Source organism: Mya arenaria, chromosome 13 (assembly GCF_026914265.1).
Source record: "Mya arenaria isolate MELC-2E11 chromosome 13, ASM2691426v1".
NCBI lineage: Eukaryota > Metazoa > Mollusca > Bivalvia > Myida > Myidae > Mya > Mya arenaria.
Window position 1 is genome coordinate 65,579,762 of NC_069134.1, and position 72,089 is coordinate 65,651,850.

The 72,089-nt window shown below is 34.0% G+C and overlaps 2 protein-coding genes across 2 annotated transcripts; one reads left to right on the forward strand and one right to left on the reverse strand.

Annotated features, from left to right (window-relative positions):
• Positions 1–20,561: 20,561 nt before the first annotated feature.
• On the reverse strand, positions 20,562–41,317 carry LOC128215474 (trissin receptor-like). The gene is made up of 4 exons (XM_052922158.1): positions 41,083–41,317; positions 30,254–30,414; positions 28,778–29,508; positions 20,562–20,844 (listed from the first exon to the last, which is right to left on the reverse strand). Exons 1-4 carry the CDS (start codon positions 41,315–41,317, stop codon positions 20,562–20,564), a joined length of 1,410 nt encoding a protein of 469 aa, XP_052778118.1.
• A 5,890-nt stretch (positions 41,318–47,207) lies between these two features.
• LOC128214645 (protein-glucosylgalactosylhydroxylysine glucosidase-like) lies at positions 47,208–59,105 on the forward strand. The gene is made up of 13 exons (XM_052921211.1): positions 47,208–47,230; positions 48,001–48,083; positions 48,435–48,640; positions 48,901–49,132; positions 49,787–50,009; positions 51,091–51,238; positions 53,830–54,069; positions 54,794–55,003; positions 55,220–55,331; positions 56,068–56,189; positions 56,951–57,048; positions 57,818–57,949; positions 58,269–59,105. The coding sequence occupies exons 1-13, from the start codon at positions 47,228–47,230 to the stop codon at positions 58,782–58,784; spliced, it is 2,325 nt and encodes a 774-aa protein (XP_052777171.1). The 5' UTR covers positions 47,208–47,227; the 3' UTR covers positions 58,785–59,105.
• The last annotated feature ends 12,984 nt before the right edge of the window (positions 59,106–72,089 follow it).

Genomic DNA, 72,089 nt, shown 5'->3' on the forward strand with positions numbered 1-72,089 from the left:
AAATTACACGGTGAATGAGTAAGATATATTATTATATTATTTTCAATTTAACGAACTACTTGTACTAATGCACCGGCATACACTTGAGGCTGTTTTCGACGAGGAATGGCCGATGTGTTATGGCAGATTCTGCGAATATCTTATTTTCTTTATCTAATTGCATAGATTTATAACGAATCTTATACGCAAAACAAATTATACAGGCTTGAAACGTAAAGGCGGAACCGATTTAATAGCTGCCATTATAATCTTTTCCATGGTTTCCCCAACCGGAAAAAAATGATTTAACACACTTTCACAAGAGAAAAGGGTAAACAAATGCGTACCCATTTTACGTTTTACACTTTAACTATTATTTATGTATTAATTTCTGAAAGTGTTATTTTTAATATCTCACATAATTGACAGTTTGGCTGATAAGTGGTTTGAGGGCCTAATAAAGTCAACGTCTTCGGCCGTAAAGTCTAGACACGGGCCAATTATCACGGAACGGTCCGGCTCCTAAATGTTTACTCCTCTAAAATACATATGTTTTTATGTTCTTCCTGCTTTAGAAAAACTGGCGCCCTATTACTTAGCGTTGTTATCGATCAGCATCATGACTTTGTTAAGTGTTGAAACAGACAACATGTGTTGAAATGTTATACGCGGAAGATGGATTCACCTATAAACGTTGCACAAAACCATGATTGCAGATTGATAATTGCTGGGTCATGTAAAAAAGACGCTCAATGCCTTTACATCTCTGGTAGTTATTATGCGTATTTAATGTTTTAATACGGCTTACTCTTAACATTTAATAAAGTTTAGAGTAGGATTACTTATTGTTGTCAAGCATAAAGTTAATGTGTATTTTACTTGCGTCGATATGAATCTTTGCGGAGCAATCCGTTGCATGATATTTAGCCGAAGTATCTCATATTTGTAATAATTTTCATCAATGCTCTTTGCTGTGATATATAATGGTTTTTGAAACCTGATGGTGTTTAGGATCGAAAGTCATGAAACAACAAGCCAGGTGACTCTAAATGGTGCGTCAATATGATAAAACATTAGCCGGATGATTGAAACTTGACATGTGCGTCTGCCTTTTCGATACAAAGAAAGGTATTAGTTATCGTCCATAATATTTAAATATATTGAATACATTACACGCGACCGTAGTGAGTGCCGATACATACGACTCAATATATAAACGATAAGAAATTTTCAATACGACATATTGTCACGTACGATTTGACGTTAATCAATAAAACGCATCTAGGAAAAATAACTTATTTTCTTCATATCAGAGCATCTAAACATTTTATGAGAATGCAGTTTTGAAAAACTTTTTTTAAAACGTAATATAGCAATTTCATTGACGAACGAGGTATTGAAAACTGTTTAAGAAGTACGATGTTTTCCTTCACCTACACATTCAGTTCATTTGCAAATATAATTAATCTTGAGAGACTTGTTGTTTGACAAATATCAGTCTACTATCTGTTTATCCATGCATTAATTGTTTCTATAATTCCCGCCTGAGCATTTATCTGACGCGAACCAACGTCGATCTGTCATAAGTCGAAAATATGTTAGTAGAACAAATATAGTATGTAAAATTTGCATGGGCAGTTAATGGTTTTTATTGCTCTCTCGTTAAACCAACGCATTTCACCGAATTTCCCGATGGGGACACCATGCTCACGATAAAACTGCAATTGTCACATCAATCTCGACTTTATCAGCCTGTTTCTCTTTTTTTGCCTATAACCAAGGCCGTGACATTTGAAAAGTCTACGAGTGTCATGGAAGATAAGCTATCCCATAGAATATCAAACTGGGGTTGTCTTTTTTTTTACCCCGGCCAATATTCTATATATAATAATTGGCACTCGAGAATGATCCACATGTATGGTCATTATTGATATACGCTTTTTTCTTTATTCTTTGTACATTGTACTTTTTTTGGACACCGATGCTCTCTATTTAGAGCAAACATCTCAGAATCATCACTATTACTGGATTACATATTTGATTGTTTCAAGAAAAATCTGCTACGAGTAGCCTTCTGTATGAGAAACTGGGCTCCCGCACCGACCCTCAGTCACATGCCCAAACCTACATGACCATCTCCTATTCCCCTTCTCTCACATCCCTTTCATATATCTAATTCTTTAAAACTGCCATTAATTCATAGAAAGTAAAGATTTATTGCGCTATCTCAAGATAATTAGTTTACAGTTTATATGTTGTCATTCGTTTTGACAGCAGGCAAAATATATTTCCTTTCCGACTAATGGACTTGTTTCTGTAGTTTTCATATAAATGTTGATCTCCTAGATTACACAAGTCGAGTATTATTTCATGAACAGAAGTCTTGTCAAATATTAAAAGCTTTGTTAAACAATAAATGTTCAAGTATTGACAGTTAATCAGACAACATGATATGCATGTGTTGATGCAATTAATAGGAAGACAACGAGTAGAGTTGAACTTAAATAAGGCTCTAACTGTAAATAATGTATAAACAGTTTTCAAAGAAAACAGGTTAATTTAAATGGAAAAGTCTTTTGGCGGGCGATCGTTTGTCCGGGTCTTAAACAGGTGTCTTTTGCTCAATTACGTAAGTCAGAATTGACCTATAGTGATAAACTAGGGAAGTAGAAATATTAGTTCGGAACAAATAAGTTGGGAAAAAGGAAAAGGGTTAAGGTCAAGGTCACTGCTACTAAACAAAATAATATGGTTTACGCTCAATATCTTTCGTTAAGATTGACGGATAGTGTTAAGCATGGGTTTTAGGAAGCTATCGTGAAATCGCAACTTTAAATTGCGTAGGGTGAAGATCGTGGGCACTACCGCTAAACTCATCATGAATATCTTGAGTAAGGATTGACATGCATTGATGTTCATTGTTTTTGAGAAGTTTATGTGAAGCATTACCTTGGCAAAGCTTTTGTTGTCAGTGGGGTCAATGCCAATGTCACTGTTACTAAAAGTAACAATATGGATTCTGCTTAATGGCCTTAGAGAGCATTTATAAATAGTGATGAAACTTGGAGTAAATATTTTGTAAAGACATAGCAATTGGCCGATTGGTTGGCTGGTTTGTCTACAATAACTTTGGATATGCTTAATGTATATGTTGTCAAACGTTTATATAGAAAGCGAATGAGAAGTCATATATTGAAATTGTTTCACTTGCAAATGTCGCCTATAGTAAAAAAGAAATTGGTAAAGGCTATATAACGGGAGTTAAGAATACCCTAATGTGATTGAACTTGAAGTTAGGTTCATGTGGTGTCAAACTGTGTGATTACATTTGAATCAAAACGGTTGAGTCGCTGTTCCTAAACAGAAAACTAGTTTTTGCTTGAAGGTTTTTTTGAAGGTCAATGATAGTTAAAATGAAAAAGATCATACAACAAGATATGTATATTCTATCACGTAGTTAAGCATAGCATGAACAAAATAATGGAGTTAAGCATAAGATAAACATAAATAAGTTGGATAAAGGAAGACCACATGAAACACACTCCGAGGTTGGAATACGGTCAATTTACAGAAAATTGGGAAAAAATTCTTACTTAATTACAATTGCTAAGTAGATGCACAGTGAGTACACTTTGACTTTAGCAATACAATGGACTAAAATGTAGTACATTGGTTGTATCTAGATGATCAAAACCTTATAGTGCCCTGAATGTCCTGATTGCACACAATACAACCCTAGTTTCGTCGGTTTGAGGCATTGTTGTAAAACAATGTGTTTCGTGTATCGTTTGCCAGCAGAACAGCATACAAATTTTGGGCAGGCGTTATCATTGGAATCGTCAATTTACGACATGCAGACATCAATAAAATAAAAATAAGATCCAAACCGAATCCCTAGGGGTATATATCAAGCATTAACAGCTGATATTTTGTCATAGTAAGTTATATTCAATTTCTCCTCCTCCTTAAATGCGCATGTATTATTTGAAATAAGAAAAAAAACAATGCGCTTGTTAAAAGAAACACGTGCGTAAAGGTCCTAAAGAGTACAATTAATACAGAAGCTTCAAATATTTCTGACTATATTTTATCTTAATATAACAGGACGATAATACTGTCCGCACTGGAATATTGCTAATTTGTCTTAGATTATATTCCAGTTAAAGTCATCTTGAGCTATTCCTTATTCTCTGTAAGATATGAGTTATGACAAAATTGTCTTTACCATCTCTTAAAGATAAGAGCCTTGCTAACACTCTAGCCGTCTCATTCTGGGAGATACGCCCCTGCTAACACACAAATACCCTAGAATGATTGTATAGTATTATCAAAATTAGAATGCCTTGCGCTTGTGTAAAGTCCGTTGACAACGTAAATCGTCAAAGAACTTCGTCCGAGGAAAAAAAGGAGTTTTTGTACAAAAAGGTTATAGTAGTTCTGGTAAAAAATAGTAATAATTATAGTTCGGTCATTTCAGAAGGGCTACGGGTCATTGCATTTATTTTCTTTCAAATAATGTCAGTTTGACATGCATAACTTTTCCTTCAAGCATAAAAGTACAAGTATATGTGTCAATGCCTGTAAAAAGGGGTACAAAGGTGCAAAAATGACATTTGCTCTTTTTGGTAGTTATTTATAGAGTACATCATTAGAAACAATTTGGCGAAAATTTGAGGTCAAAATCTTAAGTACTTTTGTTGTTATGACGATTTAAAGAAGCACAGGAGTCGATCAATTTATCGATGAAAGTGTCAAAAAGTAACATATTTTTTTAGATAAAGAAATGAAACAACACATGTTTTTTTATGTCTTTATATAATTTGTAGTTATATATCTTACACAAAATAACATATTATTGAACTGGTGACAAAATTCTTGTAAAATTATGATTGAAGTTTTAAATGGCAATCAAAATGTTACCATGACAACCACAATACGATGCAATTCAATATTAAACGTAAAAGGGATCACACACGCCGCTCTTAAAAAGTACTCAAATAACCTAAGCATTGGCAGACACTTTACAAATATATTTTAAAAAAAATATTCAAAATGTTTAAGACTTTTGTTGCTATGGTGATTTAAGTCCAAGGGGGGTCAGTGTAAAAAATCTATTCTATTATCGAAATATGAAGAAAATGTACATCCATAAATAGGTATCTATGCATTTTGTAGCTATGCTTATTATACACATTATAAAATGTATACAACTGCAATGATATTTACCTGTCAAAACTCGACAGAAGCATCCTCGAAAAGCAGCAAATGAAGACAAAAAACGTATATGTTTGAAAATTTCTTGTTTGTCAATTACTAACCGGAAATTACGTATATGCGTAAGGGAGATAACCTTGTTGTTATTATACTCGTCGCTATCGGTAATATCGTTGTCGGAGAATATGTATATTTTATGGATGCAATTTAAACAATTGTTGTACGTTAAAATTTATAAATCTAACAAAGAAATGGTCACTTATACCAATTAAAGTCAGTGAAATAAATCAACAACACTTTAAACACGTTTTTCTCGAAATTGAAATTGCCGACTTTGTACCCCTTTCTACAGGCGTCGTCACAATTATGATAAGATTTCAAAATAATTGCATTTTATTAAATTTAATATGTCTGTGTGGTGCCAGACAACAACACATTGACCACAATTGCAATAAAAGAAGGATTGATCTGTCTGATTAAAAACATTTGTCTGGCAGAGAGAAAAGTGCGAACTATTTTACACACTGTGACAGCAATGTTCTTCAAAAATGCTGAAGAAAATGAGGCAAAGCTCAGATTTACTTTCACAATATGTAGAATGTGGTCGATGTAAAGCATGTTTTATCCATAACGTCAGTTATAGCTAATCGTAATAGGCACTGGAAACAATATTCACGCCGTTATTTGCATTAAAATGTGTTTATCAACAAACTGCGTGACTGCTTGTAGCAAATACATGTAACAACTTGACGCTTTTTGTTTTCAAGAATACAGCTTGTAGGACTTATTTCAGATTTGAGTTTATGTTACGTTTTTAGCTAATGGACCTTCCAAGCATCTTAAATTATTCGAAACACGACAAGAGCATAAAGTTACTTTTACTTCGAATTAATTTCCTTGCAAATAAAGGATTTTTACGAAAGTACATATCTACCGATTAATGCGCATGCGCACACATTGCGGTTATCCCCGAATATTTCTATATTGGTCGACAGTTTTTGAACTACATACTGTCATCCCCAAGTTTATTTTGACAATATTTATCTATCGATACCCTATGGAATATTGCAATGAGAATGCAATTGAAGAGTAAGACGAATTTTGATGCATAATATCAAGGAAGCGGTTGAATATGTTGTCGTGTAAATGTGTATTTTATCATAATGTGAATGATTGATATACATCATATTAAACCAAGATAGCGCCATTTTGTCTAAAACATGTTACAGTTTAATTAATTTAAAGCATGTAATCCCCAACATACGAATGGCAGCCAATTATTCATTAAGCAGTTAATGTCAGTGGAACAATTCGAGGAGCTATGGCGATAATAGTCCATGCACACAAGGTTTATATTTATGTACGTAATTACCATCTTTGAGTTAATATATGTTTTCCCCCGCCTAATAATAGATTTATTGTGACTCAATGAGTGTTTTGCCTGGAAATAAAAAGGTTATTTATGTAATACTCGCTTTGTAGTAAACCACAGACTTGTACCCTGTGTTGCTTGTAGTGAATGTCCGACAAGTACTAACAAAGAGAGATCAACACTGATGACCTGTGACTAGTCTAAATAAAATCGCACTGAGTAAGTTTTTAGATTATAATTATAACCGCCTTGCGTACATTTCTTTATAAAACACGTTATGTATCGACTGTTTACCTATACGCTGACATCAAAACGATTCCTTTACTACATAGACACGGACACGACAACCTATACTCTATGTCCTTATATGCAGCACTCCATTGTGAATAAACACTAAGTGTGACCTTGACCTTTGAGGTAGGGACACGGGTTTTGTACGCGACACGTCGTCTTGGTATGTGGAACACATTTGGCAAGTTATTTTAAAATCTGTCCATACAAGGGAAAGTTACAGCCCGGACACGACAACCTATACTCTATGTCCTTATATGCAGCACTCCATTGTGAATAAACACTAAGTGTGACCTTGACCTTTGAGGTAGGGGCACGGGTCTTGCACGCGACACGTCGTCTAGGTATGTGGAACACATGTGGCAAGTTATTTTAAAATCTGTCCATACAAGTGAAAGTTACAGCCCGGGCACAACAACCTATACTCTATGTCTTTATATGCAGCACTCCATTGTGAATAAACACTAAGTGTGACCTTGACCGTTGAGGTAGGGACACAGGTCTTGCACGCGACACGTCGTCTTGGTATGTGGTACACATGTGGCAAGTTATTTTAAAATCTGTCCATACAAGAGAAAGTTACAGCTCGGACACGACAACCTATACTCTATGTCCTTATATGCAGCACTCCATTGTGAATAAACACTAAGTGTGACCTTGACCTTTGAGGTAGGGACACGAGTCTTGCACGCCACACGTCGTCTTGGTATGTGGAACACATGTGGCAAGTTATTTTAAAATCTGTCCATACAAGTGAAAGTTACAGAGCCGGACGGACGGACGGACGGACGGACGGTGCGATTTTAATATGCCCACCTTCGGGGGCATAAAAAACGATTTCGCAGTCATCTTTCATTCAGAGAACTAAGACAAAAATTAATGGATATATTGAGCTTGTCATAAAATGTACTGGACAGCAGCGAACATAATGCTACCTAAATGAACTATATACGTTTGGCAACATTCCATACACATATTTAAACTCAAATATATCCATGAATATAATATCTTCATTAGATTATACATTCCAAAAAGAGTAGTTAGGTAACATACCTTTATCGCGGAAAATTCTGGGGTCGTGTTTATAAAGCATCTTAGCAAAAGTCATCAACTAAAGGATAAAACGTTTGTTATTTAAGATAAAAGAAAACTAGCAATGTTTTATTACCAAAAGTATGGCAAAGACCATGAAAAAGGTCCATCAAATACATGCATATGAAACCAATTAATGAAACATGAAGGGAATCTACAATATTAATTGTAAAAAAATCCAAAAGTGTCAATAAGTTGAAATTCTCCACTAAGAAGCTTTATGAATATCGCCAATTACACTAATTTAACAAAAGCCTACGGCAATCAGTAAACTATTATTTTGCGGTCACGCGACATAAATGATGCATTATAATAATGAATTCGTGTCCACAAGACCGTTACTCTATTTTAAAAGAACAAGTTTTTAAATGAATGATTGTTATTTTTCAATCATTCATTTAAAATTGAGGCCATATTACTAACATTATTTAGTTGGTCATCAGTATGTTCAACCCCGTCTAAATTCTTCGTTATTTATCCCGATTTCTATGTAAAGACAATAAAAAAAACTGATTTTTTTTCTCTCTTACACATTTCTGCAAAAAACAAACTTTTCCCGTGCAAACAAAACTGTTATTTGGTACAAACTATCTAGGATATGAACATTCCACTTAACATAAAATATCATAAATTAGTCTCATCACGGAGGGGTTCTTATTTATCAAATACGTATGTTCTAGCGAACCTTTTTGAAATACGTTTTTACATTATATATAACAAATGAACATGATTATTGTACTTTAAGTAATACTATACAGTTGTGAACAGCTATACTAAGTATTCATATACGCCTGGAAAAGAAATCTATTTGAGGTCACTGGTAAGAATGATGTCTTTCACGCATGACAGCTTATAATCTGGGGAAGATTATTTGGAGACAGCGCGATTCATTCCTGCTTTATATATATTATTAGCTGTTTAAACCAATCGGGAATGGAACAGAGTTAAGGAAGGGAGGGAGAGGTTATGAGGGACATAAGATTGGTAAAGGCGAGAGCCCGACTCTTTATCCTTTTCATCGCTCCGTCGTAATCTGGTCACATTTCCGGGCGTTGATTATCAACTCAACTAAACTCAACTCAATATTCTTTTATTATATCACAGTTTACATTTAAGTAGAAGCATGTGAAAACGCAATATATATATGTTAACACAGGTGTAAATATGTGGGTTAATGGCGGCTTCACAACAGGTTTAGAGTTTATCATTATACAAAACAAATATAATTAGTAAGAGGAATGTGGTTAGTTTAAATAGTATTAAATATAATCGATATAATTATGAGATATCAAATGAAAAACTATAAAATACATGATCAGATTCGTTTAAAGTGATAAACTAAGATTTTAACAAAAAAATGCTGTTTTCCTTAAAGTATCCGGGTTCTTACAATTTAAAACTTCACTAAAGTGTAAGACATTAGGTCTTGTGTAAAAACGACTACGTATGTATTTTTTCTGGAAGGATAAAAAATGAACATGTAAGTAAATAGTGCAGTTTGTCACCGATATCGTTTAGATTACAAAACGTACACTTTCTATTGACATGTGGTACAGCATTCTGTCTCCATCTACCGACTTCGATAGGGAATTTATGATTACTAGTGCGGAAATGCAAGAATGTAAAACGTAGAGATTTGGATAAAATATTAAGGTACTCCTCAAATTTAATATCAGACTTAAACAGAGAATACATTTTACCCTTAGATGAAAGATTAAATTGTTCAAAACAGGTTTGCTGAAATTGGTCTACAAGGTTAGATTTCACAAGTTTAATGACATGTTTTATAGGTACTCTTGTTTGGTTATGCCAAACGTATGAATAACCCGTTGAATCAAGTATTGACTTGATGTATCTGGCCCAGACTGAATTATTACTATGTAAAATGCCTTTATATATCAGAAAACTTCACATCCGTACGTTAGAATCGGGACAATGGTAGAATCAAAAAGCTTCAGTTGTATGTCCAAAGGCAAATCTAGGTTATTAATTCTAAGAAATAGAGCATACATTGCTTTGTTAGCCTGGCTTATTAAATATTTACGGCAGTATAAAAAGCTACCGGTGGACGAGAAATATACACCTAGATATTTGTATTCCTTGACTATCTCTAGCGCTTGGTTAGCAATGCTAAAGTTAAATTTCTTCAGATTTCTGGCACCAAAGACAATTATTTTAGTCTTTGAGAGGTTAATTTTTAGTTTCAATTGCAAACAGTAATCTTGGAAACAGTTAATACTTTTTTGAAATTCACGTTCATTGTCTGCAAAGAGTACAGTGTCATCAGCATACAGGAGAATAAGTAAGTGAAGGTACATAATTGTCTCATTAGCATCTATTTCTATAGAAACACTAGAACATGTTCTTTTAAGGAATTCTTCTAAATCGTTTAGGTAAATAGAAAATTATCATTATACATGTTTTTATTATGACTGTGAGAATTTTACCTTGTAAGACCGTTTGCATTAGCTTGTGCCACAAGCCAGCTCGCCAGACAGAGTCGAATGCGGCAGAAAAATCAATAAATGAGCAAAACAGTTTCTTTTTCTGGGCCCTTAGTTTACTTATAAGGAAATGCAATGTAAGAATATGATCGCAGGTTGAATAATTTGCGCGAAATCCGGCTTGGTTCTCGTTTAATAAGTTATTATTATAGAGGAATGTGTTTATGCGTTCATTAAGGATAGACGTGAATAATTTGCCTAAACAACTAAGAATGGTAATCGGCCTATAATTTTGGGGGTCGGTAGGAGAACCCTTGTTTTTAAAAATTGGTTTTATTGTCCCGATTAACCACACATCCGGGAGAATACCAGTGTCAAGAATTATATTGAAAAGTGTACAGAAGGTTGGGACCATATTGGCGCGCGAGGCTTTAAAGTATTCATTGATAATATTATCAAACTGCGACGATGTTTTACCATTCTTACTTTTCAGTATCATTTTGTTAATTTCGTCATGTTCTATTGGCCTATTTAACAGATCGGTTTCGGCGCTAGAGAAGCTCGGGTGGTTATTATCCGATATATGATCATTCGCGTCAACGACGTCATTGATTTTTTTGAAATAATGATAAAATTCGTCAATAGCGGGTGACTTAAGTTCAGATACGTTGGTAACCTTGTTCAAGTGGTTCCAGTAATCTTAGGATGTTTTGAATGGAGTTCTCGAAGTTTGTATTCTGCTGTATGCTTGTGTTTTGCGACATACGTATTCATTGTAACTTTATAATGCTTACTCGCAGTATGTAATTGTTCTTTGTTCGAAGTCGATTTATTTATATTATAAGCTTTCCGAGCTTTATTGTATAGCGACCGCGCCTTCTTGCACTGTAAGCCAAACCACGGCCTTTTCATGCAATACGTATATTTTATTGGATAGGTGTTAGTACTTATTTTTTTGAGAGAATGTTTTAAAAGCCGATTCTTTGAACAGATTAGCAATATCTTCTGTAATTGTATTGAGGAATAATCGCGTATTTGACCGTGGGGATTACACAACCGGTTATCAATAGATTCTTTGTCGGTACTGTTCAGGTTGATCACGAATTCCTCGTGTTTTTCCTGCTGCCATTTAGGATGACGGGTTGTATTTCGCGAGCTAGAGGTATTGTTTACATTTGTTTGTGTATTGGAAATATCGATAATGACAGTCCCCTAGAATCAATCCTTACTCACTCTATCTTACTAATTCGATCTTGTACTAAGACGAAAAACAACATGTATAGTATACAAATGTTTAATTTGTTGTAAGCGTCATGGCCAATCAACTGTACATACACAAACATTTTCACATATTTCAACATATACGATCATAATAAACAACAAATCATTCTCTGTGACATTAGGTTACATTCACCATAAAGACTATCATACATTTTTTGTAGGATACTAACAGTTATAGGTTCCTTCTTAATCGTAGACCTAGAATTTATACGTTTTGCTGATTCTAACACATTAATAACAAGCTTTGAATCAGTAGGGGAAACAAAACCATTAATTTCATGCATCCATTTTAAACTATAGAAAGCTGATATAATAGGTTTTGCTGTAGAAGCAGTCTGTATTAACGAAGTTAGATAGATAGCCACCGGAAAAGCCCTAGCGGGCAAAATGTCCCTAATCCCGAAACCGTTTGAAAGAGCCCAAACTTTCCACCTTTGAAACGACTGTTTATAGTTCTTGCACGTGCTGTCGGCTCTTGACTTTTGCAGTATCTGAGGGAGAAGGGCCACCTTGTCCGCCAAGACCTCCGGCTGCTCGTCTATCTCGTGTTTGTGAATCTGGAAAAATAGATGTAAAAATCTTTTTAAATTAAATGTATCTTTTATTTGCAAAATGAACATATTAACATGTTAACTTTATAATGATACTATTAAATCTATTAAACAACAAAACTTATATCTTGTGAATATAACTAGTTATTAAAGCTATTTGAACGCTTTCAACCTTTGTTGCATAATCATAAAACATGAACGTAGTACATAAGTACAACACATGGAGTTTTTCATAAATTCTAAGACTATTCTCAAGGCTGCCTGGCCTGCATATGTATGTGGGTACATAACTTGTACTGGCTATTCTAATGGCCGCCGGGCCTGCATATTTATATGAACACATAACTGGCTATTCTAATGGCCGCCGGGCCTGCATATTTATATGAGCACATAACTAAAACTGGCTATTCTAATGGCCGCCGGGCCTTCGTATATATGCGTACATCACTTTAACTGGCTATGCTAATGTCCGCCGAGCCTGTATATATAAATGCGTGCGTTTCTTTCGCTGACTATTCTAATGGCTGTCAAGCCTACATATATGAAAATGCATTACTTCATTGCAATAATTATGTCTACAAGACCATTATCTGAAATTTATGTACTTTAGGTACTACTGTGAGAACTAAATGTTCTATAACTGTGCATATGTCTCACAGACTATTGTAAAAAGCGCTCGACCTATAACGCACATAAAACATAATTTGCGTTACGTTTGCCTAAATTCACGTGTAAATTTTACAATATTTGCTTCTAAAACTTCAACAGAGTAATTTCTGGCCACTGAAAACATTTAAAGCGAATAAATGTACTATCAAGCATTTTATATTTGTCATTGATCAGCGTACAAACGTACAAATATGCCCTAAGGCTATATATAATATGCTGTAGGAATTAAAAAACTCGTGATTATCATATAATGCAAAACAAAATTGACTGGTTAAAAATGGAAATGCCACAATTTGAGAGCATGTTGTAACGCAATTAACGTTTTACGTGCAGCTGTGTGGAGCAAAGGGAGATAATAAAGCACTGTAATTGCTCTAAATCAGTACATGATTTAACTCCCTTCTATCAAAATTTAACCAATAGTGCCAACATTTGGAAATTTAAATCCTTATTTTCAAACAACCCTTTTCCGTTTTTGCAAATTGTGTAAAAACTCTTTGATGTTGGTAAATACATCCAGTCTAACACTGCATCTGTAAAAGTCCCAAGTGGACATAATAAAGGCCAAAAGCTTGAAGACGGCCAGTACGGAACTATCAAAACTCCAAACACATGGTCGGTAATCATTTTCCTGATAACTCTCGGAAGGATACAAATTGGTGGCACGAACAGTCCAAATTTACCAGACCAATTCTCAGTAAATGCATCTATGCCACTGGAACCTTTGTTCCAAAATCTTGTACAGTGAGTGGGCTAACTACATGAGGCATAGACTCACAAACTTGAATTAAATTTCTTATTAACAAATCGTTTATGGCTTCAGAAACAAATTCAGAATTATCTAAAGCAGACTTATTATTCCTTAAACAACAAGATGGTGGTAAAGAATAAAAATGGATTTTATACCATTTTTCTATTGTGTCTATTATGAAATCATTTGTACAAATTCGTTTCCAAAAATCTAAATGTTCTCTAAGCCTACCACGAACTATTATGTCTTTTTGCCCGGATTCATACTCAAAATAATCAGTAGTCAAATTGTGTGAATGTTCCTGTTCTTTACAATGTTCTGACAAATATGAAATATACTCATCTTCCACGGTGCTGGTGCCCTGTGCCACGTCATTTCTTGACGGCTGAAGCGTCGGCCTTGAAGACGGCGGCACCGGTGGTGTACGGACATTGTCGCCGGAAGTGGTCGTATTCCCCACAGGAGTAACAGGAACCGAACGGGAGACTGGGTCTGGAACCGTTGCCGTAGAAGCCACGAAAAGACCCCCTGCCTCTTGGAGCCTGCTGCCTGTATGCGTCTGGTTGAAAACCACGGTAAGCAGGATACAAAGCGCCGGAAGTAACGGTTGCAGAAGGCGTCTTGCGTGCTGACTGAAGACGCTTGACGCTCTTGTTTTTTCGCTTCTTGAGAGCTTGTGTTTCGGTCTTACGTAACTTAGTTTCATCATCAGAGTCACTGGCTAGTGGATTGGATTCGTAACAATTCACGGTGTCCCATCCACCCTCGGAGCTATCAGCAATACGAATTAACTTTTGCCTGTGTTTCAGTTTATCTATTCCTTCAGAGAGAACATCTTTGCAGTAGGATACTTTGTCGTTTTCCAAAGCCCAACAAGCTTGACTCATAAAGTCAATAATCTCCGCGTTGAATGTGTATTGAACTTTGTTACCTTGCCTCTTCCACTGCACGTCTATGTCCGTTTTCAATTTCTTAACTTCCTTTCCAATAGAAACACTGTTTCCTCTAAATTTCTCACGCAAAGCAGATACTTCGTCACTTTGTTGCGAAAGTTTATTTGAAATATCACGCAACTGCATTACAATTGTATTGTCGGAATAAGAATTATCGTCGGACATGCTTGTACACAGCTTGATGACCATGCGCTGAATGAATCAATCAATATTGCACAGTAAACACGTGCTCGATAGAGCGCGAAATCATAGCGCCCCCACGCGTATCGTTTCGGAACAATACAAGGGGAAACAATTTTCTCCTAATTCTTTTCAATCAAACGTAGAAAATTATATTTGTTGACAGTAAGCTATGACCATCCGAAAAAAGTGGATCGACTTCAATTATTTCGAAATCATTCACAGAACAGAATAAATGAGATGATGCAATACTATAGTCGATAACAGAACTATTACGAAATGTGTAATTTCCAGAGTGGGCATCGTTACCAAGACGTCCATTTAATAAAAAAAAAATGTTGGACTTACATATATTTAACAACTTATATCCATGGTTGTTAATTTTACGACATTGTGAATTGCGTGACAATGGCAGATTCAGGTCAGTGATGTATTAAGAGAACTTACTGTTTCTTCGTCTAATCTGAAGTGCTTTGATAGAAAATCATCAAAATCTTCAAAATCGGGCATATTAAATGTGTATGCATTGTAGTCTCCTGTCAGAAAAATCTTTTTGTATGTTATACACTTGTCAGAGACATCATTTTGAAATTCTAAAAATTAGTCTTCGTTAAAAAATCTAGACTGATCGGGTGGGACATAGATATTGCCTATTATTATACAATCGTTATTTGATAAGCTTAACTTTAGCCAATGAACATATTCATTATTAGATTGGATAATTTCCACTTTATGATTTAAACTATTGTGAACAAAGAAACCGAGACCCCCGGATTTCCGGAGATTCTTTTGTGACCTTGGTTTAGAATAAAAGTGATAATTATCCAAACTTATAATATCAAAATTGTCAATTGTAGTCTCCTGAACACAGAAAATATGAAAATTCTTAATTAGATCAACAAATTCTGGGTAGTTAAGCCTTGTCTTTAGGCCACACACGTTGAGTGAACCAATATTTAAATCTAAAGCATCATAACAGGGGTCATTCGACAAATTATTATTTCTATTTTCAGGATGCTGTATACTACGAGAATCACTTTTCATCGATTCGTTATGGGAATTAATCAAAGATTGGAATTCTTCAGAGGAAATATGGGCACAATGGAGTTTCGAAGATGAGCACGGGCGTGTTACACAAACGTTACAGAATGCCACACTCCCCGCTCAACCCTAGAGCTTGGAGCTCTCCGTATGAGGAATACTGTTAGGTTGAGCCAACTCGAGATTGGGGGAGCCATTGGGGTTCGAACCGGAAGTGATACTTGGTGCTCCACTTTTGAGGCCCGTCTCCGTGGGGTTGGATACATGCGACGTGGACACTTTGCTCCCCTGTGTGTGCATGGCTGGATGGACATTAAGGAGATAGCCGGGGGCTGTAAGGACAGGACCCGTGCCGTCGCGAGGCATCGCACGTCCAGTAGTACCTCCCTGCGGGTCAAGGTCGATATCGCATCCTGATTCGTCGCCTGAACTGCTGTCCACATTGGATGTCACTCGTGAAGGCGGCGGTTTAGGGGTGGGCTGGGACGCATACGATGTCGCCAACCTAACTTGTCGCTGCACAGACTCGATCTTGAGGGCGGACAGGCGCTCACCGACACGAGCAACACAGACTAAAAATTAATATCCGTATATATTTGATCATAAATAAGCAAAATGCAGACTGAAAAATGAAATTTGAAGCATTTCACGTATATAAACGTATATAAAACAACACATTTTCTTAATGTCCAATTGATATATAAAAATAATATCATAAATAAAAGCAATACAATATGTATGTCGTCTACGAAAATACACTCACTTTGAAGTTCATAATCGTTAAATGTTTGTATTCCATTTGCATTAAGCCGGAAGTTTTTCTAACCCAATAGAAAAGGTATTAAAATATTATGAACAATCGGAACACCTCGGCCATTTTCTATCGAAAAAACATCGCATGTATTTGGAGTGTTTACAATATCGGAATTCTTCAAATCAGACTACGTGGCAAGTAGATCGCGCAGTTAATTCAATTTAGCAGTTAAACTTAGGTTGTTAACTCGAACGAATCTTAATTATGTGTTGTCTGGTTAGCGCAGCGGTTAGCGCACTCGCTTTTCACCAAGGAGACCCTGGTTTGAACCTCGGCGTGGGCGCATTTGAGTTTGGTTTGTGGTCAGCAAGCCGGACAAGTAGGTTTTATTTCTCCGTGTACTCCGGTTTCCCAAACATTACAAGACCACACTCTCGCGCAACATCGTGCCGACGAGAGTGATTAATATAAGTTGCAATAGCTTGCTTCATTATCGTTGTAAAATTAAATAAGTTTTAACTAATCTTAATTATTAAAGCAATAATGTAGTTCATTTGGTATCAATTAGAACATTTTAGAACAAACTAAATTTAAAACACTACGATTTATTAATATTAATATCTACTTGTACTAGTGCACCGGAAAAAAATCCGAGGTTGTTTCGATTGCCGAGGTGTTCTGGCTGATTCTGAGATATTTATCGATGTGTTCCCTCTGAATGCAGGAATTCGACTGAATTGAACGTTTACAAATATTTATAATAAGCATTACTCAGATTTAAACGATAAATACCTTAATATAGCATTCAAAATCACAATAATAGAGGATGCAACCTTAGCACATACGGGCCTTTGACATCTCGTTACGTACATAACGTACATGCAAAACAGATGGATCAGGCTGAAAACGAAGAGAAAACAAGTTGATAGTTGTCGTTTTACCGTTCCCACAGATTCTTTAAAGTGACACTCTTATTCAAAATCAATGCAAACATATGTAAAACAAATATCAATTTTGACTTATATACCTTTAACTACTTACTAAATAATGCATTTATGGAAAATATTAATTACTGATAACACGATTGTAGCCTTGTTTTTAATAGCAGAAAGTGCAATCATATTAAATGATTGGTGAATGCTAAAAGATTTACTGCGGTCTACTATAGTCTCATAAGGTAGAAATACCGTGTTTTATGCTCATTTCTTTCAAATTAAACTCGGTATACTTCATAAAAATTGTTTTAGACATTTATTCATCCTTTTTGATAAATTAAAACAACTTTATTAATTTTGGTAATCTTATTTGGGAATAAGAGTGCATCTTTAAACTGACAATCGGGGTGCAACGCACTGGTTTGCAGAGAGAATAAGATAAAAAACATTTAGACGCCCAAGGGCATCTTACGTTTCACAATTAAACTTTCATTTACTTTATAAATGTATGACATTTTTAGTTTGAATAACTGACAATAGAAATGAAATTTTGACTGACGTGATCTAGGATTTGATTTGGACTCATCGAAGTGAAAATATGTTTTTGCTTCTTGTTTTGCTTTATTGTCCTTAAAGGAATAAGAGAAACAATGACGTTTAATCCAAAATATATATTACAGACCGATATTTTTCATAGAACTTGGTACTCTGGCTATTACATGCCCTTGTGTTTTCAAGGCAGACGCACATGTGAAATTTCACGCATCCAACGCCATACGATATTGATTCTAGTTTTAGAGTCATTTGGCTTGTCGGTTTTATTCTTTGAATCACTTTGAAGACCGGTCTGACCCATCATAAGTTGCCATTATAAGTGGTCCGTGTGCCTTTAGTGTACGCCGCTTTTGACCAAATATTACGCAACGGCTCCGCAAAATATAAACATTTTCAAGACATACGTTATCTTGCTTTAGAAAAAACACCACCCTTTTACGAAGATTGGTTATCGATCACCATCATAATTTCCCCGAATTATTTTGCCTCCCTTTAAATATTATTGTAATTACCTTATATGGGTATAGCATACACAATTATTTTTCAGCGAAAGATTAACTTACGTGCAAACGTTCAACAGGTTGATAATCGTAGAGTTATAATTGATGGGTCGTGCAAATAAAGACAAAAAACTTAACACATTTGTGGTCGTTTTTAACAAGTTTATTTATAGTTTTTTATTCGGCTTACTCTAAACACTGAATTTATTTTGATAGTAAGGTGACTCATCGCCGTTAAGCCTGAAGGTGATAGAGAAATAGAGCTGAAGTAAATATTGCAGTAATATATCATTACCTTACTCAAGAAGGAAAATCATGAGTAGAAAATGGTTAAACTTTTCAGGGTTGTTGCGTGGTACTTAGCCCGAGTGTATCATGACAAACCGACATGCTGGAACGTTATAAGACCCTCTGGCCACTGATCATGCAACGGTTCAGCTCCCCAGCGTTTTATCTCAAAATGTTGTACTACTAAATGTGTGCAATCAATCATAATCTGTATAAATGCAGTTGTTTGCGATGCACGAAAAATGTTGATAAGAATTAGGAGTAGGAAATAGGAAGGGATTAGTTGGTAAAAGATCGTATTTGTTTTACTCTATTTTGTACAAGCAAGCATAGACAAACGCATAACAACATATTACTTAAACACGTATTTGGACATGTTGTTAATCGGATAGAACATTCATCTTTTTTGTTGCGCTTATATTGTACGTTGATTTTTATAAGTAATGTGTATTCACAAAGATTATTGATATTTACTAGCATGACAACCGCTATCCGCGACCCTGTCTGGTTTAAATCAAAAACATATAAATCCTAGTTTATGTTTTGTTTTATCTTAGGTTGGTCTAAATGCGCACGTGTCGTAGATAGACGCCCATCTAAGGAAAATCACTTCTCGAGTTTGACATGGGCCTCACACAATTATCTACTCCAATACGCATTGGCTGATGAGGAAAACCCTAGAATCAATATTTGCCAGTTATCTTAGTGAATCTAGTTTTCTAACTTAGTGGAAAAATGCTGACTGTTACGAAAATGGCCACAAGCAGTAAGAATGTATCAACACATCATTCTTCCCAAGAGTTCAGCTTAAAAGTACTTCTTCTGATTAATAATGTTTTACCCTGACCGGAGTTTCTTCATGTCAATGGTTCTATTGACAATGCTAACTTCGTTTGGTGTTTTCTTGAGAGTATATGACTAAGATGTTTTCTATATTGATGTGGTTCAGTCATTACCAAATAAAATCGGACCTCTGAACAATCTGATAAAATATCAAGAGGTCCGATAAACTTTTAGATAATATCGATCCTCGTGTCCTTGAAAATATATATCCAAGTAAATGCAATGCATACAGATTATTTTGTCGGGATCATTTTCCATGCCTAACCGTTGAATTATATTCCATCATGCGTTGCTCATAACAGTACACTTCGACCTAAAAAATCTAATTTTGTTTGTTTGTCTTGTACACATCAATCTATCAATTTACACAAAAATAACTCGTATTCATGTACAGATTCATCCATGCGGAACGGTAGATGCGAAGCTAGCCTATGTGTTTGAGTTCCTGGTTCACGGCATGGTAGTTTTCGTATATGTTAGAAATGTATTCTTCGTGGATTGCTATTTTAAAAAAAAACACATTAAATATGGCGAGAATGAGCATTGCAGAATGCGCTCAAGTCGTCACCCCAACGGGCAGCTATTTTACGTGTCGTTATAAAAGTTACAATATGTGTTATTATTTGTTATTAAGTGCAAAATACTGACTTTAACATGTTTTGTATCAATCTGTAGGTGATACTTACGTGAAAGCAGTGATACAGATGGTCACCCATAAAATACCTGTGTCATACCAAACTGACCAATTATACAATGAAATCCATTGCATTTTATTAACATTCATCTTTGAATCCACTTTAAGTGGATTAAATTACTATTCAGGTTGCACGTCGGCACGAAACACAGTGAGCAGAAACAACAACGCAATCTACCCACAGACAGTGCGCACTCGCCTGAGAGCCGACGGCTTGCGGTGCCGTCGTTCCCTGCGAGTTCCGATTCTTACCACAAGGCACAGGCAGGCAAGATTATTGTGGGTTAGGCGACATTTGCGATTTACAATGGCGGTCTGGGCCAATGTTTTATTTGTTGATGAGACACTACGTGGGAATGACAGGCGTGCTCGCGTATATCGCTGTCGGGGTGAGAGGAACAATGAGAACTGTCCAGTAAACTGGATAACTTCGGAGGTGGTTCCATGATGCTGTGAGCTGGAGTTTCCATGCACTCGAAATCTCCATTTGTACCCATTCAAGGCAACATTAACGCGATAAGGTATCAAAATGGCGTCATTCGGCTGGTTCTTCTACCTCGTATCTATCGCGGTATGATGTTGGCACAGACTAATGCACCATGTCATGCAGCTAGTAGCACACAAGCAATGCTTATAGCAAACAACGTGTGAGTACTCCAATGACCTACGAAAAGTCCGGATTTAAATCCGATTGACCACGTGTGGGACCTTTCGAAGCGCCTGGTTTGTGCCAGGCCGCCGCAACTGAATCGAAGGGTGCTCACGCGTGTTATTTATCAGATTTGGGCAGCCATTTCACAACAGCATCTTCACAATTATATTATATCAATGAGGACAAGTTGCCTTGCTGTAATTGCCACAGCAGATGTACATACAAAGTATTAAAACAAAATCAAATACGACGTTATTTGATTTTGCAGTTTTTGTTTCAATGGGTTTCAATGATGTTAATCATCTCTGTTAAGTTTCTTCCCGTGTAAAAAATTCAAAGATTTTTTAAGCATAAGGAATAGATCGTATTAAACTTATATTCGGTTATTAAAATCAAATACGACGTTATTTGATTTTGCAGTTTTTGTTTTAAGGGTTTCAATGATGTTAATCCTCTCTGTTAAGTTTCTTCCCGTGTAAAAATTTCAAAGAAGATTTTTTACGCATAAGGAATAGATCGTATTCAATTTATATTCGGTTATTTGTATTTTTCACCGAATACTTTTTCTAAAATATGATAGAAACTAGGTTGCCAATAAGAATCTGGTCGTATGATATGTATCTGGGTCATGCAAAAAAGCTTTAATGGAAATTTCCGACAATTTCATGGAAGCTTCCGAGAAAAGGCGAAATCTAAAACTCGCTAAGGGTTAAGTCGCTGAAAAATACCGTACAATTTGTATCGAATAACCTGTTTTCCTATCCGTACTTCTTGTTATATTGTTTATGTTTTTAATGTGTAGACTTTGATTAAAAACTGTTTGATCTAAGAAAGTTGGCAGCTGCTTAATGTCATTTATGGATTGCTTTCTTGTCTGGTTAATCAAAATATATCATTTGCTGGTTTTCACAACCTTTGCCTTTTTTTAAATTCAGACGTCGGAATTAAGACAAGAACACAAACTGTCCAAATGTTGTTATTAGAAATGCTGATCAAATTAAAAAACATATTCTCCTGAAAACAATCCCTTTAACACAATAATCTTTTACAATATGATTTAAATTTGCTTAACTGTTAAAGATGTTAAAGACATAACAGCGTTCAAAATACATTGTTTCGATTATGCATAACATTTTCCCATTTGCCCGTGGAGTGGCTAATCCATCATTGTTGAATAAGAAAATATTATGATAACGTTTATTTTCTCATTTGCTATCAGACAGGAATTTGCATTATAAAGCATAAAAATACAGCAAACAATATTGTCTGTGAAGCCATCTTTGTTCTCTATCATCAATGATATTGGAATATGTAATGAACTATATTTTTACAAATTTTTTTTTAAGATTGAACAGTTTTTGTTAACATAATGGTCAGTCAGTTGAAATAGCTTTATACAATAATATATTGATTACAAAAGGAAAATGGATAAAGTTATAGACATGTTTCAAATACCGTGACACGAAACGAATCGATTGCAGGGACATCGCTAAACGCATTTGATTATGCAAGCTACCTTGCATTTAACAAATCTATATTACACAAGTGCGACCGTATTGTAGGATTATATATAAGTGTTCACAACATTGTGTGCGATTTCACTTGTAGTTGTAATATACAACGACATGTGCTCGAAATACATACTGAGTAACAACGAAGTAAAACATTATTACACCTGCCAGAATATAGAATATGTTGAAATTGTAAAGCTGTAGCCAGGTTGCTGATATGCGTGTTGAAAATCGGATCACAGCTACAATATTGCTAAATATCGAATATGCAACTTTATAAATAACTACACATTTATCACAGAAAAAGGATCTGTAGCTATAAATTTGAAGCTGTAGCTGTATTTAACCACAAAGTTTTATTTATACAAATGTATCTATTCAAAGTTATACTCTTACATATGGTGGGCGATAGCTTCCATTTTACCAAGCGAAAATTTCTGTCTGCGTATCGATAATTGCCTGTTACTTCCTAAGAATTAACTGATTGTTTTTAATAAAATTAGCTAGTTTGATAGAAACAACTGATAAACATATATATACACTATGATATACGAACATTGCTTTCACCTTGCGAGTGTTTTGCTTGTGTAAAATTAATTAAATGAAACCAGATATTGACAGCTTGTTAAAGGTGAAGTAAGGGTATGCTAGTCAACATAATTCATTTTCTGTGTAATTTCTTCAAATATTTATTCCCCTTGGTTCCTCGTCAAGATTTATTTAAGATTCTTTGCCTTGCTTTCAAATTCACATTAAAGCTCTAATGAAAGTGGTGTTTTTATTCGCATAATTTAATACCCCGGCGAACTAATAATTTTAACCTGTCATGTCAAAAGTGCATTTGATGATACCCCATTTCGATTTGCAGTTACTGTACTAAATAATTAAACGTTGTGTTTACATTAGCGACATGACTATCAGAAGACGACAGACACGCTCTATTTCTTGCAGTAAGGTTTGGGACTAGTCATGTCGCAAGGGGATGCTCGAAATCAACTTCATAGGCATAGGTAGGGACGACATCATAGTATCGCCAAAGATAAATAAATAAAGATAAATAAAGTGAAATGCATCAAACAGTCCATTGAGTCAGAGAAAATTCTACCGTTATGTGTATGTGAATTAATAATCATGTATTATTTACAGCGTGAAAACAGACAAAGCGGTAAAGCGTTACAATCAACAGAGTAAAACTACTTAACGAACCCAAATTGCTCTGTTTCAAAAAAGAAAGAAATTGACAGAAAATTTAAGATTACACATCATACCAGTTGGAGCCACTAACACGTAACCCCAACGATTAACTATTGCCATATCAAATCGTAACTGTTTCATTATTGATTCATACATTATTTTACTGAAAGTCCTCTTATCTAAAAACCCTGAATATTTAAACATTTTTTTTTTGCATTCTAATGGCTATTTCCCACAATAAAGACATCGAAATTGTACTTTTGGTTAATTACCATATTCATAGGTTGCGTATCAAATGTACAACATACTAATAAACTGACGCCGCTGACGGATGTTGACGTCATACGTCGACGTCCCGAATGCAAAGTACGTTGCACCGTCATACTTTTGCGCTGTTAGTGGTAAGCTTTATATCTATAGGGCGTTGGTCGTGATATGCGTACGATTTCCTTGGCGAAGGTTATTATGTATAACCAATGATGTGGCGTTGGCAGTGATGCGTAAAGCATTCCTGTGTCGTCGAAGTGATGTTCTTAACACTTCTGCGAAATTGACACTGATGTGATGGATTTAACGTTGCTGAGTCGTTGGCAGTGAGGAAAGAAAAGAATTGTGGAAAATATATTTAATAAATTGACAATTTTAAGATTTTTATAAACAAAAAACAAATAATATCCATTTTAGTTCAGCAACTACCTAAACAACAAGGCTTTGGAACGTTCCAGTTAATTGATCATACGTCAGAATGTTACTCTCTACTTGTTATTTGATTTCTTGTCCCAAATAGGGTTTACTAGCAAACATTTAACACTGCTGAGAAGAAGTATTTCTATAAATTAAATAAAGAGTCCATTGTGTATTCCTTAAAAGATGTTATTTTATTTGTGCTCTTATATGTATTTAACCATTCCATATTGTTCTCTTGTAAATTAATTGTTTATAAGATCAGAAACATGTTAAAGCTCGGCCTGTCCAAACCTGAATTCCGTTGAGCTTTCAGAACGAAATGACAATTTGATTATGAAATGGCCATTATTTTTCTTGAAATTTTAAAAAAAGCAAATACTCGGCAAAAAATGATGTGATTACGCTTCTACATATCGAGATGTCGAAACAAATATTTATCAGTATAAAATAATATCACAATATTTACTTAATTTTTGTATTTTGTCTTAATTTTTTTTTTGTATTTAGAGATAACTTCTTATTTGACATGAACATTTAAATATTTAACTGAGACGTCAAACTGAAATACGAACCCTTATTTCCCTGTTGAGACTGTTCTGATTTTTTTAAGAAGGCAACATCATATTAATCGGAGCCACTAACACGAAATCTCAGCTATCAACTATTGCAATATCTAATCGTCACTGTTTTATTTGGGATTCAAACAAATTTTGACTGAAAATATTCTGATTTTTATGAATATTTAAAAGTAAAGTGCATAAACCTGACTATTTGCCACAGAAAAAAGATAATTCAAACTGTCCGTTTGGTTAATAACCGCATTTTAAGGTTGCGTAATAAATGTCTTACATACTAATTAACTGACACTGACGTATGTTGACGACATACGTCGACGTCATGAATTCAAAGTACGTTGCACCGTTATGCTTAACATTATATTATTGTAATGTCATAGTATTAAGGTAACCATTCTACCGTCAGTTCTGTGTAAATATTGTTTGTTTTTAAATTAACACAAAGAGGGTTGCTTTTGATAATTTAAAAGTGAAGCTAAGCGTTCCATGTGGACATTTGTTAGTAAAATCTATTTGTTTAATCCGAATTAAATCTTCTATCCGTAAGAAATGTATAACGTATGCTTTGGTACATTATTTAGTGTACAGAGTTATATGTGCACTTTGTCTCACTGTTGAATTACAGTTTTAATTCAATATACAAAGGGCTCCTGCAGGTTATGCAAGTTTAAAAATTCAAACGTTGAACAATTTCGAATAATACGGTACAATTACATTTATGTCAAAACCACAGTATTGTAATGATATTAACATAAGCTTAAAGGTCACATAATGCAAATCTGATTCTTTTAAGTATTCGTCTTCATCTGTTTTTGTCACTTATCGGCGATGCTTGCCCTTCTACACCTAGTTAAATATAAAATACTCAGGAGCTTTTCAATTTAATATCTTAACAGATAGTCTCCAGTAAAATTGAGAGGACTGCTTCATCAACAAGTGTCCTTATTTAGAGAGAAGATTGTCAATTCGTTAATGTCTCTCTTTATGATGTTTATCTAGTACAGCTGTTGAATTAGCTGTCACATTCATATGTCGGTATTTTACTACTTAGATTAATAAACATTTTCCTACTTGTCAGCCTGACAGCCAGACAATTTTTTCAACACATAATTCTTCTCTACCATCATTAAATGGCCAAGATTTTTAACATTTTGTTAAGGTCACAGCTCTTCCAGCAACTGCGAAATGATCTCAGGCACAAGTAAATTGAGAGGACTTTTTCATGAACAAGTGTCCTTATTTAGTGAGTAGAGAGTCGATTCGTTAATATTATTATGAAGTCGATTCAGATAATGACATATTTGTTAATACACCTTCATTTTGCGAGTGTCTTAGCTATCAATACTGCTACAATACTGTTGGTCATATTATTAATGGATACTTAAAAAATATGGAAAATAATTTACTGAAGAAAGTAAAGAAAGGTCTTAAATACCGATTATCATCTGATATTACTTTGTTACATGCAGAATTGAACTGACAGATGCTTTAATAAAATAGTTTTCCTGCTGGGGCAAATAAGAAAGTGTTGGAATGAATGCCTTGATGCCCTGGTTAAACAAAATAACATAATTGATGGAAAAGAAAATCAGAGTTTTATAACAATAATCCGTTGGCCCTCCATCCTACATTGGTTATAATTTCTAATAAAGTAATTCCAAATATCAAATCTTTATACAAAAATGTGTTTTTGTTCCAGTAGATAAAACTGCTAATAATTTTCTTCTTGTCCGACGAATATTTTATTTAAATTCTCCCATTTATGAATAGCGAATCTACTCGTACTTACATCAAAAAAACAAATGCTTAATACTAAGATCATTAAAAATCCCGACAATACACTGGATCCATAAAATTTACAAAACGCCATATAAATCACGGTGTATTGTAACAATCTCCTGTTCAGCTAAACAAGTTAACTAACATGCTGTTTGACTGCGATAAAGTGTATTTTAAAATTACTGTGATGAAGAATATGACAACTCCGGAACAAACCTATTCTGGTCTTTCAATATCTCTTTAGATGTTGTGAGTAGTATTGAAAGTAAACGGGTTGCTCCCACCAGAATAAAAAAAACCATTTGGCTTCTCAACAATGTATTTATCTATTCCTTAACATCTACTCAAGAAATAAGCACATCTAATTAAAAAAAACATTTGCGCGAGAATGGACTACTTTAATAGCTGTAAATGGCAAAAGGCCTTACATTTACTGGACATGCTCTCTAAATTTACAGACATTAATAACAGCTATGATAATTTTATTTTAAGTTCCACAAGTGTTGCTGTAATTATCTTCCTCTTAAGCAATTGATAAGTTGTTCTTTAACTTCAATGAATTTTACTTCATTAACTTGTTTCCGATAATATATATTTCTCAATACCGTTTTCGATCGAGGTGAGCGTTGCAGATCGCTTATGTTGTTTTGATTGAAGATTGATTTGTTACGGTCTCGAAAAATATTACACAGCCGTCACATATTTATTTTCATTTTTTCATTGTTGTTTTTCTCCTTGTTTGACAATAATACTTGCATTATCAGACTAAATGAAGACATACTTTTAAACCTTAATAAGGCGAGCTATGTCTTATAGCCGTCTTTAAATGACTTTGTCGTACCTCTTTAGAGCAAGCACGGGACAGCAGGGAGGCTATGGCAATAGCAACTAGTTCAAAAGTAGATTCGATTTCCAGTCAACTCTTGTATCACTGACCGTTCTTATTCGGTGAAAATGAAAAGTAATTTAATGATAAAGGTTTGTTTGTGGTGTTCGTATTTGTAAATGTGGTGTAAGTTTAATTTTGGTATTTGAGTATGTGTTATTGATATGTTTGTGTTTATAGTGCATTGGCATTTGGGTCCTTGCTTTGCCTTATGACTACTGGGTATTTCCCTGTATTTTACATCGAATTAGTGATCGATAAATACCTGTGTCAAAGTGGAATATTTACACCAACCAATTAGTGCAATACATGCTAAATAGGTAATTTAGAAGCCTAAATACTTCCAGAGCCGTTATTAATGAGTCCTGGATGGTCCAACGGCTCCCTCAATTTATGAAGAATGAAATATTCCCCTCTTTAGAGCAATCCAACTGGTGTTATTCGAGGCTCCATCTGCTGCCGACGATATAATTTATTCGTCTTTCTCTGCAACCGACCTCAGAAGTCCATAAGACAAACAAACTCATAAGAGTTCTGGTTTAAGCGTTCTATAAGTGACCACAACTCTCCCCTTCCCCTTCTTTAATCCTGGATGTTGTACTTTGGATGAATGTATATATTTTTCAATACATGCGGAACATATCGAAAAGGAAATGCATAAGTTAATAATTTAAAAACGAACATATTTTGACATTGATTTGATATTTTTCTGAGACGTAAAATTGGCAGCCACCTATCTGAGCTGAACCATTATATCTCATCTTTTATTTTGTCTCATAGTATGTTTCATGATAACTAAAGCTTCCCTTTCAGAAGTAAATTTCTTGGCAAACATTTAAACCTTGATAGTTATTAAATGCGTGAATGTACAAAATCAACAAAGTGCATATGCACAATTATAGAAAAACACTCGAAATATTCATGAAATATCATTGAAAATTCCAATACTAACATAAAATGTTAGCATATGAAAATACATTCATTTAGCGTTGCAACAGCCTTTGCAACACGCTGGGATTATTTCTCTAAAACTCTTTCGAAAGTTAGTTGAAAACAAAGCGTACAAAAACGGATTTAAGACAGAATTCAAATAAAGGCTAATAAACGATATTGGTGATAATATGAGCATCGCTGAATGAGATATATTAAACATTGCCCAGTAATGATCCATCACTTTCATCATGTGAGGAAACACACATACAGCAAATGTTACAACGACACATAGAAGAAGTCGGATCACTTTTTGTCTTGCTTTTGCTACCCTTCTTGTACTAGACACGTGCACGAGGTGATATCTCTCCTTTACTTGTTTCAAGTTTGAACGTTCCGAATGACTACTTTTGCTACTCAAGTTTGTTTCTCGTGTATAAACGTTGTGCTCCAAAGATGGAGAAAACGATGACGAAGTAATCACACACCGTATATCGTTATCGTGGGGTGTACTAAGTCGAAGAGCTGAAACTACCTGTGTTTTCCAAAGCGCTCGAGCTATTCGATAGTACAAGATTACAATGACAAACAGAGGTATGATATACCATAACACCACAGTCGCAACACTCAGCCATTTTAATTTAATCTCGTTCTCCTCTGTCGCATAACAAAACTCGTCTTTACCAACTGATAGAGTATCATATAAAATCGCATACGGTATATTGTATAGAAACGCAATTATCCAAATGCATATCTGAATTGTTTTCACACGAGTACGTGTCATAATATGTCTTGCTTTGAGTGGGTACATGATGGCCACGTAACGTTCTATCGCGATGACCGTCAATATAAAGATGCTGGCGATATAGCTGACGTTCCAAATGTAGTAATAGCCTTTGCACGTAACCTATGAGATAATAAAAGTAAAATTAAAGTTATATATGAGATATGAAATAACATCAAGATTATACAAAACAAATACAGTCGAATCCCGTTGGCTCGAGTTTTGTGCTGTTCTATGTTTCTTGTTTGTGACTTTGTGTTCTAAGTCTTTGGCGTTTGCCCATTGCCACTAAGCCGGGTTTATGTTTAAACGTTTTGCTACTGAGCATGTTTCTGTAGCTTTTTGCATATATATCGATATCCCACGGACCGGTCCAAAGCGATTATCGATCCAAGCGGGAATGCATACAAAGAGTCAAACTAAGTCGGTCCTTTACATCAAGTTCAAACCATCGAGGAAATCGAGTCAAGCGATATCGAGCAAACGGGTTTTGACCGAATGTTGTTAACGGTCTTATGGGAATGAGCTCTTATATGTAAGCTGATCATTCAATTTAGTAAAACATTTCTATATCCCTTGGTGTTTGCAGTGTTACAAGGTACACTTAAGGGACATTATAACATCATGATTGTTCAGTTGATTTAAATTACTAGCATCCAATATGGAGACAAGCCTTGATAAATTGAACATGTTGTTTGTTTCCTACATCTGAAAAACACCTAAGTAATGGACAACCTTTAACATTTCATTAATTGACAACGTATATTTAAATGCTGTCTCCCTTTTCCCCTCAGATATTTGGACTGTTCAATAAGTATGGAAATATGAGCTAAAGTTAGATAAAATATTTGGACAGATTTTCCAGTACCTTGCCAAGTACCCATGTTGGGTTGAGAAACGTGGAGAGGTTCGGAAGTACACAGAAGATTCCCACACAAAAGTCTGCTACCGCCAAGTTAGCCAGGAAGAAGTTTGTTATGCTTCTCAATCGTGGGCTTCGGGCAATAGCAATCAACACCATAAGGTTTCCTGCAAACAGAATTTGATTTTTATTCAGAATGTAAAGATCCCTGGCGACCAAAAATACGCGTTAACTCGCAGTATTTAAAACTTTAAATCTTATCTATCAATGTGTGATTAAAGACGTTTTCAGTGTAAAACACATTCCTTTTCCTTTGACAACACAAGACAAAATAAACCAAGCTGCTACTCAGAACTCACCTTAAACCACTATGTATTGTCTAACAAATTGTGTACCTGTGCTGAATAGGTCCGGGCTCGTCTTATTTAGTTCAAAGAACCTCATTTTAACTTAAGTCTTAACGTTTTTTACAACAATCTGCTTATATCATAGTATGCATTGTTTGCTAAGTTATGTTAACCAGATTTGAAGAAACCCAATGAATACGCAGTTAGTTGCATCTCAATTATTTATTATAAAATAAGTTTTGTTTCTGATCCTGACCTTTATACTCAGATTATATAAGGGAAACAGTGCATCCATGATATATACATTTTGCCACCTAATACTAAACAATCACCATTGAAGTCAGAGAGCGGACAAGGAATTGGTACCGAATATAAATATACCCTTATACACCTACGTTTTCGGCCTTGGTCATGGACCAAGCTAGATTTTTTAGGCGACATATTGTCTACCTGTGATGAATTCTTCCAGCCAAGTAACACTTATTTTACGGACATTTCCAAGGTAGAAATCTCTTCATGTAACTGTATAGCAATTTCGATAAGGATATTGTTTGTTAGTGGTGTTTTTGTTTGAGTATGTGGTATTAATTATTTTGATGTTTAGGTATACGATGATAATATTTTGTTGTCTATAGTTCATTTTCGTTTGGGCACTTGAGTTATGCCTTTTAATAGGGTTTATTTTTGAATATTTTGAGTACTAAGCTTGTCCTTGTATATTTCATTGTATTCATTAAATTCAATGGGTTTTTTCAGTAACAGAACGGACGAAGTTTTTCAAATACGACTTCTTATGTGACAGCCACCCTTGATATTATGCGATGTAAAACTACGAAATATGATTGAATACATTTGAAAATACTTCAAATGCCATACATATTTAGAAGGAGAGAGGATAATTGCTGTTCATTGTTAGATCGGAATATATCTCACCGAGTGTGAATCAAACTCAATATAACACTAATCAAACATTTCCTTTTCTTTTTATTATATGCCTTTCATTGAAATTTAAGGTTAATAATTTACATATTTTGTATAAGAAAAAGCACCAATCCGTATGCGCACAAAACGTCATTTCGGAAATGGATTCGTTTAAATAGTGTACCAGCTCTGTATGCGCTGACCTTTGTTTTGAAAGCGAGAACGGGCTTACATTTCAACCTATTAAAGTGATAGTTCCACTGATTAAAAACAGTCAAATTTCAATTTTATTTCACTGACCAATCTCTCAAGCTTCCGGAAAGCATATAATAAAAAGCTTTAATATTGTTTGTACGAATACTGCAATGTGTACCGGAGGTTATCGGTAATTTAAGGCAATCATATTCTAACTATTTATAGCAGGCATTTACTCCAATAGAGTCGTAACACAGTATTATATACCTTCTGGTGGCACTATATGAGTCACTTGTTAATAAATAGTTTCATACATTCAAATGCAATCTGAGATTAAAACAAATAATCATCTTTTCTAAACTAAGCGACGTCCGATGTAAAGGAAAACTCTTTCTAAGATTGAAACAAATAATCATCTTTTCTAAACTAAGCGACGTCCGATGTAAAGGAAAACTCTTTGTAACTCTAGGCAAAAAACAATATAATCTGCCTGCGATACCGACCAAGACGGTTTGTCCTATGCAACAGGACGCAGCTTGCTATCATCCCCTCTACAAAGTTTAATTTTAGTTCGTTTGCTTATTAGCGATTATAATGGAGATCTTAAACTACAATTTACATAATAGTTTATGGCAGGACATAATGTATGTGGAGACCAGAGCTTAAAATATAGCCCCTCTCAAAAAATTTCAAACAAGATCCCTGATAATCGATCTTACATTTTTGAAAATCTCCTTAAAATGCCATTAACCATGCCGTTCTTGATTTGAGAAAAGGTATCCGAATGGGTTTCCTGTTTTCCCTTTTGCGTGTTACCCGTAAAGAATTCTATTATTGACATTTTTCAAATGGGAAAAGAATTTTTGCCACAAAAAACGGCTAGATTTGTCATAAACCCTAAAACTTAAACATAGCAATATTGTTACATTTTATTTTTTTATGAACCCAAACAAGTTTAATAAACCTGGAATCGAATATTCCATTTGTTTGCTCAGATTATTTTAATAACATATAATGTATATGTTAGCATTATAGTTTAGCTAACATATTGTTAACAATCAGCAGCCAATTGTATAAAACTCGGATAAGTTGTCCACAGGTTATATTTCGGCTAGTGAACACTTTTCAATGATTTGATTGGTTAGAAAAAAATATTTGATAAATATTGACCAATCGATAAACATTTCGGATAACTTTGACTAAACCAAAAAGATAACCGGTTTTATACAATTGGCTGCAGAACTTCACATTAAGATTCTAAAGTTCAACAGGTTTTAGACCAGACAGCGAAACCATTAATTGCAATAAGCTGATGGTTTATACCAAATGTGTAAAGCACTTCGCCTCATTACCAAAATATTGATTTAAGCAAAAAAAAAAACACACACACGCACACGCACACGCACACGCACACACACACACACACACATCATATTAAAGCAATAGTGAAGGGCCAATCAGATTCGTAAGATTAGCATGTTTTAGACAATGCATGGACACCATTTCTACAAACGAGGCAAATAAAAATATGTGCTATACCAAACCAACTGTGGAAACACTACGCTTTACTTACAGAAAGATACAACATTAAGACCATTGGCAGCGCTAGTTCCTACTACAGTCCTGATTTCAGGGATTTGACTTTAACAAACTTGAGAAAACCGACCTATTTCTAAGATAATTTTAAATTTTTCACAATTGTAATCCTTGATATTTCGGTTAATTTGAAACGGTTTGTTTCTTGATTTAAACTATTTTTAATTATTGATAAAAACAATACTTTGCAGTCAGGGATTTTCAGTCTGTATCTTTGCTCCTTATTACACTTGAAGTCGGATTTAAAATTTCCTTTTTCCATTTTTGAAGTTATGAAAGCTTAATTGTTATTATTACATGTCTCTTATATTCACTTTTTTCAAATAATAGTAATACAAAATGGTTTTCCTAGGCATCAAAAATTGTCGTTTTTGCATATCGGATCCAATAAAGGAAAACATATAGGCTAAAGCTGATGATACACTTATGAAATAGTTGCTCTTTCCTGGCTTCAGACTAGATAGAAACCATTTCATAACATTTTAATGAAAACTCCCCTCAATCACATGAAATGAATGAAAAAATGGGTATGCATTTCTTACGTACATGAAGTAGTGTCTAGTATAGCACAGTATACTTATGATATTAATATTCAAAAAACAACTCATTCGAAAAAGCACTACAGTTTATTCACTATTAAAACTTTGTGTTTGAGTCTATTTACTTTGATATATTCTAGAAAGCAAATTAAAAATACCTCTAAACCATAGTTTTGATTATTAAAAAAAAAAAAAAAAACATAGATAAAATTAATACTTTCCAATCAAGTTTTCCAAAATTTGATAATTATGTGTTTCAGCGACTAAATTGAACGTAAGAAAAACAGGTTTTCGGTATTGAAAAATGGAAACGAATTTCGACTTTTTTGCTAATTTCACTATTCATAACTTCCTAGACAAAACTAAAGAAGATGTCCAAATATAGCTCGATCCATTTCTGCAAATTAAGCTAACGTTTTAATTTCACATGGATTGTGAAACTAGACATTTCCACATTATTGTCATCACCCTCGTTTGCTATATGTTACCGGAGAGTGTAATCTTGTGTTGTTGGGGAAACATAAGTGTTTGAAGGAATCCGCTTGTCTTGCTTTGAGACGACATACTCGCATGCACCAAAGCCGAGAATCGAACCCGGATTGCCTAGTTGAGAAGTGTAACAGGCATGTATTGGTATTCTTTGCAGTTAAATGTATTGAAGATAAAGAAAAGTTAAGAACAACGAAGAAAAATATAATTTGACTACAAATGCAAGAATCAAATCGTGTTGAAAAATCCCAGAACCTGTCCTCTCAGGAAGGCAATTAGAAATAAGTCTGTTCTTACGCTAGCATGCCTTTAATGCTTTAAACCATCGCAACAATTAACTGACCTGTTACTTGATCAACTAGTTAGTAAGTAACTTATAGGCAAGAAACACACGTTTTAGTGAAACAAATTGTATTTTATTTATATCTAGAAACTTCACAGAACTAAAAGGGTTTTTTTCAAACTTAAAATGATTTCAGACGATGTCAGATCGATAAAAAGTTTTAATCTTATACCTATATATAACATTTGCAGATATCTTATTTTATGTATATCGCATTATAAATATATGGGTTTTTTAATGTTTTGAGTAGAGTTACTTTACTACAGACCATGCAATTGTGGTATTATTATATTGCAAATGATATATAGGGGATATTATAAAAGGTCATTTTTCAGTATTGTATCACTTCGACTTCGCTCTGTAAAAACGTGTTTTCTCAACGAACGATACGTGATGCATATCTACTACGTACTTTCTAGTTATTTATGTTTTGGTTTCAATTTGATTTAAATTCACCGCTGTTTGTCAAATGTCCACATATTGAATGGCTTGCGCGTATGAAAATGTTACGTACATTTGTGTAGTAAAACAAGGCTTCTCCGGCGAAACTAGTCAGAAGATACAAAATTTAATGTATTGAGCAAAATAGAATAATATGGTTAATATCTTAGCAAAATAAAAAGGCATTCATATATCTTTTTGCTTTTGTTAGTTTATGTTTTTTGGTTTTGAATCATAAACTTTTATACGGTCTATTGTCAAATATTACTTGATATCATGATCAATAAATCGATGTCGTAACGTATATAACTGGATAAGCTGAAAAAAATCCATATTAATTAATAAATAATTTTAAAGATTTTTTCTGATTTGTTTTCAAAGGTACTGGAAGGCTTGCTGAGATTAGTAGAAACAAACATGTTCATGGTAGGCCCTTTTTTCAAAAAAATACTTTTGTTCGACAGATAAAACAATGCAAATGGAAAATAACTGAAATTGAGCAGTTTCTGTATCAAAAGATCCTTTTCGCAAGTTCTAAAAATAACTCATCAATATTTATCTGTGCCTCATTTACGTAGATCCACCCCCCTAGAACAACTCCGTTTTACTAAGAAACCATTTTTTATGAAAACTGTACAGATAGCACTGCTTTGCTGGACAATACTTTGCTCTCAATCCGTTAAACAAAAACAGCAATGATTCTCTTGGTTTCAGTGTTGCTGACGAAACGGGATCTCAGCCTTATACTAGAACATGTATGTGATTTACCAGCAGCGTACACCGATAATCATAAAACTACAGAGAGACACCTGTATGTTACCTGCCGAAAAATGTTATCATCACACTCAATTTAATTTCATTATTAATTCTAAGATTTCGTTATCAACATTAATATTTCTGATCAGGAAAATAATATATTTCTGAGGAAGATGATACAAAATTAAACTGACACACTAAAAGTACAACAGACGAAAACAACTGTATAGCACGTGATGAACAACGCTTTTACAAATGGACTGTTGAATGGATTTCGAATCCGCTAGTTAAGTATCCACTTACTGACATCCCACTATCATCTAACACTTGGCTAGTACTAGTATTATATTTCATATAAAAACATGAAATGTGTTTGTCGTCCTTGTTCATTATCCGTCTAAGAGTGCATACATTTATTATACATCTAGTACTTGTTGTACATAAATATCTTTATTTTACATATTTCCCGTATTCCGTTAAGCATAATATTTATGTTTATATCTATCATATATTCAAATTACTCTTGCTTTAGATACAAATGATAATTCCTAGCAATAATTATAATCAAGGCATTGTTAAATCCTGTGTTTTGTATGCAATATGTACAGTAAATCATTTCCGCACAACTTTAAACACCCACTCATTATACAATCGTCACGCGTTGCCGAAGTTATTTTGCCAGTCGTGAAATATTGCCAATGGTGATCATCACAGACGACACTTGACATAAATTGCCAAATTGCTACATTGAAAACGCCTCACGTATTTAAGAGCATAACAAGATACCGCACTGGGGGAATATTCTGATTTGAAACAATTGTCTGGCTTCAAACTCAATCTCAAAGACAGTGTGATATTGAGAAATGATTTGGGTTTTAACGATAAATTGCAGTCAAAGCTTTTCTAGAGAACAGGAAGAACCAAAACATAAAACATATTACATTTTTTAAATACGCTCAATAAGACATGCACGTTTTCGCTTTACCAAATATAAACTTAACATTACATAGAATAAAACAATTTGTCTGTAACTACAATTAGTGAAACAAGTCATATATTTACAATGTGTAACGGAATTTGAATATAAAATATCAAATGATATTTGTTTTTTTCTGTGAAAGTGTTATAAATACCTTAAAACTTTATGCTTATTCATTATATCCGTTTGATATAACAATTCTCAGGGTTTTTTTCTGGATAGAAACAAGTACTGCGATCCTTTATAAGTGGCCTAGAAATGTGACCCTGACTCGAACCCCCGAACTCTATGTTAAGAGGCGAAGAAATTAACTATTTATTTTTAGACCAATTACGTTAAATGTATGTATCACAGATACAACTATATGTCACATTATTGTGAAAGTTTAATATAACATGTTTAGTGTTTGCATTGAACTAATGAGGAAATGTATTATTTTAAGTCAACCTTAAGCTAGGTCATAATGAGACTACATACAATTCGTCAAATATTGCAATGAAATCGGTAGCAATCTTAAGGTATCAAAAATGTATCATATGTATGGCAAGTTTGAATAGGGGAACTTTAGGTAAATTCAGTATGTGCCTGTATGTCTCTAGGTCAAATATTCTAAACAAATTAGTCGCAATACAAACGTTTCATTCAAGTTAATTAATTTTAGTCTTTATAATGTAAACGATTATTACAAAACTACAGAATAAAAAATAATAAACGTATAGTTGCTTAGATCATAATTAAATTAAGTTTTAAGAGCTATTTGTCCAAAATATATTGGGAATTGCGTCGAAAGAATGGTATCTTTTTGTGTGCTAACGGTGTCTTGATTTCCATAGTTTAGACAGTCACATCAGTTGTCCAAGTCTCCGATCCTTTTTTATGCATGGGGTTTTCTACGCATCTTAAATAAAAGTCGAAGACTTGAGCTCAAACCCGTTATATGATGCAGGACCAAAGTCAGAAACACAGAACAACGCCACACACACAAACAAACAACAAACCACATCCGAATGAATACAACTAGCGGTGTTTAAAAATAATGGAATCAAGTCTGAAGCAAACCTATAGACATTTGTAGAGAAAGGCTCCAGTTGATCATGCAAATGTTCAATGTTCAATGTCTTGAATAAAAAAAATACAGAAAGCATCATAATCATCGCTTTATACAGAGTACAATGTTTATAGACTTTGACAGAGGAGTTGATGCACAGCTTTAAATTTTCTGGCAATATATATTGAAGATAATTTATATAGTATGGTGTACTGGCCCAAAGTCTCGGGCTTTATACATTGAAAAAACAACTGGCAGAGGTGTTGAAGCACCTAAAAACAGTGACGTTATATCTTGCATTCTGTATTTAACGACCTACTCTTACTGTTCAGTGTAATATATAAAGCTACGACGTATGATTAAACATATCAAATATTTGTTATTTATTGAATACATTGATTGAATGGCAAGGCAGTATTATATAAAATACCCTTTGGTTGCATTAAGGGATTTATGAAGTACATAAATTAACTACATGAAGTTAAATTGCCATCTACACCGAAACAAATAAAATCATATTTTTGAAAGGCCTGTAGAACGAAACGTTAATTAGGAGTTAAATTCAGGATGTGTTTTAAAATGGGTTGAAATGCTTGCAATACAACGAAATGGTGATCTTAAACTACAATTCTTAGTATTGTTTTCTCCTGGTAATTCAATGTTTTGACACTTAAGCTATTTACAAGTCCGCTATACAAAGTCGAATTCCAGATGTTTGCCAATTTATTTCAAACGATATCATTAATAGTGGATGAGTCTTACCTACAAAATATGTTGTAAAGTATAAATGCACCATATTAGCGGAAGATTCAAAACAACTGATGCTTAGTGCCCATATCCAGTAACGTATTGCGTTGTAGATTCAGCTGTGCAATATATTAAATGTATCAAACAACATTTGATCGTATTACTTAGTGTAAAATATGTAAATCTTGTCAAGTAAACACGATTACTATTTTAAAAATTGTATTGTTACAAACAAAATCGATTTGGCGCCTCGAGTCTGAAACTCCGTCTCAGTGTGTCAGTAGACACGAATCCGTTCATCACCTGTAAATAAGACCAATACTTAGCAAATGTAAACAGCACCCTGTTTATGTTTTCAAAAACAGAAATAATGACCCATTTCTGTTCTTTTATTTTCGATTGCAACGTGACTTTGCTTATCCCAGCAGTTTTTATTGTACTAGTATTCATTTTCGTGAACGTGAAACATATTCAAGAGAAAGGAAATTAAAACAACAGAAACAAGAGATAAAGGTTATTACTTGATCATGCAAGGAACCATCATATTAGAATTCCCGAGAACCGTTCTTCTCTGGCACGCAATGATTAATAGGCTATGGCAAATATTATTACGCTCAGTATGTGTTTCTAATAGGTCGATTCTCAAATCGTATGCAAACTCAATGAATGTCATAACGGTTTAAACCATTTTCAGATAGGTATTGAAATGCCTTTTCATAGTTCAGTTAATAATTTTAGTAACACACGGTTGTGTCTAATAATGATTTTTTTTCTAGACATTTCGAAGACATAACGACATTTGCAAAATTAGAAATCTGTTAGATCGCTCTAAAAGTTTAAAGGGGCTGTACTCCGTATGATGAAAAAGCGGGAAAAAAAAGAAAATTGTCGAAAACTGACATAAACTTGGTATTGATGTGTACAATGCAATAAAACTTACTAACTGAAATACCACATAGTTAACAGTTAATTTATTTTTCGCTGTTTTTTCGTATTTGTTCCATTAAAAAAGATTACTAGGTATGTCTACCTACCTTAGAATTCATTCCTTATGCGTGATTGGCTAGTCGATGTTATCACGTGATATTACCAAGTTAGGTATATAGCTTAAATATTCCAACCGTTTAGGGTAAGCCTTCGTAGCACAGTGGATTCAACACTGGATGGCAATTTTGATGGCACTGGTTCGTACTCGGTTACCGACTCGATTTTTTTTACATTTCGGTATTTTTTAACAATTATGATATCAACGAGTAAAACATTTTAATAATTTGCCTGAGATTCGCTACAGAAAAAAATAAATTTTGGTGGCTATCTTGTGTACAGTCCCTTTAAACACCTACCTGAATCTTAAATGTGTTAATAACATTAAAATTATTTGCGTTTGACACATTTGACATGTGATACGGTTCTTTGTTCACCGAAGCAAATATGATATTACTATATTTCTTATGGTAGACGTTTTATGAGTAAGTTGTTAAGTCATTTGGGTAATTTACATAGCCTTATTGTTCGTTTATATTGAAGTTTGTATATTTTGAACCATGAGATTGAACTACGATATAATGTGATTTCGTGATACATTTCAATTAAATTATTATTTGCTGCATATATTAATTAAGTATAGTATAAAGGGTTTAAACATATTTATTTTTACAACGATTGTAAAACAAGTTATTACAACATTATATAAATCACTCTCGTTGGCACGATTTTACGCGAGAGTGTGGTCTTGTGTTGTGGGGGAAACTGGAGATTCCGGAGAAAACCCACTTGTCCGGCTTGGTAACCACATACCAAACTCACATGCGCCCAAGCCGGGAATCGAACCCGGGTCGCATAGGTGAGAAGCGAGTGCGCTGACCACTGCGCTAACCGGACAAGTATACAGGGTCATGGAAAGCTTGCTAATGTGTAAAGTAGGTAAAACTGTTTATGACAAATGCTGCTTTCGATATTTAACTTGTGTTTAAACACAGATGAAATCGCCATTGGTTTTAATAAGGCAAAGAGGATATTTTAGAGTGGCGAGCAGTTTCTAAACATACATTTATCGCAAGTTTCTCTAAATAATAGTGATCAAATTTATCTCTACATATTAAACGTGTTTTTTTTTACTTAGAAATTTTCCTTCTCCCTAGATCGACTTCTTTTCACTTAAGCACAGGTATCTGTACAAAAAGCACTGCTTTTCTAGAAACTGTTATGCTCTAAATCCGTATACAAAAACAGCACAAGCAACATGATTTCTTTTCAGTGTTCTTATTAATTAATTATTATTAATGAAGAATATCGTTATAAAATCAGAATAAATTATATTCATTTTGTTTTATTGTTATTTTCTTTAAATCTTTAATCAATGCAGCAGCTTCCTTCTGTTCAGATAAATCAAATACTTCTGCAAAAAGAATGATACAAAAGAAATAGGACTCACCAACAACACAAAACACGAAAACAACTGTATAACACGTGATGAACACCACTCTTACAAATGGACTGTTAAATGGATTTTCGAATCCGGCTAAGACATATCCACTTGTTAGCATCCCGCTATCGTTCAACTCTGGGCAACTACTAGTATTATACTCCATATCAAGAAGCTCTGTGTCGGTAAATAGCGCGTTTGTGTCGTGGTTGTTCATTTCCAAAATATTAAGGAGTTTCTCCATTACACACCCAGTACACTTTGTATCGATATATTTATTTCCTTACAGTACATTTTTACATAACACTTTAGTTTGTCCTTTCTATTTCTATCCATTGCATGTTCAAGTTCAACTAGCTTACTATTGAGATTATTATATAATAGTATTTCCATTTATTCATAAAGATGGCACTTTACTCTCCTTTCTGTACAATCAATACAATTAATACAAGTTATCATTTACTTTCCTAAAAAACACATTCCAATTTTTTATATGAATGTTATCAAGATAAAATCCTCCTCAAACATTACAGCAGATAAGTAATATTTGACAGATAACCCTTCACTGAAGTTTCCCAGTGGGTTACATTGGAAATACCTTACGTATTTATCAGTAATGCAAGACGCCGTTCCAGGGAGTAGCTCTCATTGGTTATTTTCAGGCTCGGAACTCAAGTAGGAAATGATTTTGATTAAGAGTTCAAACATCGCAATTTGAAAAAAAAAGATCAGTAAAAAGGCATCGAAACTAGTTCATATTAACCTTTTCGCATAATTAAAATTCAAAGTTGACATAATATAATATATAAGAGATGGGAATGTTATATGCTTATTGAGTTATTGGAATGCGCAATATCTTAATAATGTGCAACGAAATTAATTTGTACTGTATATTTTTTAACCGAACTCTTTTACTGCTCAGTATGAATTACTCTCAGACCATGGTTGTTTGGTAGAAAAGGGAATTTAAGTTATAGCTAACTAGCAACCCAAGTTATTAAATTAAACCCGAGTGCTTCAGCATAAAGGTACTTGATGACATGACATAGTGACGTGTGAGACGTTACTCTCCTGTCCTGTGACATGGGCAACATGGCATAACCAACGTGAGGTATAAGATAATTATTTGTCCCCGTTATAGTTTATTTATGTGTAGGCTAAAACAAAGGTTGACTCTCAATGTGCAGATACCATAATCCATACATGTTAACTGAAATATCGTTAAAAGATTGAAAAAGCCATTGAGGTTGATGAACTCTACATTAAAAGAACAGGGAAAGGCCCAGCAATTGTGAAGGGGCACCAGGCAGACGAAAATGAACTAGAAAAATTGAACTTATTATCATGACATAGACAAATAAAAAACACAAACTCATCAAAATTGCTAAACTGATAAATTATGGGACTTACTCACCGCATTCGAACGGTCAGTGAAACTGGTTCACTGTAACCAGAATCTATTGGGGGCTTAAACTAATAAACATGGTTTAAAAACTAGAACTTTAAAAAGATAAAGCAGCTGATATAGTAGAAAATTGTAACTATATAACAGACGATATAAACGAATAAATCTTCGCCATGATTAGTTTGAAAGAAGGTTCGAACGTTGTGCATCAATCCACACAAATATCAGTGAAAAGATCGAAACGTTGGTAACATGGAGTTATACACTGTTTGAATGTCTTAGCCAAGAAATAGGTACGCAGAATCATACTTGCACCAGCATGGTAACAACATGTTTATAGTTTTATGTATGATTAAATGGCCATAAACAGATGAGAAATTTTGACAAGAACCGCGTACAGAAATAACATCAATAATCACTTGATGAAACGAGAGGTCTATTAAAGCACACCTTAATCGTAAAAATACCGTATGATATCGCTGTCTACAAGAAAAAAAATAACGCTGGCCATATGGAGTATGATGTATATTACATGCATGAACTAAAGTATAAGATTGACCTGAAAAACAATTCCAGTAGGATCAATGAGATTGTGTCTTATTTGTTGGTTAGAGGAACTGTTTGACGGTCAACAATAAATTAAAATTACTTCTTTTATCATACCGCAAGTAAACGAGGTCCCAAACGTTATTTGGTTAAGTGAACAGAAACTGCGTTTTTTCATTAATTTCAATACTTAAACATATATCGATATTTGGGGCCGCTACGTTGCTTCCGTACTTGACATCGGGTCGGATATATAATCGATGTATCTTTGTCTTCTATGAAACTACAGTATAACTTTGTCGTGTTTCGGAAAACATAATAAGCTTACTACAATCTGATTCGTTTTGTTAAAAAATAGTTTGCTTTAAAAGCTCAAAAGCTAAGAAGGTAATGTCTTCAAATCTGAAAAACATTTTCGTTATCTGTATGTATAATATCAAAAAGCTTTATGTGAACGCATGTATTTAATGAAAGCAGTTACACACTTTATTGATTATCGCTTATCATTCAATGAACGTCGTGTTTAGAACTGCGAGTGCATGTTACGATTTCCTTTAACTGAATGCACGAATTATGTATACTTTATGTAAATATTGGTGAAGTTTAATCATATTTTAATGTTAATGCACTACATATGGTTAAAATTGCAACATAATAATAATATTCGACTGAGTCTGGCCACATGTATAAACAAGGTCGGAGATCGGACTCCCGCGCAACTTCTCATAATTCTAGATTTGCATGCACTAAAATACAATACATTTGATACAATACAATATAAACAAATAAAATAAAGTGAACTGTAGAGGAATAATAATGAGAGAGAGAGAGAGAGAGAGAGCGAGAGAGCGAGAGAGCGAAGAAGAAGAAGAAGAAGAAGAAGAAGAAGAAGAAGAAGAAGAAGAAGAAGAAGAAGAAGAAGAAGAAGAAGAAGAAGAAGAAGAAGAAGAAGAAGAAGCTTTACTGTATGCAAGTTTTTAAAGTTAATCTACGGTACGTCTTACTTAAGTTGACATTAGCAAACTTTAATTTTATTCACCCATTGCACATTGTCCTCAACCAGACAGTGTTGTTAAGCAAGAACGATCCTTTTTGATGAGTAATGAGGCCAACATTTTGTTCTCGAACACAACAGAAGCATTGCCATCAATTTGTTATTGCATTCAAAGTTGGTTTAAACTAGTTTAATGGCGTTGTACAGAAAGTAGAGCGGGCTACAGATCGTCAATATTGGACTGACTCTTACTTTTTTGGTGATTGTTGGTGCACTCATACTAAAATTAATTTATAGAATTTTGAAACATCTTCGATTGTAAATAGCCGTAACAAAAATGTTAACTACGATAACTATGTGTAGGAAAAAATAAACGGATATTCATAATTAAATTATAACACGTTGCCCTTATTGGCTTGAAAATAAAATGAAACATAAGCACTTTTGAACTGAATTACGTCTTAACAAATCAATTGAAAAATCAAATGAAAACTATTTTGTTTGACGACTGCTGTACCGAATTGGAAAACAAATAAACGTATGCTGCAAAAAGACGAGTTGCAAAGCTATTTCTTTTATACATTTCAGAACATCATCACTTGTTCGACAAATAAAAAACATTAATTTGAAAAACGTTGCAATAATGTCTTGGTATATACATCATTTTATAATATAACACTGAGTTACATGTCATTTTTACGATTCCTTATAATACAATCTTTTAATTTTGCTCGCCTTCAATAAATGATATGACTCGAATTAGGTTTAAATTATAACACAATACATATTCGTTTGCCTACAAATGTGGAAAGCTTTAAGAAGTAGTTTTTCGTTGAGTTATTTTAAGATGACATGTAGTTAATTCTTAATGCCTTAATATGATCGGATTGAGCTTAGCTCACGAGCCTTTCTGAATCATTGAGATATTACTTTAGGTCATCTAACTAACTAAGAATACAACCGTATTGGCTGAAACATCGTCAACGCAAAATCTTACGCAGAGAGCGTGTATCGGATGAGTGGAAGTAGGCGAATCTATAAGCACCCACGAAAGTTGAAATTCGGAATAGTTTAGACTAGTACTTCATGATGCGTATCTGCAATTCCATTGGCTAAAAATATAGGTTTTATTCTAACTATGTTAAAAAACGAAGACCAGTTCAACTAACACAATTTTATTCCTTTATAAGTGAACAACTTATCACTTTACTTTATTATAGTATTTAATGTAATATAAGAATCGTAACAAGATATACGTACGTGCGAGTATTTTGTTTTGACTGGCTCTTATTGCTATTCTTTAAATAAGAATACCACAACCTGGCAAATACTGGGAAATAATTATGTGAATTGGTATGGGTGCACGCGTGTTTTTTTTTTCTTGGTTATATTTTGATAATTGCTCTATCTTTCTTTACGGGACTATCTTAATCATTTATCCAGAAAAAATATGAATGACGTGTATTTTGTTTGTTTACAATGTGATGAGAGAGAAATTAGGACTGCAAAACTTGTCGTTTTTTTGTTTTTTTTATATCATATTGATATGTTTTTACATAATTCGATACTAATACAATGCAATTAATTTTACTGCTTTGTTTCACTTCATGCTTAATATATATATTTTATTTATTTTTGTCGTACTGGTTAAACACAAATAAAGCACTAGTAAACAGAATTATTTGTCTGAATTTAAATGCTATTTATATCAAAAATACTATTAAGTGATCTCCCTTGACGAGCACAGAGTAATCTGCATCAGGCATAGCATTTACGAGAACCAAATCATATCAAAGCAGTGAAACTAGAAAACATTATATTTTTATTGCAGTGAAAATAAACAACTGTTGGTAAAAGATCATTATATTCCACCGAAAGTCTTGAAACAAACAGAGGATTACTAGACCGCGATCTATTTCACTGACATGAAGAGCTGTAATTCACAAGAAACGTAACCTCGTGTGAAATATTTCATTTTGATGTGCTCGAATAAAATACACTGAGATCGCATGTATACGGAATCAATCATTTGCGCTGTTTACTATTTTCACAAAAAAGGATATACATTGACAGTTATTGTAGTTTTTGAGAAAACAACGCATAGTTGTATGCGAGTGTTCGGAGATGACTTCATCGAATGTGAGAACGGGCTAACGTTGAAAACAGTAACAATATCAAATTGTTAATTCAGTATTTGAAACAGTGAATTGTCCATTTTATTTGACTTATAAATCTCTATTAATCCAGTACATTATCCAACATCTAATAATTTTTACTCTTGCAGATTTATTTTCCTAATTGTGATGTGATATCATTTTGCATAGATGTATCTTAAAGTGACACTCTTATTCAAAATCATTACAGTACATGTAAACAAACATAAACTTTGAGTGATACACCTTTAACTTCTTACTAAATAATACATTAAAGTTGCACTCTCACAGATTTACCATTGTACAACTTTTTTATTTTTTGTCTTGGAAAGAGCAACTTTTGGCGTAAATATCTGCAACCCAATGATGTAAGATTGTTGACAAAAATCAGATCGTAGATTTTCGTATTTTCATTCAAAAATTAATGTTTTATAGCTTAAACCGTTACTAATGGTTCAAGAAAAAATGCATAAAACATCAATTTTTGAACTCAAATATAAAAATCGGCGATTTAATTTTTTGTCAGCAGTCTTATATAACTGGTTTACATGGATTGTCGCAAATATTGGCTCGTTCCAAGACAAAAAAAGTTGTCAAAAGTTTAATCTGTGAGAGTGCAGCTTTAATGGAAAAAATCAATTACTATTAACAGTAATATAACCGTGTAGTTAATAGCTGAAAACGCAAAAAAATAATAAGTGTTTGGTGAATGCTAAAAGTTTACTGCGATCTACTATGGTCTCATTAGGTAGCAATACCTTGTTCTTTGCACCTTTCTTTAAAATTTAACTCGGTATCGTTCATAAGCATCATTGTTATCGACATGTCTTATTTGGGAGTAATAGAGCATCTTTAAGTTAAGTAACATGTATGCAACGGATCACGAACATAGATTATGATCACAGTTTTCGTAAGAGTGATGCTTGTGTTGCTACAAAGCGAGTGTCCTTACGTTGCATTTCAGATATTAATACAACCATACACTTGATAAACAATTGTCTATACCTTGCTCACTATAGGTGCTCGCTATGTGACTATCAGTACGGAATTTGAAACATGGTACGTAGATAAATTATAATAAGCGTTTTAATTTCAATTCAGATGTGAGTTTATTTCGACATAAGTATGATTTGTTGAGTTGTTTTCTACGTTCTGTGTATGACTTTTAAATACATGATGTACTTTGACCTTTCTTTACGGGACGATTGTAAATTGTATGTCTAGAAGTCTCTTTTTTATCTTTATTGTATATCCCAAAAGTTTGTTGGTTCAAACTAAGCAGTGAAACAATTTTTTTTTTCAAAACAGATTACAGTAACGAGATTTTGATTGTAAAAGCAATCCAAAATTCGAATGCAATACACTTTAATTAAGTATATTTCTATTCAATTCAAACTGAAAGCAAACAAAAGTATAAATTATTATATTAATGATTGATAAAGCTTATATTACTGAAAAGCATATTAATACATTTTCATAAGGAAAGTATTTGATATTGCATTTAAGCAAGTTGCATGTTTAATGTTTCTTCGGACGTACATGTTTTAGCGCACATGTTGCCGATTATCAACAATTGTCGAGCATGTATCATTATTTAGTGCCAATGCAACCAAAGCTAAAAGAAATAGAAACATCTTAGAAAATCATGTCAAAAAGTCACTAGAGCTTTAGGAATTTGCCATGTAGCACCCATTTTCCATTTTGAAAACAATCCAACGATAATCAGTTTAACGTTCAATTGTGTTTGATAACTACCATTAATATAATAGAAACAGAACTATTCTCTCTGTATACGAAGTTGTTTTAATGAACTCTGTTATTTTAAACAGATCGCAGTAAAGCTTTTTTTCGGCCTTCAACTAGTGTTCCTGAATCATGTAGTCTTTTCCGACTATATATTGGAATCGACAAGGTATGTAACATATATTATATACTGTATAGATACGCACCCCAGGCACATAATTGTCAAATTATATTTATTGCATTGATCTTATTCAAAGGGCGATACTAAACAAAGCGTATTGTGTGGCCTTATCTTTCGTTTCTTTGTTTGACAAGCATACTTATTGTAGCTAAGAAAGTATTTTATTACGCAGACAGGCTTAACAGATTTTTATAACATTGCAACACATTACAATAGATCTTATGTGTCTTTTATACTTTATGTAATACTTGTTTTCGGACATTATTCTGTCTGCAGGGGCAACACACACAATTATTTATCGTTCATAAGCACGACTCTTATCACTTGACATGCTTCCAGTTTACCAGAGGTTCGATTTAGACCGCCGATAGGGAATGGTCACATAGCAACAAATGTTCTGTCTGATACTGTATACATGAACGGGATGTATAACGGCAGAGAAGACCTCAGTAGTCGAGCACGAATACCGTCTTACGTTGCCATTGATGTCAATATAAGCAGTGATGATGTCTTACAACGAGCGTATGTTTTAAACATGAGAAACGGTATGGTTTTTGTGACAGTTGATTTATTTGTTATTTTTTAACTGTTTTCGTTTGATAGGGAGTTAATATACCTAATATAAACTTTGATACAACCTTGCGACAACTTTTCGCCATTAGAGAAGTTGTTTTATGTTAACTGCCTAGTGAAAATATATTATTTTATGCTGGTTAATTTTATAATTCGAATACTCTGTACTATAAGGTTGTTAATATTTATCTTGTTTTGCATATATACGCACTCATCTTAATCTATATTTCAGGCATTTTCTATCAAACGATCAGAACGGAACTTCTTAACATAACGGTAACGTACTTCGCCCATCGAAATCAGACAAGAATAATGGCAACTCGAGTTGAAATACAGAGGAGAAATACCACAAATAAGAAAGAAATTAACTTACATCTTCAGACAAACAAGGGCAGTGAGTCGGCTGATTTTGACGGAACAATTACTCGTCTTGACCAAGTTCCTGGTCTTCGCCAGCCTGTTTGGTACGCTTTTCTTTACAAAGTTTCAAATATTTCACTTTCGATTGATTTATTACGTGTTTGGAAACATATATTAACATTTTTACATATTTTAACAATATTTAAACTTGTCTGTAACTAACGTGTATATAAATATTAGGAACCGATCAGCACGAGAAAAGGTTATAATGTAAGAAAACAAGAGAAAAAGTAAACCTCAGCTGGATCCTGTTGCACTCGTATGTTCAATAGTCTTAAAGGTTTATAAACGTCACATATGACAATACATTTGTTTTATTTGCACAACTTATTCTGGTTTAGTTCACTCAAATATATATCAAAATAATGTAACTATGTTTTTTCAACTTACAATTAAGATCTGGTTATACCTTTATCAAAACGGCCCCTGCTTTCTGGTTGAAAAGTGCATATGATACACGTTCGAAAAAGCGTTCTTATCGAACCAGTTGTCTGGTGTTTGATAACTTCTTGTATGTTATCTGGCGGTCTAGAAGATGTGAGATAACATCCTTATTTATAGGTGTACCGAGTGTACGCTTGTACTCAGTTGAATTCATTTTCCTGTAATAAATCAGTCACTGTATACTTGAATGAAAGTACGGGGTGACTAAAATATCTTCACACAACAGTTAGCTGAAGTTTTGCCTATCATTTCAGGCACTACTCGGGCGTTACGAGAGACCCCGAAACACGTGATCTACTGGCGACCCCTCTGCACGTTTATTACTCGGACATTCCGGCGTTCTTGTCTCTCCCTTCCAATCAGGACAGCCTAACAGTCACATTTGCTGCTTCCTACAGTACGGACAAAGACGATGCTCTGAACCATTTTACTGAAGCTTTTAAAGGAGATGAACACCTAAAAGCCTCTCATATAAAGGTAATGCAATTTGCTACAATATGATTGGGAACAAAAGATGTCAGTAAAATACGAATAAAGCAGTCCAATACGATAATGTCGTGTTTTCGAACGGCATGGACAAGAGAAGGAGTGCTTTATTGCTAAAACTATTTAACAGCTAAAATTGATCATGCCATTCAACTTAAAGTTAAGCAATACCATATTTCGTTTTTATAAGTAACGTACTCACTTAATAATCACCAAACACAATTATGTTTTTACCTCTAAATTCGATATATGCATAGATAATATATAAGGCGGATGTCAAAAAAGATGAAAAAAATAATTAAAGGTAGACTTGGCGAACACTATTAAGCGTTATGTGTGAACAATGTCAACGCACGAAAAAAGAATATTGAAACGACAGCTGTACACAGCTTGTGGGAAAAAGTCCTTTAAACGACTGCGTTGCATTCATCATCTTTTGCATTCCCCATTTAGTCTATATAATGCTTTGCTATATTAGGCCACCATCTTCTTAAATATACATGCCAAGAAGAATTAACATTTTCGAATTGATTTATAGCTAGTTTCGATTCTGCATGAGAGCAGAATATTACATTATATCACAGGGGCGTTAGTTTAAACACTATTTAATTTTACAACGATTGTGAAACAAACTATTTCAACTTATATTAATCACTCTCGTTGGCACGATGTTGCGCGAGAGTATGGTCTTGTGTTGTGGGGGAAACCGGAGTACCCGGAGAAAACCCCTTGTCCGGCTTGGTGACCACTAACCAAACTCACATGTGCCCAGGCCGGGAATCGAACCCGGGTCGCCTTGGTGAGAAGCGAGTGTGCAACCCACTGCGCTAGCCGGACAACAAGGGGGCGTTGCATTAGCCATTACTGTTAATGCTCATCATCTCAAACTGAAAAGTTTCATAATTTGTAAACTATGTGTTTTTCCCCCCTCTTAATTTATTTGTGTTGACTAGAGTATACACAAATTAACCTTGGAACATTTTTTTTCTTATACATTTTCTCAAACGTGCCGAACTATATTTTTTTGAAGACTGAACTTAATTACTAATATAAAGCTGTATTCTTTCGAAAGGCTTGGAATGACTTGTGGGATGAAGGCAGGGTAGATATAAACGGGGATGAAAGTCTTGCTCTGGACATTGCCGCCGCTCAGTACAATATTCTGTGTTCCCTGCCCTCGCACGACGATCCTATCACTCCATTCTATGGACTTGGACCAGGTATTGATTGGAGACTGATCGTACACATGTCGTTAGTTTTCGATAGATATGAAATAAATGTTCGGGAATTTTGATACCATAGCCACAGACTTATTTCATTTATATTGGACCGGTTAACATTTCCCTCTTTTTGAAACATAACGTAGATTTCGATTTTAAAGGATATGAATGCATACATTACCAATGTATCAATCCGTAGATAATTGTATAACGTTTAACATCGTCAAAACGTTCATTAGTTGATCAATATGTACACATACTTACTGTTGATAGTCGAAAGATAACCTGTCTATAAGTTATCTAGTTTAATGCAATTGGTTAGTTTGTGAGATTTTTTGCTTTTTTTGAAAAAAATATCTTTAGGTTATAGAAATGAATCAACAGACAAGACGGTTAATCATCCAATATTGACAAAAGCGTGGTGTAAGTATTTTTCCATTTTTTAAAACAGAGGTAGAATTCGATAAACTTTTTCACTTGAAACCGATGCATACTTTCATCAAAGTCATAGACTAACTTATTTCATCGTTATTTGACCGTTAAATTGTAACTCACTTTCATTAACATTGTGGAATACTATCTAAGTTGCTTTACTTACGTGTGCCTTTCCTTAACTGTACTATTAAGTGACATAAACAGACGCAAGTGCAAGACAATTGAAATATTTTATCAGGGTTATATATTCTGTTACCCGTCATACATTTACTACAACCTGATTAAGGTTGCACCCGTTAAAAGGTCATCTGTATTTGCTTTGAACGACATAGATCCTTACAAAAAAGAAAGCTCATTATTCATTGATAATACTTTTCTTCATTGGAGAAAATAACATGGTTGAGAAACAAAACCACCACTATTGTGATACCATATTTCAAATGACTAAAAGACACTTTGTGTATACTAAAAAGAAAAGTCGAAACACTACTTTTCAAAAGTGTTCTTTATATCCTCATTCTTGAAATATTTAGATTTTAACGACATGTTTCCTTGTTTAGAAGTAAGCCAATCAGACATTGATAACAGATGAAATAGAATTTCCTTGTCCGCAATAGAACATTTCATGACATTGAAACGAAGAAGGTAATGAAAGCCTGGTATTTAACGCCTGTTTGTTTTGTACAGCCTGCATCAATAACGACACTTCCGTCGAGGTTACATGCATTTTACCGCATAAGCGTCATTTGACTACATGTTATTATAATTATCGTTATGTTCTGTCAGAATAATTCCGATGTAGCATATTTCGTATAATTAATGTGATTGCAGGCATATGTGTCCTTCCAATGAAAGGCAAACTATTAAAATATGCATAAATTATGTGAAATTTCGGTGAACACATATTCTAATTAAATTCATGAATCATTATCGCGTTAGGATGCCCACATCGGTATTGATGAATTTATCCGTCAAATATAAACACTGCAGACCACCTGACAGTTATTTCCCCTTACCTGTGCAGGGTTTGAAACCTTTTTGAACTTAAGTATCTGTTTGGGGAGATGGGCAATGTTTTTCTTTCAATTGCTATCACTAAAAAGGCACATTCAAAACGAAATTGTCGGATCCAAAAGATAGATTTAGTTCGGCAGACTTCTCTATTATAATGTTTTCAAACTGAGCAGATACCACATATCTTTGGTACCAAACCGATTTATTCAAAACGTATGTCAATATTGAATATCCTGGGCAAATTGACTGCAGAAATCCCATACTCAATGATTTGAATTATATTAAGATGTTTGATTGGACGCCTGATACTAACAGAAAGTATCGATAGCTTAATTTATATCCATGCATCACGATGTTTTCCCTCGGTATATTCTGTAGAACAATGGGAATAATATAGAGTGGATTTTAGCGATGGATGACACTAATTCACAATATTATCTCAAACGTAAGGTAGAATATAAGATTAAATTGCCAACTGTTAATTGGGATTTGCCGATTAAAATAATGCGTTAAAATCAGACAAAATTCTGGTTTATTTCAAACAGGTTTGATTGACCTTCAATATATCAAAAGATTGGAATAATTAAAAGGCAGGATTTGATTTATTATCTTACCATTACACAACCCTGTATTTATATTGTCCTGATCGGGAAATTGGGTATTCTCATGGTTTCCCGCTCGGGGCTGTTCCTCCACTGGTCTAGTTGCAATCAACATTGGCAACCCGTTGGGCACAAATCAACGTCAAATATATTATTTTTAATCTGTTTTAAGAGTTTATTTTGAGAATGATCACACTATGAGTAAATATTGTTTGTGAGCTCGTGTTGTTTGTTAAGCTCGACCGTAAGCTCGCATATACATGAAGTTTGAACACAGGTAGTTTAGTTAAAAAGTAGTTTAAGGTGCCCTTAGAAATAAGGAAGAGAAAATCAATTATGATTAAATATTTAAAAGAGAAATAAATTAAATGTTCATATATATTTCAAAACTTATAATGGAAGTCTATAATTTATTATGTTAAGATAAGAAAAAATGTTGCAAATGTTATGAGCATGTTTTCTAAGCATAGTCGTTCACAGTAAAGAAAGACAAAGCTTTATCTCGTCTAGGCTAATTAATGGATGATTTTCATCTTGTAGGAGGCTTGTCTCGTGGTGGTCTGTATTTCCCCAACAGACCAGGAGGTCCAAAAAACGACTACGCCGGTCATGTGTTTTGGGATATGGACACGTGGATAATGCCTCCAATAATGATTTTTCATCCCGACATGGCACCACGTATGATTGGGGCTAGGACACGTGTCATGGAACAAGTACGGCAAAATGCTCGGTCGAACGGATACAAGGGTGTTCAATTCCCCTGGGAACAGGCTGCAACCGGTAAACAACTCAACTGTACATATGGTGGTGGTTCAATAACTGATTTCTGCTCCCCGATGAAGTCCTGTTTCGTTGACCGTTGAAAGGTGTAACCCAAACATTTATTTTAAAAGATTGGTTGATGATTTTGAAAACTGTCTGTCATTTTGTGACGGTTTGTGTCATTCGCTTAGTGTCTTTTAGATCTTTAACTCGTGATCGCAAACGATCCAGTCTTAGGACGTTGTTCGGGAGGTCATTTGTCTTGTGCTCCTGGAACTCTATTTCTCCGTTTTTTTCATGTGGACATTAAGGAACGAGTTCAATTACTTCTGGTAATAAGAAAGAACTAACTATTATTTAAAAGGTTTACGAAATTCGTTTTTCTGGAAATACTCGGTCTTAGCGAATGTGAGTACTAGTCTCGAACTATGAGTTGCACTGTAATTTTTACTGATTTGTCATCATAACATGGCTTGGCCGGTTATCGCAGTGGTTAAAGCACAACCTTCTAATCAAGGGGACTTTAGTCTGTACCTGGGCGCATGTGTCGACAAGTTGGAAAATATGTTTTCTCCGGGTTTTCTCAACAGCCGTAGACAAGCTCTTGAGCAACATAGTGCCAACAAGAGTGACTTCGCAAGACTTAATATAACTTACGTTACAGTCGTTGTAAATTAAATATGGTTTGAATTCACATGATGAAATAAGATATATGTTTGAACGATATCGTTAATTTAAACAGGTATTGAAGCAACCCCGAAATGGGCGGGAAATAATTCTCACTACGAAATCCACATCACCGCCGACATAGCGTACAGTCTCAGACAGTATCTTTACGCTAGTAACAACATCGACATCGTTCTCGAGGGAAAAGTGTTGGAACTTGCCATAGAAATTGCAAGGTTCTGGCAGAGCCGAGTTAAAGACTTTGGAGACAGGGTGGAAATTTTAGGTTGTAAAAATGTATTTAAAATGAAAATTACTCTTTCGGAAAGCTTACTTTTTATTAACACTCATCTATTGAAAATGATTTGTTCAAATAGAATATTTTTTTCCATTTCATTTAAGTGTTATCGTAAAGCACATTTGGTAATGGAAATTTTGAGTAACCTTTTTTGTGTTTTTTCTTTTATAACTACCGTTACCTATTGAAGATGCTATATTATAGGAGTTATGGGCCCTGATGAATATCACCAAAATGTGAACAACTCAGTGTTTACCAACTACAATGCTAAACTCAGTCTGACACTGCCGCAATGGATTGTAGGTCATTTCAACTTGTACGTATATGCTTTGTTTTTAAGTTAAAGAAAACAATCGTCGACGCTAAAGGCAGCTTTGGTGTCATTCAAAATTTAAAAAAAAACTCCATATCTAAATGTTACTTTTTATTCACATTCACACTAAGTGTATACGTTCGAGGTTTGTCTTGAAATAAATTAAAGTGTAACAAACACTGCTTGTAGTATTAGCGTAGCAGTGTTGAGGAATGACGTCACCATTACGTCATATGTACTTCCGTTGTGTGGAAAATTCTCAATAAAAAAAATGTTCTTATGATTGATAGACATGTTTTCACATGCTCAATGCACTGTAACTCAAAACTATCATTATTCCTGAAACTTTTATACCTTAAGTATCTATTCTTACTTGATTTATCATTTAGAGTAGAGATTAAAGCGTAAACCGCTGCCCTATAGTTGAAAGGTCATTTTGGAAGAACTGTCATGGCGGACGGTGCAATTTTTAGAGTTTGTTTTTCAAGTGGAGTGATTTTTCTTAGGAATAACTTGACCCCCCTTTTTTATCGGCTTAAAATGTAATTTAAAGCTTGTACTTTAAGAATATATGTGATTATCCTGCATTCGCTCGAAATGCCTTTAAATGTTGTCTAAAAATTATAATTTTACATTGAATTATATAGGGAAAAACAATGGTGGTGTGTAACCTTGACGCTTGATAAATCGATAAGAACAGTACATATAGCAATAACATGTTCGTCACTATCCTTTACAGAAAGGTAAACGATTCGCTGACTAAGGAATTTGTCAGATTTAACGACACAGCAGACAGAATGTTGCTGTTATTCGATGAAAACCGACAGTTCCATCCACAATATGAAAATTACAATCTTTCAAGTAAGTACCGTTAACGTTGTCTTCTTAATAACACCTAACGGTTTGGGTTTCGATTCTGACATATGACTACAATTTTCAGATACAAGAAGATCGTTACTCTACAGTAACTTGTACCCTTGTGAGTCCTTTGTGTGTTTTTTTAAGAAGTGTTAAAAAAAACACGACTAAACCTTAAAAAGACATGAAGGCTGTAAATGGTGTGACTAAACGCTCCGTTGGTGAAATAGCCGAAAAAAATGGATTGTTAAGCTCAGCTACAAGTTTAAACAAATAATGAAAACAGGTACCACCCCGGGTGTAAAGTTTCAATATAAACCCTATTTAGTGACATATTGTAGTGCCGAAATTAATTACACTGAGCAAGAGACACATGCGTACAAACACTACAAACATACCATAATATCAACAAATAGCCTTAAAGATACGATAATAGCATCACCGCCTCGGTAAGGTCACTAAAACTCCGAGTTCACTGGAACATGAGTCTACTGTATATTTCATCTAGTTATTATAGCAATAATCTCAAACTTGTCTAATCATTTATCAATAATCACATATATTGAAATAATGAAAGTCATCAGAGAAAGAATCAAGAAACAATAACAACACACTGCAGTGACATCGTGTGAACGATTGTTTTTCATAAATGGGTTTTATGGGTCGTTTTGGTATTGTTCTTTATACGAATAATTAAATACAATTAATGTTCGTAAAACCTGTAAAATACATTTGTTTCAACAAACTAGAATATCGTTTTGTAGTTCCAATAAAACAATCGGATGTTGTGTTACTTGGATACCCTCTTATGATGTCTATGACCCCAGATGTTCGCCACAACGACTTACTTTTGTATGAACAGGTAAAATAGTCCATAATCTCAGAAACAAAGAAACGTTTTTAAATCTCTGTAGGTTCATTTTGTCTTGGGCATGTCACTTTAATTTATGTAAATTTATGTGAAAAATAAAAAAATCCAAATTGGCCTTATAAAGTTGTCAAAAAGAGAGATAATATTATGGTATATATGGCGACTTTCATTTATGAAGCATCTGACGAATAATATAAACCTGGAATTATCTCAAGCGTACCATATATCTTATTTCATTTTGCAAAACTTATTTAAATATATTTTACAGTATAATTTGTTTTGAGTGTTATCAAGATGTTTTTTTCTGAAGTCTTACAGTTCTTCAAGATGAGAAAAATTACACAAATCAAAATTCAAGAAATATAGTGTGCTTACATTGATATTGTTATAAGGGTCTTTTTCTTTCAATGTTTTAACGGTAAAGCGACATTTTACAAAAACTACAATTTGAAAATACCAAAACTTCAAATACGAATGAATAAACACTTTCTCAGAAATATTTTAATAATAAGTGCAGATACATAAAAACATCGATTTAACGGAAACTGCTATTTTCACCACATAAAGATGCGATATTAACAAAACGCATCACGAGTTTCTTTCTCACGAAGCCTCGTTCTAGGAAACAATGAATGTTGCACTGACAATTTAGTTTTATTCCAATGACTCATTGTCGCCATAAAATATACTTTGGGCAAAACATTTCGTGATCAGGTATATTTCATAACGCAACGTGTGATAAGTCTTATTTTGCTCTTAGATAACAGATCGACAAGGGCCCGATACGGGCACATGGTCTATGCACACTGTTGGCTGGCTGGAAGTTGGGAATGAGACCAGGGCATACAACAGTTTCAAAATGATGTTCAGGAACATCAACGAACCTTTCAAGGTAATTAAATCAAACTTTGTAGCTAAATTAGTAAACACATTTTTATTTCTCACCATTGTGGATTGGCAAACCTGCTCATATTTTAAAACTTTACCGAAAGTTTTTTTTATTGATAACGATATGGTTTTAACCTGTCGTGAGTGCAGTAAAGGCTAATAGTCACTCAAGGAAGTTAACGTTACCCGCTTGCAGTAATGCGAAACAATATCACAGGGATATACAATAAAATAAATGTTACAAAACGTGAACAACTATTAACCTTAATTAAATGTAATACAAGTATGTAACTATTTCTATCACCGTTAGTTTCTGACTTAAGGTATTTAGTGAAAACCCAGTGAATGGTTCCCGAAATGGCGGGTGTGTCAACTTCATAACCGGTGCAGGAGGTCTCTTTCAAGCGATTGTTTTCGGATATGGCGGACTCCGGTTGCAAGAAGACCGCCTGGAGATTAACCCTTTCACAATACCGGGCACAACTGGTTGGGCTCTAAGAGGAATTCATTATAGAAGCATTGTATTTGACCTCGAGGTTGACAGTAATGATATGGTGATTAATTTGAGAAAGTTACCAAAGGGAATGAAATTATCCGTTGAGTTATCAAACGAACGAGGGTCAGAATTTAATCGTTTGGATTCAAGAAGGTTTAAACGTCAACATGCACGTCTGCAACTACAGGACTATTTTGAGCAAACCAAGACTGTTGAACACACAACCCAAAAGGCAAGAGCCGAATCCTTTTCTGGATCCCAATGGTCTTCCCTATTCATCCTGTCATTAATTATATTTGACAAGCTAAGCTGCTATTTCGCAAACTGTACACCCAATGTATAAAGTATTTTCCTGTGAAAGACTGAATAAACTTCGAGTTTCTACATGATGTATCGTTAATAAGCAACGCAGATTTATAGAGTATAATTGTTTGTTTCAAATTCAGATCTCAATTTATTTATCGAGAAAAAAAATCAGAAACAATATCCCACGATTGGCGTGGCCACGGGAGAAATATGTTATTTGGTGTTCATGAGGTGGGATTCATTACGATCTTACAAAAAAACAAACTTATTTGTTATGATGTTATTACATGCCTAAAATATATTAAATAACGGAAAATAAAGCGCTCATATTTGTTAGCGAAATAAACGTAGTTAGTAATGAAGTCGTTGAAATTGTTTTGTTTTCCAGCCCTGAGTGCACAATACTTTGGTTTGGAAGTAAAAACGAGCAGGTATCAAACAGTGGAATCTATTGATGTATTTCACTGATACACATCTTAAACCAACCGGAATGCATATACTTAAAATAGTTATGCTTACAGTGAAAACTGATATGCTTACAAGAAGTGTAGTATCGATGTAAACCGTCAAAATACAAAGGAAAATAAATTTCTACCTTGTTCATGTGTACTACATGAAACTCACACTCACGTACATACTTAATTTAATGTTTTTATGCAATGGTAGATCACGTGTACATTTCACAACAAACTAAAACTACGTTTTGTTTTGCGTGAAAGCCACCGGAACTTGCAAATATAAGTAGGGTAAAAATGGGACTCTCACAGCCATCTTTGGCGATTTCTCGCGTTAACGGCCATGGGACTCTCGCTGCCATATTTGACGGTTTCCCGCGTTAGCGGCCATGTTTAACCATTGTTTGAAATCCAAGACAAAGGGTCATTGTTTAACTGGGTCTCCATTGATTGACAGTATTCATTTCAACAGAAGATATATAAACAATAGCATTGTCACACTAATCAGATCAGTGTATTGTATGTCAAAGGACAACGCTTACAACGTTTCTAACATAGGGTCATCGACCTAGGATCTATGTAATGGTATTGTTTTCCCTTAGACGATGGACTTATCACAACCTCCACCACCTTTATATGTGATCAAACTTCGGATTCTTTTATATGTTAGATCACAGGTCATTGACAAACAAAAGTTCATCAGAACCCAGCCATCGCGTGATCGAAAGTGATTTCAAGGAATTTAAAGACTAAAGCCTGACCGTTTAGTGTCAATTCGTACAACAACATCATATATAAAACCACCCAATTACTCTCCAACGTACCCATTGTAATAACTTAAAAGTGAAGACAGTTAAATGAGCTGCTGACAGCTCAAAAGACGAGATTGTCGTTATCATATATTTAGTTTATCATTCAGGGTGACTAAAGCTCTTCCATTGTGGTGAGCTTTCACAATAAATCACTTATTAAACCATTGTCAAATGCCAGCGCTCGATCCACTGGACTCTGTTTATCATTATGGACACCTTCGTTGAACCTTACAATGACATGAAGGTTTTTCAAACAACTTAATAAATAATATTTTATTTTGACCACCAAAAGTAGGTTTTGAAGATATAACAGTTTTGTCCTCTCTTAGCTTCTTTTGAGTTTCACTATTTTTATGAAATCGGTAAAGGATTCACACAATTTCTTTACCAAATAACCTCATACCTTTAAGGTGATGATGTATCGTTTACATTTCATTAAATCAAACCTACAGAAATGTTTAGATGTGTTCGATCTTATTGTAATGAAAACGTGAATGTTTTTTATTAGTTATTTTTGAAAGAATTAACAAATAAATCACAATATGTACAACGCATTTGGCACAAACGACCTGATTTATGAATTGTAAAAAACATAAAATGTATAAACATATAAAACAGGTATATATCAAAACACAGCTATTTGATTGAAAACAAAAAGCATATCTCCTGACTTCTAGTTATATTATGGTTATCTGTACCAATTTTCATTTGAATATCCTTAAAGTTTTTGAGTATGTAAGCTTAAACAAGATAATAACATATGTATGAACATGAGTAAATTATAAATCACAATTTGCTCTTGTTAAATTTTAAAATAGTGTATTAATGGAATGAAGTAGCTATACATTGACTAAGGTTACACAAAAATAAGTAAAATATAAATCACATTGTACAATAGCATTAAGCTTTATCTCCCTGATATGAAGTTAAAAAACAAAAATCAAAAGTATGTACATAACATGAAAATAAGTAAAATATAAACCACAGTGTACAATAGCATTAGGCTTTATCTCCCTGATATGAAGTTAAAAAAACAAAATCAACATGAAAATAAGTAAAGTATAAATCACATTGTACAATAGCATTAGGCTTTATCTCCCTGATATGAAGTTAAAAAAACAAAATCAACATGAAAATAAGTAAAGTATAAATCACAATGTACAAAAGCATTAGGCTTTATCTCCCTGATATAAAGTAAACAACAAAAAATAAAAAAGGCCAAGGGGGAATATCTCTGTGAAGGTTTCCCTCGTCTTCCCGATCTTCTCAAAGCTTGGGCTGAGGGAGGTGGTGGAGGCGGTAGTGGAGTAGCTGAGGGAGGTGATGAAGAAGGTGGTGACGGTTGTGGTTGTGCAGGTACAGAAAACGTTATCATATTGATAACAACACACTTTCATCTATGATAAAAGTCACCCGTATACAATTATTTGGATACGTATGAGGTGTCAGTTTGGGTCAAAGTCCTCAATAGTTAGATCTATGCTAGAGAACACAATGTGTTCTTTGTTTCTTTTGAGTAGCGTAATGTAGAGTAAAGAGAAATATCAATAGAGCGGAGGTAAACATCAATTAACTGTACCCAAAATTCTTTTATAGCGTTATTATTGGCTAATAAGGTATTACGAACAAAGCATCGTGATGACAGCTCCACCCATCATCCCACCCTACACAGTCCATAGGTCAAAATGATCGCCCCCCTTGCTGATGCTTTTCAACAATCCTATCAATACCCTCATCTCTTCACATCATCATTCATTCTTTGTCAAAATAGCACCAGTTCGACAAGAAAACAAATTACTGATGAATGTAGGACAAGGAAAGAAAATGGCAGCTACCTCCTTTAGGGGGTAAGCTATGTTCATATTAGTGACACACGCAAAAACAAATCTGTGTCCTTAGCTATACATGAGCGAAGGGAAATGGTGGATGCTTTAGCATCTTTTGAGGAATTTGACCAGGAGATGCACCCGGTAAGTTTTTTTACATTTCTTTTCATATGCTTTAATTATTTGAGGTATTCTATTGTACAACCTAATGTCTACTTGATAGAGATGAACTTAGAGCTCACTTATGATGCTTGCTTATCAGAAATATTTTACTTGGTATCTTTTCTGCAATTATTCATTTATTTTATTTCTGTATATTACCACACACACCATCACACTATGAATATATATATATATATATATATATATATATATATATATATATATATATATATATATATATATATATATATATATATATATATATATATATATATATGTATAAACATATATATATTGCAGTCACCTGCTCCTACGTATGAGAATATATCCCCTGCAAAGGGGGTAAGATTTCTTATCATAACCATGTTGTTGTTGTTTTGTGACAACCCCTACTGTGAATGAGCATGAGTCTGTTTAAAAGGTTACAGTATCGAATGTATTGGCATATCATCAGTTTAATTGATATTTAAAGAATAAACGATTTATCTCAATTGAGTACAATTTACTAAACTGTCAAATATTTTTTTTATTGTTTTTACATACATATTTTTTTAGACTCCACGTCAGGTGGGGGTGCCTCCCTCAAGCCAGGTGGAAGGAGCGTCCGCTTCAAACCAGGTGGGGATGCCTCCTCCAAGTCTGGTGGTAGGAGCGTCCGCTTCAAACCAGGTGGGGTGCCTCCTCCAAGCCAGGTGGGGGTGTCCCCTCCAAACCAGGTGGGGATGTCCCCCTCAAACCAGGTGGTGAGGGCGCCCGCCTCAAGTCAGATGGTGTCCCCTCCAAACCTGGTGGGGGTGTCTCCCTCAAACCAGGTGGTTAGGACGTCCGCCTCAAGTCAGATGGTGTCCCCTCCAGAGATGGTATGTAATTATCCATTTGTTCCTTTTTTAATTGAAGTTTACAAGTACTATATCTAGCACATTTATGATATGAACATCACTATATAGACTGTTGTTTTTTTGTTTTGTTTTCTGATTACATTTAACATCACCTGCTTTGCAGCAAACAATCAACTTGGAGTCTGAGGAGATACAATTCGTGGCTGTAAGTGTCTTTAATAGATATATTTTTATTTTAATGTACCGTATGATATATTGCTAGTCTTTTTATATTTTTTTACGTATCTCACTTTACAACACCAATAGACAGCCTCATTAATTTATTTTATTTATTATTTTTATTTTTTATTTTTTAATGTTTGCAGGTTGAGGACATGTCTGATGAGCTATTTTATACCATTCCGGTATGTTGCATCAATTACTAAAATATCAGACATGATTTCAATATTTATTTTCTTGTAAGTACAATACAATGCAAATACAAATAAAGTTGATTATAATTGAATTCAAACAATTTGTTTAACATAGATCATACAGTTTTATTTATTTTTTTATTTATTTTAGGTTACATTTCAACAGTAGAGCAGTAGATAACATCACATGAAATTACATGAAATAAGATGTAATTTGGTATAAAACTTATATGTCTTGTATCTATGTCCATAAGCATATGATTTAATTCCATCTTCTAATAAAAATCTTTTGTCATCAAAACTGGATAATCCTACTTTGCTGATTGTTTACAGATAAATTTTATGGTTATGACTTATTAATGAATGCACTGTTGAGTGCATTTGAGAATTATCAAATAATACATGTTTATAATCATTATGAGTCAATGATTTTTTAACAACCGCTTTTGATATCCCCTTTGCTCTTTTCTCGTCTTTATCATCATTTTTGATCGCAAACCGCAATATTCACTAATACATTTCTCGTTTGTTTCACTTTTCATTTTTCCCGTTACTTTTTTGTTGAAGTCACTATATAAAAAATGATCTTTAGGGAAATCTGAAGTGTCAAACAAATGTGAATAGGCCAACATATCTTGGAAAATGTTCGTTGTTGTACATGATACTAAAAATGAATCTGTGTCCATTAATTCTAGCTCAACGTTGCTACCATACACATTTTTCAAATGATTATAATAAAAATCGTACATGGTATATTTTGACAAATCAAGGATACTCATTCCAACAAAAATTGGTTTATTTAATTTATTTTTTTGCGACTTAATTCAACACCAACAAGGTCTTCAGAAAAAATCCGGTGCATCTTATTAGTGGGTTTGGATGACACCTTCTGTAGTCGTTTTTCTGTATGAACAAGTTCTACGGACCGATGCTTCCGAAGATTTTCCATGGTTTTTCCTGAAAGTAAACAAAAATTTTGGTAAGTAACTTTTCATCATGTTAATCTTTACTCTGAACTGCTCAATATATGTTTTTATGATGGTATCCACCGTTATCTTAGATACCTGTGTTCTGGATGAGAGATATGAAAATGAGGCCGGAAAATACACTTTTTACTTGCCGGTAGTTATTTTTGGTCAGATTTACTTTAGGTTCCTAATTGTACATGAGCACTTGTAAGCGTCTGATTGAAGATGAATGAAATACCAAAAAGTAAAACCACGCCTGACAATTATTGAACAGTTGTTTTTGTAGATAAGTATTTGTGGTATGGAAGTGAAAATAAATTTATTGTATAAATAACATACGAGCAGGTCATACAAAAATGATAACAATGCAATAATTAACACGAACACCCCCCCCCCCCCCCCTAAAAAAAAAACCTTACCGAAGACCGAGTTGTTCATGAGTTTGAAGAAGTTCTTCTCGAAAGCAGTCTTGGCTTGTTGTCGCATTTTGGTGTTGAACTCAACTCAATGAAAGCCTCTTGTTGGAACTCTAATACTTTATGTGTTTTTTTCAATTTTAGACCGAGTTGGAGATACAGTTGCAGGTTGCGATAGTGAAGTATATAATTCTGTTTGTTTTCTGAAGTGGTGAGTAGTTTTTCTATCTTTGCTCTGGGTGGAAGTTCCTCACTGTTGTGTAAATGTTTCAACACATGTTGAGTATAAGGAGATAATTTTTCATTGGGTGTGAATTTACGTTCCGGAGCTAATGGGTAGTCGTTATGACTGTCATGTAAATGTTTTGGATATTCTAGATCTACTTCTAAAATATACCCCTTAGATCCATCCTCTGGTATTTTTTTCAGGTTCAAAAGTATCAATTTCTTCCTTCTCTAAAAACCTAAAGAAGCCTGTTGGCAGTTGTTGTGACATACTGTAACCATAAAGATTATTGATATCATAATAAGCTAGAAATGAGGTTTCTTTTGTAGGATCATAATCATTCAAATACTCATTGTTTGCTTTTTTGTATCTATTTGATATTTGACTAATACCACCTCGAATACCTTTTTCGATAAATAACATTTGGTCAATGTCTGTCATGAGCTCTAGAGTGACTTCAATCATTTTCAACATTGCCTGCCAGCTCAATCCCGGACTGGTATAAAAGTGACAAGGGTCTAAACTATAACACTTCAGTGACATATCACGAAAATTTTCAAAAACATCAGCTAATAACAATATGTCTGTTTTTAGATAGAGATCATGGTATTCTCCAAGACTTTTTAGATTAAATGTTTGATAAACTTGCTTTGCTTATATTTTCCTCAGTCAATGAAGAGTAAAAATTCTCTATTGCTGGAATATCAGCATCTTCAAATTTATCCCAGTCAGTCATGAACTCATAAGGATAAACCCCCTTTCTTAGCAGGAGGTTTCCATGATCTTTGATTTCTGAATGAAAGCGATGGAAGAACTGTGGACCATTTCGAGCTAAGTTATCTACAAGGGTCCCAAGAGATGAAGGGAGAAAACCCATAGAGTCAATAAACCTAAGATTTCCAATGCTAAAACTGATATACTTTTCAACTGACTGTGGGATGCAATTGATTTTATAATTTTTAAATGTACCAATGCTTTGACAAAGCAAGTGACCATCAAAATTTTTAAGATTGTGGAAGATGACTGGGATGAAACTGGGTTGTTTACATTGTAAATTACAATTCATATGTGCAACTCCTATGTATTTCCCAGTTGTGTGATCATGATGTCTTGCTTTCTTTTCCTTGTTACCAAATACTTTTTGACATAAACAACATGTGTTTGCTTGTTCGGACTGTTTTTCTTCACTTTCCTTTAAAGCTAAGGGTTTGATATTTTGCATATGTTGCTGTATTTCATGACTTTCTCGTAAAAGACATTCTAACAATTTTTTGGGTGCATCTGGACCTCTGTAGAGAACAGTATCTTTGGTTAATTTTGAATCAGTTGAAATAACTTTATATCCAAAGGAACAGGGTTCTAACAATTGATTTTTTGTTGTTGAAGCTGTTTGGTTGTTAGTCTCTATTGGTTTATTTAATGTTTCAAAATCAGCCACAATAACATAAGGGACACGCAGTGTTTTTTTCATAATCTTTAAATTCAAGAAAGCAGTCTGCTCCTGATGGAAGTGCAATGTTTTGAGCATCATGAACTTGACGGTATGAAAGGTGATCATCTAATAAACTTTGTTTACTAAATCCATGGAGGCAATATCGACAATAGTAATATGCATGATGTCCTTTCTTACCATGTCTAAGAAACCTGTTTATGTTTTTTATAAGCACATAATGTGAACTGTTTTCTGATTGCAAAACCATAAGTCAATATGATGGAGTCTGTTTTGGCAATTTGTAATGCGTAGTGGAAGAACCTCATTGCCTTCAAAAGTAAACACATTTACAGACAAAAATGGGTTTTGCTTCTCAAGTTGATTTATTTGATTCAATGACATTGGAAACAGCAGAACCTTTGTGTTTAATTCATTTTCAAATTGTTCATAATCACTCACCAGAGGGGAGTCCAAGGGATGAAGAGATGCTAAACAACACCATAGAAAGCACTTTTGGTCAAGATTTCTTATGTTTAGTAAACTTTGATAGTTGATAAGAGGCTTTGGTAGCTCTACAAAACTAGATCCGGACACTGGAGAATATTTGACAGTGTGCACAGTTATACTTAATACTTGCTTGAGAACCCACCCAGAGCTTTCTCTTATGTACTTTTCAAAACTTTCAAACATTTTTTGAAATCCTTCATTTAAGTTGTTTTCATCAAATGTTATCAAATTTATACTTCTATAACTCTTAGATCTAAAATGTGGAGTTGATGTATTGTCTCCATCTTTTGTGTGTTTCACTAGCTCAACCTGCACTTATAAATACCATTTAATAGGATACAATTGAAGTCTTTTTTCTAAAATATTTTGAATGTTTTTATTGGCATTGGCAAAAAATGCCAACAAATCATATTGTTCATGTTGTTTTGGTTGTATGGTGAAATCTTGAATGTTTTCATTAATAGCATGTTCATAACTGTGGTCCATTGTTGTAGATGATGGTGTTCTTGCAGTGGAAGTTGGTCTAGATGATGGTGTTCTTGCAGTCGACGTAGTTGTTGATGATGGTGTTCTTGCAGTCGAAGATGGTGTAGATAATTGACTGTAGTTATGTTCATTTTGAAGGTGCGGACTTGGAGAGAGCGGTGTTTTTGCAGTCGAAGATGGTGTAGATAGCTGACTGTAGCTGTGCTCGTTCTGATGGTGCGGGCTTGGAAAGAGTGGTGTTGTATGATCTACATTGCTTGCTGAAGAGGAGCTTTGGGTCTCGCTGCTTGGAGGTATTTGATTATATGGAGTTATTTTTCCACCAGTTTGTTGATGTTTTCTAGACAAGTGTTTTTTTAAGATAATCTTTTATTTTGAATTTGTCTCTACAAACTTCACAATTGTAAAAACTTTTGTGTGTGAGCGCATGAGATATCAAAGAAGTCTCGTTCTTAAAGTGTTTTCCACAAGTATCACACTCAAATATTTTTGAATCCAATTTTATCCTTTTTTGTCTCTGATATTCCTCATATTCATGTGCATATTTTGAAGTAAGGTAATCACTAAAACTTTGATTATCCATGTTTGAAGGTTTATGTTAAACTGATCCCACTATAAATCAAAAATGCTTTAAATATTCTACCTTTTCCCGCTTATACATTGTTAACGATCCACTTTTCTTGGGTTGGTTTTTTCCTTACAATAGCTTTTGTCTTTTTAAGCTCAATTTCCCTTTTTTTTCTTTGGTGATTGTTCTGTCTTTGCAGTTGTTCTTTTACGACCTTTTATTTCTAATAAATCTTTTGTAGTAGGCCATGCTTTTTCAAAAACAATATTTGATAGTTTTACAAACTTTTTTTTCTTTGGATTTAAAAGTTGTTCTCCTTTTTGATGTGAAGTATTCTTAATATCTCTTGTATCATCGTTCAATTTATTATGTATTGATGATTGTTCCAATTTTTTATGATGAAACTGGTTATTGTTATCACTTTTTGTAAATTCCTTCCTCATATGTTCATATTTTGATTTTGAAATCAATACTAGTTGTTAAACCATGACTCACAAGGTTGTATTAATAAAATAAATTGCTTAAAAAAAATTAGGAGGAGAGCTCTTCTCTTTTTTTGTGATAGCCCTTTTACCACAAACTTACGAATGACATTCCTATATCTTTTCAATGACTTTTTTATATTGTCGGAAATTTTTAGATTTCCAATGAGAATATTGTTTTTGTTGATTTTCACTTGTGTTTAAGAGAAATTTTAAAAAATACTTTTACTTTTCCATTTTTTCACTCATATTTTTCTTTTTCAGGTAGAAAGATAGTCAACGTCTGAGAGGGAAATATGTTGGTGCGCAATTTATACAACTTGTTTGAATGTGGGCTTACTTCAACGAGTAAGTAAGAGTATTTGTTTTGTGTTGCTTTTTATAGGCATCCATAAAATATTTTAAATCACCTGGAAACATTTGACGAGCAAGTGTTTGAATCTGAAGTTGGTCTCTCTGGTTATTAAACAATACAAAGTAATGACTATTCAGACTAATAGTTCGGAAATACTTTCCTCCAGAAAACAGATTTTGTACCACAAAAAAACACTGATTTTTTTTGTGGTGACTATAAATCGTAAATAAGTTCATGTCAATACTTTCTGAAGCCTTTTGGACTAAATCATCAATGACTAAAATCTTAAATCCAGAGTCGTCTGCCCAAAGATCCATATCTTCTTTAGATGGTAAACCTTCAAAGAATTCTATGTTTTGCACATGTGTTTTCATGCTGTCATATTATGGTTGATAAGTTGAATAACAGTATATAATTTTTCTTGGAGCATCATTAAACATGGAATTTGCACTCTTAAAAAGTTCAAAAAGAAAGGTAGATTTTCCGCTTCCACTCGCTCAAGCTATAATGCAAGTAGCTGGGCTTTCAAATTTCACAACAGTATTTGCCATGATGTTAATACGAAGACTTCAGCAATATAAATGATCTTAAGATTGAAAAACAACAACACTTTATATGTAGTTATACATTTTTTATTAATGCTCTACATGATTGGTTAAAAACACATTGATTTTGTACACAGTTATTAAACATGCTACTGACATAACTATGAACATCATTGGAAAACATATTTACAATATCATAAAACAATACACCATTCAATCTATGAATCAAGAAAAATAAACAGTACATTCAACACACATCACTATACAAACTTTGTAATTGCTTTGAATTTGTTATAAGTGATGAAAATGTTGATGTGTATTGAGGGAAATAGTCATTAAAGTAGTTGACAGGCATTCCATAACTATCAAAATATTCTATGGTGGTAGAGTTTGGAAAGTAAAAGGCACACCAATGCCTTCCTGTCTTTGTATGATCATCTGTATTTGCTATAAATCCACATGGAATATTCATTTCTGTAGGAAGTTCATTTGCTGCATAAACTCCAAGTACAGACTTTCTTAGCAAAGAGAAACAATCTAAACAACACTGAATTTGGGATGTATTAATTCTGTAATTATGTCTCTTTGTGAATTGATTTGAAAAAAAGGCAGGAGAGCTACTATGTACAATACAACTTGTTGTATCTGTCAATGATGTCTTAAACTGAACCTCTAAACGCACATTGCCTGTTTTAACAAGAGAAAGAAATGTGTTGTCATCCAAAAAGTTTGGTTCTAACTGAAACGAAAAAAGTGTTGATGATTTGGCAAAGTCCTCTCTATTTATATCCAGTCCTGAGTTTTTGCCCAACTGTCCATTTGTTAGAAACATGTTTGTGTAGGCTCTCATAAAAGATTGCCCTTCAGATGCATCAAAATTTAATTTTATTGGGCTACCCCACACTGGAACACCATCCACATATAAACATATGCTTCGAATGCTACAGTTTAAGAAATGAAATGGATTGGATTTATAATCACCAGATAAAGCCTTTGATTTTACAAATGCCACAACTACTTTGTTTGGTTTTTGTCCTTGAAACAAATTATCCCATGTAAACATTGAACTTCCAGCAGCAAGACTTTGCGATCGACACTCTACTCTGTCAAATGGATATTTAGCTGTGCTGTTTTTCAACAACTCTGCATGGACTACAATAAGAGCTGGATTGACTCTTACCTTCTTTGCTAGTAAGTAAATGTCTATAATCTTTATTTTATAGTTGGAAGATGCATCCCCTGCTGACAAACAAAATGCTGGAGAGCTTCGGTATAATTTCAATTTGACATCAACTTGATTTAGTAAATAGCGTTTAATAGTAAATAAACTGTGATATATTGGTCCTTGAAGCTCCAGAATCTTGGAGCCTTTAATGTATCCTGATCTTAAAAAGAAACCATTATTACCAGCGCTGGCATCCGTAACAGCTGCTCCAGTACTGTCATTATCATCTTTAATATATAATTGAGATAATAATTGCGAATGGCTAGCATCATTACCGCTGTGTAACAAAGTCTGAATCATTGCATTATATGGATTGTAATTTGAAGAAATTACAGCTTTGTTTTGTAATGAGACTTCAGTGGCTGAAAATAATTCTTGTAAGAATAAATGTACAGGTCCCACTTTAGCACTTGTGATATCACTACCATTTGGATTTGTAACTTTTAATTTCACACATAATTGTGTTCCTCGAAGATCGAGATAGTCCATTGAATTTTGTCCACTTATTTGGAACTCGATAGGAGTATCATCTGACACTTGTGATAAAGGTCGAATTTCTTGGTAATGCACATCACTGGCAGCAACTTGTGTAGGTGGTAAATCAAATAATAATAGTTGATTTGGAACACCCTCAGAAAATCCATCTTGTAAAAAGTATGACATTTTTGATAAGTGATTATGTCCTGGGCTGGTCTTGAAATTTTTCTGTTCACTTTTGTAGCACCTTTTTTAAAGTTTTTTTTCTGTAGTTTTTGATGTCTTTTTCACGGATTTTGGTGCCTTTTTCAAGTTTTTTAATCCTTTTTTAACGTTTAATTTGGTGGCATTTTGATCTATTTTCGCTCTCTTTTTGTGTTATTTTACCTTTTTGATTGAACCCTTAACGTTTGACTGATTGGATGATGTATGCGAGAAAGATGATACTTCAGGTGTTTTTATACCTTCTCGTTTCAGTTCGCTTTTCGCTTGATTTACAATTTTCTGTGTGGGGGAAGTCACGTTCAATGTCAAGTCACTGCTCTCTGCGGAAGCCTTATGAGGTATGGCAAATCCTTTCCCAACCTGTGATTTATTTTGTTTAAAGTAATTAATCCATTTTTCTGGGTTTGGTACATACAACATGGAGCGATTCATAATTAGGGTAAAATGAGTAACGTTTGAAGTGAAGTGTGAGGTAGACTGGTGAATCAACAAATGTTTCAAAATTGTTGTCTACTGTCTTTATATCAAATTCCATTTCCTGAAACTCTGTTTTATTTAATGGTAAATAAAATGGAGTATCAAACACATAACTCCATTTTTTATCTTATTTTTTTCCACTCTTCTCAGTAATGCATGTTCACTGCCATTTACAATACTTTCTTTAGATATATTCGAATAAATAAATATGGTGTCAGTTAAATCCTTCTTTTTAACTTTATAGTCTGTTTGTAAACAGATTTCTTTTAAAGCTACTTTCCAATATCCATCAAAATGAAGTGGTAACTTCAACTGCACTTTAAAGCTATACGGTTTATTATCAATAAAAATATCATTGCTCTCATTGTCTCTCACAAACACATAACGTTCCATTATTATTGTTCTTGAACTTAATCTGCATCAATCCAGCTATCAAATGATTTTGG

Excerpts from the sequence above, each read along its gene's own strand:
- LOC128214645 (XM_052921211.1), top strand. Across the intron at positions 49,133-49,786 it reads GGTCTTCGCCAGCCTGTTTG|GCACTACTCGGGCGTTACGA; the intron begins GTACGCTTTTCT and ends CTATCATTTCAG. Across the intron at positions 50,010-51,090 it reads TAAAAGCCTCTCATATAAAG|GCTTGGAATGACTTGTGGGA; the intron begins GTAATGCAATTT and ends TTCTTTCGAAAG.
- LOC128215474 (XM_052922158.1), bottom strand. The coding sequence starts at position 41,317 with ATGGAGAAACTCCTTAATATTTTGGAAATGAACAACCACGACACAAAC. Across the intron at positions 30,415-41,082 it reads TTTCGTGTTTTGTGTTGTTG|GAAACCTTATGGTGTTGATT; the intron begins GTGAGTCCTATT and ends TTCTGTTTGCAG. Across the intron at positions 20,845-28,777 it reads CTCATATTATCACCAATATC|CTCACAGCATCATGGAACCA; the intron begins GTTTATTAGCCT and ends TGGAAACTCCAG.